At 51.5% G+C, this 70,908-nt stretch overlaps 1 protein-coding gene and 1 non-coding gene across 2 annotated transcripts; both read right to left on the minus strand.

The window, feature by feature from the left end:
* Positions 1-22,608: 22,608 nt before the first annotated feature.
* Positions 22,609-57,875, minus strand: NGFR (nerve growth factor receptor). The gene is made up of 6 exons (XM_073325752.1): positions 57,644-57,875; positions 47,880-48,021; positions 35,055-35,414; positions 26,477-26,711; positions 23,655-23,815; positions 22,609-23,291 (listed from the first exon to the last, which is right to left on the minus strand). The coding sequence occupies exons 1-6, from the start codon at positions 57,686-57,688 to the stop codon at positions 22,990-22,992; spliced, it is 1,245 nt and encodes a 414-aa protein (XP_073181853.1). The 5' UTR covers positions 57,689-57,875; the 3' UTR covers positions 22,609-22,989.
* On the minus strand, positions 53,358-53,468 carry LOC140904114 (U5 spliceosomal RNA). The gene has a single exon (XR_012156439.1). It is a non-coding gene; the product is annotated as a U5 spliceosomal RNA (small nuclear RNA).
* Positions 57,876-70,908: the final 13,033 nt, after the last annotated feature.

A 70,908-nucleotide genomic window follows, 5' to 3' on the forward strand; every position in this document is an offset into this window, starting at 1 on the left:
GCAGCAGTGAATTGCTCAGATGCTTCCAGGCTGCGTGAGTGCCTAGTGAGGGGCTTCAGTGCAGGCATTTCATGGGCATTTCATGGAGGCCAGGTGCTTGGCGGATCAAAGGGAACGGGGGTCTTTGTTCCACAGAGCGAGTTCCTGCCTTTTGATTATATTAAATCTCCTAGCATCCCCTGTCTCTGTGAGACAGGGCTTGTCGCCTCCAAGGGCCAGAGCGCTCTGCTTACGAGCCAGCCTTCACCCGTGACCGATTCCTAACTTCTTCCACACCCGCCTTTTCCCTCTGCGAGATGGTGACTTCCCCATGGCCACGCAGGGCACGTCGTCACAGCAAGTAGAAGCCCAGGACAGCGAGTCTCAGAGCCTGGGCCTACAGACGGGGGCGCAAACTACCGAGACAAAAATAGCCGTGTAGACACTCAGAAGCATTCCCCTGCCCCAGCCCACCTACGCTGCAGAGCCCGAGTTCCAGCCCCAACCCAAACATCGACACAGTTATTCCCCTGAGACCAAGTCTATAGACATGGCCTCTTAGACTTGCTACCACAGGCTGCCGCTGGCTGTGTGCAGGAGTCCTGCTTCCCAATTCCCTGCTTTAAATACTTCTCCGGGGCCAGGCAGGCCCTTGCTCATGATGTGCCAAAGAAAAGGGATATTCAGAGGTGCTAAGCACCTGACTTCAGCTGCAGTTGTAAATGCTCAGCACACTTGAAAACTCAGGATCTGTCTCAGCAGCAATGGCCAGGTGGACAGAAGTCGCCGACAAGTCCCATGGGCTATGGCACGGCTCCATCCATTTCTAAGAACAGACCCTCGTGCGGGGTAAGTGTCGCTTAATGCCGCTTGCTAATGGCAACTCATCTACGCCCTGGTCTACACTAGGACTTTAGGTCGAATTTAGCAGCGTTAAATCGATGTAAACCTGCACCCGTCCACACGATGAAGCCCTTTATTTAGACTTAAAGGGCTCTTAAAATCAATTTCCTTACTCCACCCCTGACAAGTGGATTAGCGCTTAGATCGGCCTTGCCGGGTCGAATTTGGGGTACTGTGGACACAATTCGACGGTATTGGCCTCCGGGAGCTATCCCAGAGTGCTCCATTGTGACCGCTTTGGACAGCACTCTCAATTCAGATGCACTGGCCAGGTAGACAGGAAAAGAACTGGGAACTTTTGAATCTCATTTCCGTTTGGCCAGCATGGCAAGCTGCAGGTGACCATGCAGAGCTCATCAGCAGAGGTGACCATGATGGAGTCCCAGAATCGCAAAAGAGCTCCAGCATGGACCGAACGGGAGGTACGGGATCTGATCGCTGCATGGGGAGAGGAATCCGTGCTTTCAGAACTCCGTTCCAGTTTTCGAAATGCCAAAACCTTTGTCAAAATCTCCCAGGGCATGAAGGACAGAGGCCATAACAGGGACCCGAAGCAGTGCCGCGTGAAACTGAAGGAGCTGAGGCAAGCCTACCAGAAAACCAGAGAGGCGAACGGCCGCTCCGGCTCAGAGCCCCAAACATGCCACTTCTATGATGAGCTGCATGCCATTTTAGGGGGTTCAGCCACCACTACCCCAGCCGTGTTGTTTGACTCCTTCAATGGAGATGGAGGCAACACGGAAGCAGGTTTTGAGGACGAAGAAGATGGTGATGATGATGAGGTTGTAGATAGCTCACAGCAAGCAAGCAGAGAAACCGGTTTTCCCGACAGCCAGGAACTGTTTCTCACCCTGGACCTGGAGCCAGTACCCTCCGAACCCACCCAAGGCTGCCTCCTGGACCCGGCAGGCGGAGAAGGGACCTCTGGTGAGTGTACCTTTTAAAATACTATACATGGTTTAAAAGCAAGCATGTGAAAGGATTAATTTGCCCTGGCATTCGCGGCTCTCCTGGATGTACTCCCAAAGCCTTTGCAAAAGGTTTCTGGGGAGGGCAGCCTTATTGCATCCTCCATGGTAGGACACTTTACCACTCCAGGCCAGTAACACGTACTCGGGAATCATTGTACAACAAAGCATTTATCAGCTCTGCACCGATGCTCCAACTCCACTGTTCTGCAACGTGCTCCGGGTGACCGCCGCGGAGGGCGGGGGTACCGAGCGCTTCCCACTGAGCCGGCCGTCTTCCCCCTGTACAAGCTGCCTCAGCAGTGGAGCTGGGGAGGGGGGGGGCAATATTTCGTCCACAACTTTTTTCCAGCGGAAAATGCTGGGGCAGGGACACTGAAACATTGTCAGGTTTGCTGAATTGTTCAGACCAAAGCCGAGAGCGTTGAAACGGTTTGAGCTTTTGTTTTGAAATGTCCTTCCGTTCGAAAGCTTTCAAGGGCAAGGAAAGGGTTTTGTTCAACCTGATATGATTTTCTCCTCCCTCCCCCCCACAACTTTTTCAACTTCCTGAAAAGGTTCAAAAAAATATTTTGGGGTCAACCTGAAACTAATTTTTTATTCATTTTTTTCTGAATTGTCCCCCCCCGCCCCCCCGTGACCCCACATCTCTACTCACAAGTAACCTGAAACTGACCGATGGGCAGAGGTGCGCATTTGGCAGAAGTTTTGCCCTCTCTGCTCCAGGCCACGGGGCCCTCTGCTTCTAATGTTACATATGCTGCTCTCTCTCTCTCCCAGTGTGGGGGCACCGGTGGGATTTTTTTGTTGCTGCAGAGATCTGCAGTGCTAACCGGAGAGGTTTGGTTCTCTGGGGCAGGGAAATGTCTTTTTGAGGTGTCTGTATCACCCCTAACATGGGACAGCCCTGATCCTTGACTGGGCTGCCCAAGGGTTCACACAGGAGCAGTAATGTGAAGGACAGCTCAGCTAGACAGGGTGTATACAGAATGTAATTTGCCCTTCTGCACGGGGGGGGGGGGAGTTCATTTCCCTCCACAGGCTTTGCGTGACCCTGCTCCATGCCAGAGCTCACTCTCATGTCATGTCATCCATCAAGTTCACCTTGCCTTTCGTTTCTCTTTCAGCCCCGGCTGCGGCCTGGGGACACCTTGTGCCTGTGTCCCGCAGCTGTGTAAGGGAGGTAAGCCGACATCTGGAGGGGCTCATTAGCCACCTTCCCCACAGTGGGCGGGTTTGGGGGAGGGAGAGGTTGGCTGATGCGCAGCCTCAGAGCCCTGTCCTCTCCTTACCATATGGGGCGAGGGATTGAACCCAAGGAGACACACGCAATGTCCCACATAAGTGTCCGTTCATGCTACTGCAGCCTACAGAAATGGGCCTGTCCCCTGCAGCAACACCACTGCAGAGGCATCCAAATGGCTGTAGCAAAGGAGAAAGACGGGTTTGTGGCAAAGGGGCTGGCATGGTCCGGGTTCAGTGCCTGGGTCCACCACGGACCTCTTGTGTATCCGAAGCATCTCTGCTTCTTCCCTTTTGCTTCAGGATCCAGTGGGAAGCTGCCCTCACTGGGTTTCTAAACTAGTCCCTCACCTTTCTCTGTCCGACCGCATTGACTGTGTCTTCCTATTTACCCCATATGGTGGCACAAGAACTTCCCCCTATGCTACTCCTGGAAGCAGCTTTTCCGTATCTCTCTCCCTCTCTTCCCAAATCCCATTGGAAACCTCCCTTTCCCCCTGCTTTACCTACAGCTCCGAATTTTCATCTCCCCCTGTTTTTGGCTTGTGATGCATCTCTGGAATTGCGTGTTCTGGTGACCACGCTTGTTTTAGTCGCCTTGCCGTCTGCCTCCCCTCTGAGTGGTGGTTGTAGCTACCTTCCCTGGTGTGTCTTGTGACGGACTAAATTTGTAAGCTCTTTGGGGCAGGGGTTGTCTTTTCATTAGCTGTGCGTGTTCAGTGCCTAGCACCTGGAGGCTCTGAGCCCTGGCTGGGTCGCGTAGGTGTCACCTCAAGACAAGAAGAGCAACAATTTGTATGGATGATGCTCTGTGCTCAAAGAGCAGTATTGTCTGTCACATGCTTAGGCTTCCGTTCATCTTTTATTAGCCCTCTCTCAATGCGTTAGAGTTGCCAGTTTTGGTTGGACGTATTCCTGGAGGTTTCATTGTATGATATTGTGACGGTGCCCCCCCCATAAGCCTTTATGGAAATATATCTATGAATGTATATATGACATAACTAGAATGTGTTTTATGCTACATATGCCATGTAACATATTTCTGTAAAGGTTATGATCTACTGAATCTATTAATCCTATTTGTATGCATGTGTCATTTTTGTATTCAAAGTTATGAATATTGGCTGCATACTTGTTTGATTCTGAGTAGTTTTAGTGAAGCAGTTGATCAGCTTCCTGAGAAAAGACTATTCTCAGTAAGTGCCCAATCAAGAAGCCCTTAAACCAGCAATGAACTTGGAGACGCCAGTCCACATCTGGGCTTTCCCAGGAATGTGGCTTGGCTGGTAAGGAACTCAGTCATGCATGGACATGTGACTTGCCCAGGTGACTCCAAAACTCCATTTTGTAGCTGGACTTTGCATAGGAAAGAGGAGGGGGTCTCCACCCACAAGAGAAAGTCTATTTAAACCCCTGGGAGACCCCTTCATTTTGTCTTCAGTTGGCTAAAGAGAGAGCCTCTCCATCCCCAAAGATACCTGAAAGAAACTGGAACAAAGGACAGTAACTACAGCGGGTGTGAGTGATAGCTGGACCCAGACGAGAAGGAGACTTGTTTGTAAAAGAAAGCTTACTGGAACTGGTGAGGTTTTTATCTGTATTCAGTTTTATTACCGTACTAGACATAGACTTGCGTGTTTTATTTTATTTTGCTTGGTAATTCACTTTGTTCTGTCTGTTAGTACTTGGAACCACTTAAATCCTACTTTCTGTATTTAATAAAATTACTTTTTACCTATTAATTAACCCAGAGTATGTATTAATACCTGCAGGGGGGGCAAACAGCTGTGCATATCTCTCTATCAGTGTAATAGAGGGTGAACAATATATGAGTTTTATATTACCCTGTATAAGCTGTATCTGTATAAACAGATTTATTTAGGGTTTGGACCCCATTGGGAGTTGGGCATCTGAGTGTCAAGGACACGAACGCTTCTGTAAGCTGCTTTCAGTTAAGCCTATGGCTGTTAGGTGACATGGTTCAGACCTGGGTCTGGGTTTGCAGCCAGCTAGCGGGTCTGGCTCAAACCAGGCTGGGTGCTGGAGTCCTAAACTGCCAGGGCAGGAAAGCAGGGGCAGAAGTAGTCTTGGCCCATCAGGTGACAGCTCCCAGAGGGTTTCTGTGATCCAACCCGTCACAGACATCATCTTTAATTCAAGATTAATCATTAATTCCTGAAGATGCCAGGACAATCCTGAAGGGTTGGCAACCCTAAAATCTGTCCTAAGTATAAAATGGTTTTCTTTAACTGGAGGCTGATTTATAAGGCGCCCAACTTCCACTTGCAGACACCAGCCAGGACTTGTATGTTTCTAATCGGGCATGTTTAGCTCTCATGCCCCAGGCTCAATGACACCAAACAAGCCCCAAATGGTTGACTGCTCTTTGCAAGTCTTTCCCAACCTCCTCCTCCAACGGCAATTAACTAGCTTGATCAAGATGCAGCATCAGGTGATGAGAGGTGTTTCCCTTTCCCATCAGAATCATGTCAGTGCAGGGCCGGGCAGGACATGCTGTAGTCAGAGGTGTCAGCCGCCCGGCTGGAAAGGGGGTGTCTGGAATGTGCCGGGGCTTGGAAAAAACATCTCATCAGCGGCACTCAAACTGGCCTGGCGAGAATGCAGCTGGATTTGCAGCTGATGGGTATATCTGTCCTGTAATCACAGGGGATGATTGCCGCTCAAATAGACTTCCCTAAGCTGGCTTTCATCTAGCTAGTTTGGGTCAGTGAAGCTGCAGCAGTGTGGGCTGTCCAGAACCCTGGGTAATTACTTTGTTAGCAAGCCCACGCTGAATCCAGCTACAACATCACTGCTTTGGGTCCCGAGCTAGCTAGAGTAACGCTAGCTCAGGTATGTCTACTCAAGCTGCTATCATCTCCTGCGACTGCAGTATAGACGTACCCCAAGAGAAGGGCGCATGCTTTCTTTTTATGGGCGTTTCCATCTCTCTCTCGCTGTCATTTGTTTCTCTTCTCTGTATTTTCCTGCATAATCCCACCACCCTGCTGAGAGAATGACCCCAAAATACATACACATTCACTGACTGCCACGTGTCCTTTGCCAGCTCACGCAAACATAAGAACAGCCAGACTGGGTCAAACCAAGGGTCCACCTAGCCCGGTATCCTGTCTTCCAACAGTGGCCGGAGCCAGATGTTTCAGAGGAAATGAATAGAACAGAGCAATTTTTCAGTGATCCCTGTCATAGAATCGTAGAAGATTAGGGTTGGAAGAGACCTCAGGAGGTCATCTAGTCCAACCCCCTGCTCAAAGCAGGACCAACACCAACTAAATCATCCCAGCCAGGGCTTTGTCAAGCCAGACCTTAAAAACCTCTAAGGATGGAGATCCCACCACCTCCCTAGGGAGCCCATTCCAGTGCCTCACCACCCTTCTACTGAAATAGTGTTTCCTAATATCCAACCTAGACCTCCCCCACTGGAACTTGAGACCATTGCTCCTTTTTCTGTCATCTGCCACTGCTGAGAGCAGCTTAGCTCCATCCTCTATGGAACTCCCCTTCAGGTAGTTGAAAGCAGCTATCAAATCCCCCCTCACTCTTCTCTTCTGCAGACTAAACAAGCCCAGTTCCCTCAGCCTCTCCTCATAAGTCATGTGCCCCAGCCCCCTAATCATTTTCGTTGCCCTTCGCTGGACTCTCTCCAATTTGTCAACATCCCTTCTGTAGTGAGAGGACCAAAACTGGACGCAATACTCCAGATGAGGCCTCACCAGTGCCAAATAGAGGGGAATAATCACGTCCCTCGATCTGCTGGCAATGCTCCTACTAATACAGCCCAATATGCTGTTGGCCTTCTTGGCAACAAGGGCACGCTGCGGACTCATATCCCGCTTCTCTTCCACTGTAAGCCCTAGGTCCTTTTCTGCAGAACTGCAGAAGGGGGGCAGGGATTTTCCAAGGGCCGGTCAGCAGCTGGCTCCCTGGGCTCTTGAAAAGCCCAGCTTGGGCATATGTATTAGGTTAGCTTGCGTATGCAGGTTTATGTGTTTGTCTTTGCGTGAGTTGCCAACTATTTTAGACACTCTAGTTTTTGACCTTGTATTTTTGCTTTGGGGCTTTTCCAGGACCACACTGAAGAGGCTCTGCAGAGCCTGCACTGATTCTGCTGGACAAAAAGGCAGGATTTAAAGCGATTCGAAATGGAACAAAGGCCGTCCAGCTGCTCGAGAAAAACAAATGTGTGTGTGGGATGCACTTTTGTGTTTCCATGAGCTTCAAGGCAGATTGCATCCCTGGGGAAAAGGAGCTGTTCCATTCCTGCTGGGGAGTGGGAACTCAATCCTAGCTAACTACTCCACTTCTCCGTTGTTTCTGTTTTGGATTCAGCTCCCAGTTGTGTTTATGTGTAGGGTGGCTGGTTGTATACAGCTAAGTATTTTGAAAGCTGTTTGGCTTACCTGTTGGGTATAAAATCTGATCTTCACACAGTCCCACCGGATCAGGTGATACTCCACCTGTGAAACACACCACCCAAAGACATGAGACCAAGGTCATCACTGGTGTGCATGTCCATTGGCTTCCGGGGGATGAATTTATCTTTGTTTTGCTGACCCCTCAGTGTTAAACTGGCCCAATGTCTTTTGCTTTAAAAAAGGAAAAAAAAGTCACTTTCAGAAAATTGTTACATTCCCAATGGCCAAATCTTGCAATCTTCATGCAAGCAAAACTCCCGTTGACATCCGCTGGGATTCCCCTGCATAGAGACTGCAAGAACCAGCTCGAAGGCTGTATTTGCTGTAGGTGAAGTTCATCCTAGCACAGCGGATCTCTTTCAAGGCTCTCCATTAATGTTAGATTTTTCCCCTGACAGCCCCAGCCTCAGAGTTATGTTGCTGTTCGCCTGCAGTAGTTGCCTTTTCTTGGGTGTTAAATACCTCAGTCGTCCCATATTTTCCCATTCCATGGCTGGGCTACCACAACCCAGGCCTGCATCAAACCATAACAATATTAGGCATTTGTACAAACAAGGTAGACCTGGGGATCTGGAAGCACCCTGCCAACATTAATTAATTAGGCCTAAGGCTTTACAGACATTAAAAAATTAAACCTGAAGCTATCCCTGTGTGGTAATGGCAGAACAGGATACAGACCAGTATGTAGGAAGAATAGCTCTATTTTGCAGGTGGGGAAACTGAGTCACAAAGCAATGTCCAAAATTACCCAGTGACTCATATTTAGCTCTGTGCTCCAGGGGTGACGTTTCCAAAAGTTCCAAGGGACCTAGTTGTTCCGGTCCCCATCAGCTCTCAAAATGCCCAACACCCAACAGCTCCGGCTGTGACGCTGACGGTCAGATTTGCACAAGAGCGCTGAACTCTTCTGAAGATCCAGCCTGAGTCTAGCATTATATCGGATGCTTGCCAATCCTTGAAGCCGCCACGCAAATAGAAAAAAAACTGCCTTACAGTGAGAGACTCAAGGAGCTCAATCTGTTTATCTAAATAAAGAGAAGATTAAGAGGTGACTTGATCACAATCTATAAGGGCCAGATGATCAAAGATATTTAGGCTCCCATTGATTTAAATAGAAGTTAGGGGCCTAAATACCTTGGAGGATCTGGGTCTAAGAGCCTACATGTTAAGCAGGAGGTCAGACCGGATGATCACAATTTCTGGCCTTAGAAACTATGAATCTATGGAATTCAAGATCTTTTGAAAACCTGGCCCTGTGCTCTTTCAAAATAGATGGTGGGGACCTGGAAGTGTCCCTCTGGGAAGAAGCAATATCCTGCTTTAGCAGAGGTTCATGGCAGGGCCGATGATTGGCTGCATTTTCGCCTTTCTGATCAATTCTGTACTTTACTTTCGCTGGGACTAAAACTCCCCCGGCTGCGCTAGCCTGGCTTTGAAGGGGTAGAACTGAACTGGAGCATTACGTCTCCCGTCTGCTGTCAGGGATTCTCTCCTCGGCTCTGGCTGGAAGGAAACCACTTTCTCCCGACCTCCATAAATAATCCCTTCCTTTCCTCAAACCAAAAGAAAGGAAATGATTAAAATTCTGAGGCGGGGAGCTGCTGCCAAGCCTGTCCCAGAATTGCTCAGCCCGGAGGTATTTCACAGAGCGACAGGGTCTGTTCAGACTCCTGCCCCTTCCATCAAGCCTATTGCCCTGAGACAACTATTTTCATTGCTGTTCCCTAGTGTGTTATCCTTAATTAAAGCCCCACTTAAAGACTGTCTGGGTGATTCGGTTTCCAGCGAGGGCAGCATCCGTTACTTCGACCTGGGGCTGAGATGACACTAAACCCCATCCAGATCAGTACATTTGAGAGCCAGCAGCAAATTCAGGTGGGCCAGCACTGTTTCCTTATTTTGAAACACTGTAGGGTAGAGAAACTGGAACTTGTGGCCATGTTAGCTTGGTCTTGGGACACCATGAGGTTGGCTGAGTTAGGGTCAGGAGGGTCCTGGGTTTAAGGCATTGAGTGGGGATTTAGGAGTTTTGGGTTCCATTCTTGGCTCCCTCCAGGATTTTGAGTGAGTCCTTTCCCTGCTCTGTGTCTCGGTTTCTCTATCTGTGAAACGGGGATAATAACACCAGCTTCCCAGCAATCTGGTGACGCTCAATTAAGATATGGGGAAGATGAATTTTGAAATTTTGGAAGGGAAAAGTGTTCGCCCCTGTGGGTTAGTGCAGCACAGATAAGCCCATGTAGCTGACATACCAGAGTGGGCTATTGTGCGGTGGAGTTTGGTTTGGTTTTTTAACCTGTCTTTCTCATCAGCCCGGGGAAGGAGAAACCGAGCTGAAGCTGGGAAACTGTTCACAACTGCTTTGCTCTTGTTTTCGTTCACAGCAGCTGAGTCATGCTCTGTGTTTTACCTACCCCGCTGGGCATTTGGCATGAACAGCTCTGAGGCCTTGGCATTTATGGGGCTACCAGGCAGCTCTCGGAAACGCAGCCTCCCCGGAGGCAGGGAAGATAGGGGGAGGAGAGATTGTTTAGATCCTTTTAATTTAATCTCCCCGTGGTTCATTTCACGTTGTTTCAGGCTGGGTGTCAGGGCAGAGCATCGGGGAGATGAGGGGGAGATGTTCCCAGATGTGATCACACTAGCACTCAGAGAGGACAGTCGGGGCCATGCCGAACATTCACCCGGGCATTCACCCGGCCACAGAACAGTCCTGAAAGCCACCACCTTGGGGTAACAGGGGAGCTGACGCAGGTGCTTCCCTTGATCTAGCCAGATGAGACCGGCATGGGGAGGGGATGGGGATTATTATACTGGATACAGCCGTGCTGGAGGCTCAGATAGGGGCAGTGGGAGAGATTTAATGTTCCCAGATGCTCATTGGCGAGGGGTAGGAGTGGACCAGCAGGGAAGATTGGTAGGACAGAGCACCATGGCGCATTCCTGGACACAGTCGGCTCAGAGCAGAGATAATGGCAACCGCGGAAGCGATAGGTAGCCCTTTGCCGTGCAGTCGTGTTCAAGGTCAGGCTGTGCCAGGTAACCCTCTTGGCTCTCAAGCTACCCAGAGGTGGCCTGGGTCTGTACTGGGATGAGACACCTCTATACAGTCACCCAGGTTGATCTTAAAGTGCCAGGTCAGAGCGTTCCCGGCTGCTGGGAGCAGTACCGTAGGGGCCATGCAGACTGAAACTGCCCTTGACAGTCATAGAGATGAGATTTCACCTGGGGCAGAGCTCAGGTATGTTTGCCTGTGTCCTAGGATATTAGGACTGTAAGCTCAGTGGGGCAGGGACTCTCTTAGTATATGTATGGCTACACTTCCAGCCCAGCTTTATTCTAGCTCGCTCGGGTACTGGAGCAGGGAAGGTGTGACAGGACAGGCTCCCGCGCAGGCTAGCTGTCCAAGTATTTACCCAGAGTTCCAGGTGGGCTTGTACAACCCACTATGGCGCTGCCGTTTCCCAGCTCCCGGACCTAGATTAAAGCCAGCTCAGGTCTGTGTACATGAGCTGTCAGAGGGTGTGACTGCAGGGTAGCCGTACCTGTGTGTTTATTCCACACCTAACCCAACGGGGCTCTGATTTCCGCTGAAGCTTCTGGTTGCTCCTGTATCCCATGTAATAATAACTCAATGCTTGGCATGTGCCTATTCTGATGGTTCTGCTCTGCAATTCCCTTGGGGCATCTTGGCCCTTTCTTGCCTACCCCCTTCAATCCGGTTCTTTAGATTAGAACGAGTGGCCCCATTGGACTGGGAGCAAAGATGGATGTAAAAGAGTTTAAGGGGGAGTGGAGAAGGAAATGTGCCTCTCTCTATGCTGCTCTTTCATCACATCAATCCTGCCTTCCTCCCCACAGCCCCTGTGTTTATAAGACACTGAGCCGGCCTTTGGGGATGGAGTTTGACTCGAATTTGGCACGCTGCCGCCACTGCTGGCTTTGCAAGCGACCTGCTTTGCATTATTTGGGAATGTGCGTTCCCCTCCACATATGGCAGACAGATTGTGCCCGGGGGCATGGTGGGGAGGCCAGGCTGCTCTGCTCCAGCCTCTGACCCCCGTGCCCCATTTTCCTCTGGCAAAACCAGGTAATAGCCTCATTGTGGAGAGGAAAAGCGGGGGCCTTTTGCCTTTGATTACAAATCGCTTCCTACCATCACCTGGGTGTCGGGAGCTGAGCTCGGCCATGTGCGTGCTGGAGACCAGGGGTGAATCTCGGCTGGTGCCACCGCTTTCTGGGGCAGCTCAGAGTTGCTGTATATTCCATCTGAGTGTGCACATGAGTCAGTGCTAACTTGCCGAGAGGGACCGACACAGACGCTTCGGCCAGCTCCAGGAACAGAGGGAGCCAGCAGCAGGACCGAAAGCATGGGGGTGCTGTGCTTTGCAAAACTCTGGCCCTAAGCCATGTTGCCAACTCATGCAATTTGCTCGCAAGCCTCGCCATAGAAAGTTCTATTCGTAAAGCCCCAGCGCCTGGAGTCCTGCTATTTTTGAGAGAATCTCTGCTTTCATTTAAAAAGAAAAAGGACATTTCTAGCCCTCCTGGAGGAGGAAAGTTTGGAAATGGGACCCAAGTGCACCTTAAAGGCACAGGAACCAGAAGACAAAAAGAACCTCTATTGTCATTTTTTTAAAAAATCGCATGAGTTTTAAGTGGATCTCATGATATTTTCAGGCCTGACTCACAATTTTTGAACATTTGGGGCTTAATGGTTTCACAGAACCAAAGTGAGAGGGACTTGCCCAGAATAGGGTCCCACTTTATCCATCCCCTGCCCTCATTCCTAGCTGGCTAGGTAAGTGCTTAGGTAAGTGCAAACTATCTGAGCACCCTCTAATTAGTAATGGAGTTTATTTAATTCTCCCAGCATCCTTATGAGGTAGAGAAGCATTATGCCCAGAGTAGATTAAGTGACTTGTCCAAGGTCACACAGGGGGTTGGTGGCTGAGTTGGGAATTAGACCCAGATCTTTCGACTCCCTGCCCAGTGCATCATCAGCCAGAGCATCTCTCCTCAGAGAGGGGTCATCTATGGTCCTGGCTTGGGCCCACCTCTGTCACTACCACCAGCTGGGCTGTGCATGTGGGGAGAAGGTTCTGTGATCTTTGCTTCTGGGATGGGTGAGGGGACTGGGCAAATAGGGTGGGTGCAGATGGGAACTGGGAAATACAGGGTGGCAGGTGTCTAGAGAGAACGGTACCATAAGTTGAATTAAGGGACATGACAGAGGACACAGCAACGGAAAAGGTGACATCCTGACCCTGTTAAGTCAAATGGAAGTTCTAACAGTGATGGCATGGGGGCTTGGATTTCACCTGGTATATGTGCTGGTGGTGGGAAGAATGGACTAAGGGTTACTGGCTCAGGCAGATTGGTAGAGAAGGATCTGGGGCTAGGGGTGAATGGAGAATGCCTTGAGAGGGGTGAGTAGGAGAGAGCATGGATGGAAGAGGCATGCGAAGAGGCAGACGGTAGGAGGAATCTTCTCTTGGTTGGGGGTGAGACTGGGGACGCAGAGCTTGGGGAGGGGCCGCGGTGGCAGATGATCTGATGTAGGGTCGCAGCAGGGACTGGGACACGATTAAGGGGATCTGAGAAATCAGATCTCGGTTGTAGCCTGGAAGTCTGGGACAGGGAATGGAACAGGGCGGTCTGAAGAGAGCAGAGGGAGGAGAGGGCACCACTGGGGGGGGATTTTGTTTGAGGCACAGAGTGGGGGGCTGGTGGGTTTAGGAGCTGACGGGGTGCAGCGAATAACAGAGCGTCAATAAAGGGTCGGGGGTGTGGCTCGGTCGGGGTCGTGCGCTTCAATCCACCACACCCCAGCCCCCCCTTTGCCCTCCCCACCTGCCTGAATGAATTCCATCAGTCGCCTGACGCGAGGCTTGCTGGAGCTCATTACTGCACATGTGAGATTGAGCCAGGGGCCAATTTCTCGCTCCTCGGGGAGCTGTAAACAGCAGAAAGGAAGTTGTCCGAGTCCCTCTCACCACAGCAATGTGAACTTCAGGCTCCTTTCCAGACCTTACTGTTAATATTTTTCCTTCTGCAATAACCATAAATCGGTTTCGTTTCCTGGGGGAGGTGGGAGCTTATTACACAGCCATTCCCACACATCAAGACCACCTTGCTGAGTCTCCTCCTAGCCCCCCCACCTCTCCCAAACAGGGCTCTGAATCCGGGGAAGAGAAACAGGAGGCAAGGATGCCACGACCCCCACTTGGAACCTTGCAGGTGGTATTGTCACCCTGAAACTTGGGACAAAGGCAATCCAGCTCATGGCCTAACCCAACCCACCCACCCCTGGCCTCTCAAAGACTCCCACCCCCTTCCTAGGGGATTAAGGGGAAGCAAGTTAAAATAATGAACCGACTGCAGTTATTCACCATTTTGTTATTTGCCGTGCCAGGAGGAAGGTGCAAGCGGAGGGGAGTAACACATCTATAATCCTGGGCTTCACCACAACACCCACCAAAGAGAGGGAACTGGGGCAGCTGAAAATAAAATCACCTGCATTCAAGACTCCTATTACAACCCTGGGAGCAGGGCTGCGTACATGCTTCTGTGGGTAGTGTGGGAAAGTGGGTAGTGTAGTCCCCCCCCAACCTGTGTGTATAGATCCACACCCCAACTCTGCAAACACATGCGCAGTCCTACCGCCACGTGCTTATAAACACACTCTGCACCAAGCACTGCCTTTATTTGAAGGGCATATTGTCTGCCATGGGGCCCGTGGCTTTTACTAAAGCCCCTTTAGGCATGGTAGTTGCTGAGCATTGGGAATCTGGCCCGTATTTAGGTGTCTAAATGGGAGCAGAAAGCCACTGAAAATCTGGCCCTAGGTTCTTTGGAAAACTGGACCATAACAAATACTAAACTTTGCCCTTTCTGTCTTTATCAGGTTAGTTCTGGGCTCATTGACCTCAATGGGGTCCTTGCTGGTCAAAGCACCTGGCACATCTAAAAGATGCCCCAAAATAATAATTTTGGTTGTGTCTATGTACGCTCCTTTTTCTTAGCTAAAGACCAGCTGGAAGGTGTTTTGGGGGCAGGAAAAATGTTTTCTTCGTTCTTTCTTTCTTCTTTTTTAAAGCATTAGAAATCCAGGTCTTGTCTGCATTGGAAGATGCTTTGGGGATCAGCTAACTAGTGAAACTGTGAGCGCACACAAGACTGAAACCTGAGGGCAGTATCTTCGGTCAGATGCTGATACTGGTATGATCTCTGTAGCCCTTCTGTCCAATGAACTATTGGGAGAAAAGAAGTCTTTGTTAAAGAGTCCTCAACCCAGCTGCTTTAATTTAGGCGTGAGTTCCCACAGTACACATCTGACAAGCCCAGGACATCCTCTCTCCAAATCAATGAAGATCAGACTTCATTCTTCTGATATTTCTAAGGTTAAAAATCAAGCAGGGGAAAAAAACTAAAACAAACCCCCACCTTTAAAAACTCTCTTAAATCCCTTTTTCTTTCATAAACATGGTAGGGAAAGAGTGCGATTCCCACTATTTAAAAATCATTTGAAGGCCACCTTTCACTAATTTACCCCAATAACACGACCATCATCCTCACTGCGGCAAATGAGGCACAGACTGCTAAGGCAACTTGACTGGCGTCTCAGAATAAACTCAGCGGTAGAACAGCAATTAAAATCCAGGTTTCAGAGTAGCAGCCGTGTTAGTCTGTATTTGCAAGAAGAAAAGGAGTACTTGTGGCACCTTAGAGACTAACCAATTTATTTGAGCATAAGCTTTCGTGAGCTAAATCCTGGTGTTCCCAAGTCATCCGGAGCAAAAAACGTGATCTTGAGACACAGTCCAAGCAACACGAACACAAAGTCCAGCAAACACATACACACAGTCCCAAATTCCTGTGCGACACACACGTGAGGACACACGCCTACACACACACAGTGTGAAACACCAACGTACTCACACGTGCATGCTAACAATCACAACTACACGATCACACGCCAGTGAAGGCAAAAGCAATCCCACACTAAATACATCCACGACACAGCAGCGCTGTATGCTGCTTATTCACGGCTGAACAATACACCCGGCTATTTGCCCACACAAGCACATGTTCATTCACGGACATACAAACACAACCTTTTGATCCTGGGCCATGTCAGCCATCCACCCAAACGCCCACTGCTGACACCAATCACAGCAAAAGGACTAACTGGGTGGTTGAATTACAGGAATATTTATTCATTGTAAGAATTTCTAATTGGCATTACTCCTATTACAGAGAAACCCGAGGGGCCGGGATAATAACAGGTATTAACAAGAGGAACGTGCTGTCTTTGTACAACAAAACATTATAAAAAGCAACAAAAATCTCCAAGATCATTAACTTTGGCTTATTTTTTTCCTTGGTACTTTTGTCTCAGAACAAGAAGGTGAAGTGTCCCTAAGTCCTTCTTTGCATACTGAACGCTTCTCGCGTCAGCATGGAATTTGGTGATGCACCGAGGGGCTTCTCCTACATGGCCATTAGGACCTGAGCACTTAGCAATATTGCTCTGGCGATAAGAAAGAGATTTCTGAGCTCAGGAGCTCCTGCTCTGCACACTGAATTGCACCCGGTTAAATGAAAGCGTGACTTTAAACCGATTTAGTTTAAGTTGTGCAAAAACCAAATGTGGCCGCTCATCAATCTGTTTAAATCTAATGTGTAGCGGTTTAATTTTTACCAGTAAATTTAACAACGCAAGTAAAACTGGAAGCCAGGTTTAAGCTGAGCTGAGGGTATGTTTACACTATAGCCACGAAAACAGCTCAGCTTTGAAATGGATTTTAATTAAACCAGTGCCACTTGTGTGTAGACGGGCCATAAATCCAAAGTCGTCCCAATGTCAGTGGATTTGCACATTCAGGCGAACTCCATTGGACTGCACTGGGATTTACGCCAGGGTGGCTGGGCTCAGAGTCTGGAACAAATTCTCCAAACTGGTGGGTTTTGCATGCGCAGTTGCCAGCTAAGGCCATCCGCATTTGATGCCTTGTGGAAATGGTTCTTTCTTTGAATGGGTCTTTCTGCCTGGTCTACAGAGAGATTGGCATGAACACAGACTCTTCAGGGCTTAAAAATTCATCCTCCACTGAGCCGCCTCCTCCTCCTGACACCCCCCTCCCCTGCTTCTGCCTCTGACACTTTTCACTGTGTCCCACTGGGATGGGGCAAGCAGAGGACTATAGTTTGCTGGGTGAGACGGAGGCTGTTACTCAAGCAGGAGCCGCCGTGGCTACCACTGCTGAATCCCTCCCTGCCAAAGTGCCCGTCCTCCCATGCCCACAGGAGCCATCACGCTGCATTGAGCCTTCCCCCTCACACAGACGCCATCTCCCCCACTTCCTGATGCCACAATGCTCCCTGAGCCTTTCTCCATATCAGGGAGGCATCCCTTACACCTCACAGTCTCTCTTCCCCTCCTCCACTAGAGATTCCCCAGCCCCACCTCTTCGGCCAGGCTCTCTAGCTGCCCCATCCTTTCCTGCTCTCTTTGCAGAGCAGGCCGGATCTTTCCTTGTTCCCACACTGTGCCCTAAATAACCCCTGAGTTCTCCCTTGTTCCCACTGCAGGCAGGCCGCCCCTGAGCAGATGACCCTCCCTGACTTGCTTGGCAGGCCATTTATTTTTTTTTGTCCTCTCTTCCTGCAAGGGCCAGGCTTTTGCAGGTGGGGTGGGGATGTAAATGCGAGCCTTGCTTTAAATTAACCCTTTCACCCCAAAGGGAAGGAACACAATGTTTCTCCCGTGTGACTCCTAAGGATTTACGGGGGGTGAATTATTTGGAGATCTGTGATTAACGAGGATGCTTTTGTTCTGTTCTCTGCTTTTAGGATTCACAGTGCAAATAATATGATCAAATATTGCTTTGTGGTACTGAGTAACTTCTTTTTTAAGAAGCTGGAAGAACATTAACTCGTAGAGTCCTCCTTAGCCATCAGAACATATACATCACTCCTCAGAGAGAAATAGCACAGGGTCTGTGTGGTTGCAGGGGGAGCAGGATGGAAAAATGCTAACCTGCAGCACAGGAGAGCTGGGTTTATTTCCCCTGTTCTTCCATAAACTTTCTCTCTGATTTGACACAAGTCATTTATTCTCCCCGGATCTCACTTTCCCCATCTGTAAAGTGGGAATAATAGCACTTCCCTGCCTTAAAGAGTGGGAGGTGATCAGATAAGAACATAAGAATGGCCCTACTGGCTCAGACCAAGGGTCCATCTAGCCCAGTGTCCCGTCTTCCGACAGTGGCCAGTGCCAGGTGCCCCAGAGGGAATGAACAGACCAGGTAACCATCAAGTGATCCATCCCCTGTCGCCTATTCCCAGCTTCTGGCAAACAGAGGCTAGGGACACCATTCCTGCACAGATACCACAGTGATGGGAACAATATAAGTATCTCAAAAAGAAAAGGAGGACTTGTGGCACCTTAGAGACTAACCAATTTATTTGAGCATAAACTTTCGATGAAGTGAGCTGTAGCTCATGAAAGCTCATGCTCAAATAAATTGGTTAGTCTCTAAGGTGCCACAAGTCCTCCTTTTCTTTTTGTGAATACAGACTAACACGACTGCTACTCTGAAACCTGTCATAAGTACCTCAGACTTTGACTTTCAGTGTGTACTTTGCAAATCCCAGCCAAAACCCCAATCTAATCCTGTTCTCATGCAAGTTTCCGTGCGCTTCAAAAATGGAGAGAATCCAAAATATTGGAGCTGGTTGAAAATCTTCAGCTAAAGTTTCGTTCCAATGTTTTGCAGGAAATTTTAAAGCAAAACCTGAGAATGTCTATTTCATTCTGATTCAAATACAAATGTTCCTTTTGATGCTCATAGAAATTTTCAATTTGTTTCGGTTTTCAGCAATGGAAACAAAAATTGCCATCTCAAATGAAGCTAAATGAATATTTTTGTTCCGAAATTTCCCTTGAAAATGAAAATAAAATTTCACCGAAAAAACTAAATTTTCCTGGGATAACTTTCAGTTTTGAGGAAAACCTCATCTTCCGGTGGGAACCAATAGTTCGAAAAATGTAAACCAGCTTGACAACATAGCTGTGAGTCTGCAGATTCTGTGGCCTGAGGTCAGACTAGATGATCATAATGGTCCCTTCTGACTGTAGTATCTATGAATTTGCTTTTCAGAGTTCTCTGCAAGGCATTTTTGTCTGGAACACAACACAGGGATGTTACGACTACGATCACCTTCCACATATATAAGGCAACTCAAAAATTAAAGCTGTTTCTCCATGTACAATATCTAAGCACCCCTGGGGCCTGTGAAGAATACCTGATTTCTTACATGATGCTTCAGTGCCTGAATACAAAAAATGAGTGGTAAGGTCACTATTAACATATTTTTAAAAAATCCCTTGCCTGCATTACTAACAACACCATATAGATGGTTAAAGATAACATCCGTCTGACTCAAATGTGCCTTTTTTATTGTTTCTCGTCTTTCATTGCTTGTTTATCTTTCTCCCAGTTTGACCTAGATGGGTAAGTTTCAGTTTTTGCTTCTCATGCATTAGCCCAATGCTGCTGGCCAAGCATTTTGCAAGTGGCTTGTTATCTGGGGACACCTTAAAGGGGCTTGATTTTCAGAAAGAGCCGAGCACCCACCCTCTGACAATCAGCCCCCTTTTTAAGGTGCCCTCACTTGGGTACCTGAAGTCACTAGTCACGTCTGAAAACCATAGCCATTGTGTTTACATTTTCAGCGCCAAAGCAGGAAGGTTTTGATCCAATCCCTCCCGTTTCCATTGTCATTTTTTTTTTGGCTTAAAATATTTGGGACATTTCTACTCATATTAAGTTTTCTAAAACTTAAAAAAATATACATCTAAACGGGCAACATTTTTCGGAAACGGGGGTCTAAATGATCCGTTCCTAAGTCCATATTTTGGCACCTGGTTAAGTGGCCTGATTTTCAGAGGTGCTCTTCTCTCACTGACCTCATAGGGAGCTGCTTGCTGAGTGCTCACCCCTAAATCAGGCCATTTAATTACATGCCTACATATGGTCATCATGGGTGTCTGGTTTTCCAAAGCATCTTAGGTGACCTAGAAGCTCAAGCCCCACTGAAAGGGCATGTACTCCTAAATCAATCAAAAGTATGATGGTAGCTGGACATTTTTGTAAATCCTGTTCGAGAAGCCCAATTCTTAGCAACTCCCCCACCCCCATATTTTAAAGCATAATGGGTGAAATTTATAGCACTTAAAGGAGTTAAGTGCTTAACTTCCACTGACATTCAGTGGGATTTGGGTGCCATCTAATAACTATGGGTACCTTTGAAAATTTCAACCTGTCCCTTTAAAAAGGCCTGAAGTTTCATCCTGGATCTAATCTCTCTGCTTTCATCAGTTTCTCATGGCCATTCAACACTGCCATCATCATCATCATCATTGTTAAAAAAAAAAAAGTGTGCATATGTCAATTTCCCTCTGTAAGGCCAGAATCAAGGTTATTGTAACAAATACAAGGCTGGTAACATAAAATTCAATCTGCAACACAGAGCCATGAGCAAACGGATCTTTGCCACAACACTGTCCATCAGGAAGACGCTGAGAGGCCAGTCAGTTCATTGGCGCTGAATGGCACTGGTTATAACACTTATCATAGCTTTGTGGAAGAACGGGTAACAGCTAGACCCCATGCTAAGGCAGCGTTGAACAGAAGCCCTTGATGAGAAAGCCAAGGTCTCCTGCTCTTCAGCACTGTAATCCACTTCACACTTAGAAACATTTAGCAGTGAGTAAAACAAGACAATATTATTTACAATTAATTCTTAGTTGTCTCATTTGGTTTTTTTTCCCCCCTTCTTCCTCATTTAATAACAAGGTTTCTGGCGGAGCTGGGAGGCAAACAGCAGGTCCTTCACTTATGTAGCTCAGTCTCTCAGATTTCCCTTTTCAGGGACAAGTTCGGCCCCTTTGGAGCTCCCCCAGAATTGGAGCAGAGATGAACGTGGCCCATAGACTTCATTTCATCTGTGAACTCATGACCATCACCAAAACTCAGCTACTGCAGGCCCTGTTCTTGACCTCCTTCCTCTGACAGCGCTCCCACTGCTTTCCAAGGCAATGCTGTCTGAGCAAGGAGACTAGAGTCAGGCCGTTAATGAATTAGCAGCTCTATGGATATACGCCGTGGACTTGCTGGCTTGAGGACTGGAGGAAGAGGCCAGACCAGAGGCAGAAAAGGAGGAAGGGTGAGGGGCTCCCCTTCCCACCCCAGTTCTGCTACAATTCTTCACTAGCTACCAGTCAAATGAGATTTGATCCTGTGTTGTGAGGGCAGAAGCAGGGTATATTCTAGAACTGGAGACATTTGAGGCCGGATTCTTACTTGCATTGAATAGTAGAGCGGGTGAGGAATTTTCCAAAGAAACTTTTTTTCTCCACTGGAAAACGCTGATTTTTTGAAATGGAAACTTTTTTTTTTTTTGCAGGAAAGGGTCAATTTTGACAAAAGTTTCCTACCCCAAATTGGGGGGGGGAGGGTGTCAAAATTGTCAATGTTTTATTTTGACATTTTCAACATGAAAAATCATAGTTTTCCAGTTCAAAGTAGCTTTTTGCTTAAAAAATTAAGCTAATTCTAGTACCCCCCCCATTAAAAAAAAACCTTCAAATGGTCAAAATTAAAACAAAATGCTTCAAAATGATCGAAACGAAATATTTCGACCTGAACTGAATTTCTTTTGCCAGATTTTTTGATGTGCCCCCAACACCATCTTTCCCCCAAACCCATTTTCACCCATCTTTCCCCCGCCTCCAACACCATCTTTCCCCCAAACCCATTTCCGAGCCTGGGAAAAACTCCATTGAACACACTCCCCCACGCCCTGTTCCTTTAGACAGGTTGCTGCAGCTGCCTCTCTACCATCCGGGTCTTCCCTGGAAGCCTCAAAATACCCAAAGGAGCCTGTTCTTGGGATGTCTCCAGCTTTGCAGAGACCGAGAGGTTCAGATAATACAGTGAAGACAGCTGAGCTTCTGGGCGCTCTTCCAAATCACCCTCCGACCCTTTCGAGCCTTATCCGTACCAGCTCAGATACTGCGGTAATGATCACGGTCTATGAGCCCATATAGAATAGAATCAACTCCATCACTAACATCGCCCAGACCCACTTTCCCCTTGCTCATCGGCCGCTAATGCAGCAGCATGATTACGTTATAGCCCACAGTGGGTGGATCACTGGTCCGAGGAAGGGCACAGAGCCTTTCTCCTAGTGTCTCACCAGTACAATACATGATGGGTCTGGGATGACAGCTTGAGTCAGGGGCCTTGCAGCTGGCCCAGATCTCCATGGCAGCACCGGGCTTGCAGCGTGATGGATGGCAATTGTTTCCTGCTTTTCCAGGCACCATTAGCCGTTTGCTATTCTCCACTAGAATTTGGTGGCTCTAACAAGGGTGATGTCTGCCTTGGAGAGATCAGTGCCTGGGAAGGTGCTGGCTATTGACCGCTGAGCATCCAAGGCGGGCAAACGACATTATTCCACAGGTGACTAGATTGTTTCTTAACGTGTCAGGCAGCCTGGCTGCTAATGACCAAGGCAAACTCTTCCGAGCCTGAGGCATGTGCGTGTTGTGGAGGCATGTGGATCTCTGTCTCCAACATGCACGCTGTATGTTTCATGATTCACAGTGTAGATTTTGCCTGCTGGAAACAAAGTCCTCCCACCCCTCACCGCTCCCAAAGACAGTGCAGAGGCACAAATGTGTGTTTCTATGGAGGAAGCCCTTTTTTCCCCCATGATGCATCCTTGGGTAGCTCCTTCTAATGATATCCCTCTGCTCCCCACCCTCCCTCCCAATTCCCTGTTAATAACATCTTCACTCAACCATTAGCCTTGAAATACACCCTCTTCTCTCTAAATTCAGCTGGGTCCATCCTTCCTGGCTTGGCAGATGCAATTCAAAGGGGGAGTAACTGGTGATCTGGGGCAAATAGGAAGGGGTGGATATTGTGGGGGGTGGGGTAGAGGAAGATCCTCAGAGGGGGAGTGGAAGAGGGGGAACGAAGCAGACAGAGAAAGAAAGAGGAGAGACCTGAGAGAGCAAACGCGGTCATTGTTGCAGCTACTGAAGAAGTGTTGTTGGGGTTGGGGGGGGGGCACAAGAGATTGTTCTGCTCACACAGGATGTGCCGAAGCCGTCAAGCACTCCTAGGTCCCAGCCAGACTGAAGGAGGCCACAGCTCCCGTTTGCCTTGGCTATATCCCTTCTGCTTTCGCATCAGCCTGTCTGCCGGAGAAAGGGGGATAGAAAAAAGGGGACAATACTGAAAATAAGAGGTCAGTGCATACAGGATTGTTCGTAAATAGCAGGGGGCCCAGGCTGGAACCCCATTTCCTTCACATCTTCTTGCCGGCTGGTATCTCTGTGGGGTCGCAGAGGGGCTGGCTGGGGAGCGCCTCTCCCACCCCGCCCTTCACACCGGCGACGTGGCAGTCGACTCGCTGTACAAGCTCTCCACAATGTCTCCCCGCTGGATTCGGCGCAGGGCGGAATACAGGGCGTCCATGGTGGCGCTGTCCTTGCTGGACCAGTCGGAGAGCAGGGCCCGGACAGGGCACTCCTCCTGCGTGAAGGAGTCTATGTGATCCTCCTTGTAGCCCAGCTCCCCCGCCAGATGACGCCAGGTGTCCTCGGGGGAGCTGTTGAGCAGCTTCTCCACCTCCTCTTGCTTGTTAGGAGGCAGGCTGGTGTAGAGGTTCCCGTCTCCTTTCAGAGCTGTGCAGGGAAGAGAAGGAACAGAGCAGGGTGACTGCAGCCTTTGGGAGATGAAGCTGAACCAGAAGGGGTCAGAAAGCCCAGGAGAGTCCCAGGATTGGGGGGGCTGGCAGCTTCCCAAGACAAACCGGGGGATGCCTATGGCCTGTATCCTCCTGTGTATTATTTCCCCAGTCTGGGCTTGCAGCATCACCCCACTGTTCCAGTCCTGGGCTCCCCTCTGTCCCAACCTGTCCAGCCACTCCTACCCCAATCCTGACCCGCAGCTCCCCTTCCCCACAATGCCATGTCTGACCCTCCCAGCTCCACCAGTGCACCCCAGCCCCGGTCCCACCCTCGCCCGGCTTGGTGGATAAACCTTACCCTGCACCTGGGCGGTCTGTGTCGGTGGCTGTTGGTCGTGGAGGCTCTGGCTGTCCACGGAGATCCCGCTGTCGCTGTGAAGCTTCTCTCCTTCCGGAGAGGGGGGCTGGTTCACAGGGCGGTTGTTGGCGCCTTGTTTGTTCTCTTTGCAACTGCTCCACCTGCAGAAGGGGCCAGCGGAGGGGAATGAAACAGCCAAAATCCAGCCACATCCGCCAGCCTCTTACCTGGATCTCACTGTGAGTCAGCCAGAGTCGCAGAGCCTCATTCTCCCTGCCCTGCCCCTCTGTGCCCTGTCTGCCTTGGCACTGCTGCTATAAATGTTGATACGAGGGCAAAGCAGCAGAGAGCCAGACCCGCCGTCCTTAGAGATCCAGGCTCCAGCATCCTGATAGTGATTACTAGGTTGTATTGCAGTCACACCTAGGAGCCCTAGTAACGGATCAAGACCCCCCTACAGGGTGCTGTACAATCCCAGAACAAAGAGACTGTCCTTGCCTCAAAGGGCTTGCCATCTAAGTCTCAGCTAGGGATAAATGAGGATCAAGGGTATGGCTACACTCCCAACGGCACGGTGACCGGGCTGCAGCCGTAGTGTAGACACTTCCTACGCGATAGCGTAGACACTTCCTGCGTGGGTTTGTCCCACGATGTAGTTAATACACCTCTCCGAGAGGTGGTACTTAGGTCAACGGAAGGATTCTTCTGCCAACCTATCCACATCTACAGTCTACGCTACGTCGCACAGGGCACAAAATGTTTCACAGCCCTGAGGGATGTAGCTAGGCCGACCCAACTTTTAAGCATAGGGCTAGCTCTTCCACTGAAATCAGTAGTGTTACAGAGGTGAGTGTGGCCACTGAGTCAGGCTGCATGAGTCCACTGTGATTAGGACAGGACTGGTTTAGTTTGCTTGGCGGCCTAGGTTTAGCCAGGCTGACTAAAAAGCCAGCATTCGTCCTTCAGGGGAGAATTACTGCATTGCTCCTGATGTCGATAGGCCAAACTCTCCAACAGTGTAAATTGGCACCGCTCCACTGAATTCAGTGCCAATTTGCACCACCGGAGACCTGCGTTTCCTGTAAACATAAACTTTCCTTTAGACATACAAATATTTTTTTAACGAACATGAAAACCAGTCTGCGTGCATTTATGCACTGGAGTCTGTGCACGTATGGGACCGTGTGCATACTGTTAGCCAATGTATAGGTGATATGTATTGCATACCGTATTATGTAGTATCCATCATATTAATATCATATACATTACATTATATATGAATGTTAGCACTGAGTTGTATTAGGGTCAGGCTTGCCCACGCGCGATATCTCCCACAATACCTTGCAAAGCTAGATATAGCATAAATCCTGTCAAAATCAAGAGACATGAGTGCTCTGCTCTGGTACAAAGTAGAGACTGTTTTCATGGCGTGGAATGGAGTGCTTTGTTCAAAAGGAGCTAAGGGGCACACCCTGGTACCAGGACAAACAGGTAAAAATGCTGATGGGTGAATTTTAGTCTTGGGTGTCATATTGAATGCTTTTAACTTGTAAATGGGTCTACTATAAAAATAGCTAGTTTGGGGGGGCACAATCTTAGAAGCAAACCCACTGTTTGTAAGCACTTGCTGCGAGAAGCAGCTTCCCAGAGGGAGCGGTACATAAACATCCTTTCTGTATCGTACGACTTTGTCTTTAGACAATAAACTTGGCTGAGGCTGGTCATAAGGTTGTCCTGCCTTGACTGCAGGGGACTGGACTAGAAGACCTCTTGAGGTCCCTTCCAGTCTTACAGGTCTATGATTTGAGCTCTTTAATGTTTTTAATGATGGACCACGAGTGTAGAGCTAATCAAATGGCTGCATTCTGATCAATAATACATCTGTGATTGTGTGGGCTCATATAAATGCACGTCAAACCGGGGGTCCACGCACGTAAATGCATGTGTTTATATGCTTTGGTGTGCACGTGGAAATGCCTGTGAAACAGCATGTGGGCCTGTGTGTATGTGTGAATCACTGCACCGAGCGATATGCAAAGGCACATGGGATTGTGTGCAGACATGCAACGGAATGTGAATGCAGTGACTCGGTACACACAGGTAGTTGGGTGAGAATATGCACATATGAACCGTGTGGGGTGCATGTGTGAACACGCTTGTGGGTGTGCACATGGGAATGTCTTTGGGGGGGGTGCACCTCTGCTGGCATCACTGATTAGTCAATTGGAGTTTTCTTAGCAGAGAATTCAGCCTCCTCCCTGGGAATAACAGTGATTAGGGATTATTTCCAGCACGTTGGTATGTGGAGAAATCGTAGCCTCTGTTCAAACACTGAACCAGCTGCAACCTGCATAGGCACCAGGTGCAACTCCCAGCACAAAGCGGGTGAGAGGGTGCAAGACACTGAAAGTGATGCAGTTGCAGAATGTGTCGGAGTTACAAGCACCCCCCAAAGGGAAATGAGCGAGCTAAAGAAAGAACAAGGTAGGTGAGAGAGACCATATAGGGCCCAATTCTCCATTGCTCTGCACTGCAGGGCATGTGAGTGCCCAACTCCCCTTGGCCTTCCATAGGAGACGAGTGCCCAACTCCCAAATGTGCCCCTCCGGTGCTGTCATTTATACCGGTGCGAAGTGTAAATCGAAGCCAAATCTGATAACTCCATTATCACCAAAGGTCCCAAGACGGCCAGATGCTGCTAGAGAAAGCTGCCCGATGCGGCAGTAATGGCCCTGGGCCTCAGTCTGAGGCCGGCAGCCTCCCCCACTCCTGGAGCCCTCCCTCCGTTCCTAGAATCCATCAGGACATTGGCCCCTGCCTACCTTTTGAAAGCAATGTAGGCCACTAGCCCCGCCACCACGGCTGCCAGGACGGAGCAGTAGACAGGGATGAGGTTATCGGCAGGGCCGCGGCTCACGACTGGCTGGGAGCTACCCAGGACGGTGGTGACTGTATCTGCTAGAGTGCTGGCAATGCCTTTGGTATCGTACGGGTCTTTGGTGAACGGCACGGGGCTGCCAGAGCCCAGCAGGGTTGGGGTCCAGCGCGGGTGAAGATCTGCCAAGGGGAATAAAAACGAGTTAGCAATTCACCCCGCCTCCCTTTTGCCTCTCGAGCGCTCAGTAATGGCTGCGACTAGTCTAGGCACCCTAGGGAAGGGGGAGGCGAGGCATAACGCCTCCAGAGGTGCCGGGCAGTGAGACTTGCCACCCTTTGGGAGGCTGTAGCCAGCACACGCCCACTGAAGCCGTGCTGGCTCCCAGGGGAGGAGCCAAGACGAGGCCCCGCCCCTCCTCACACAGACACACCCCTCTGGCACCCTTAACAGGGTTAGCCATCTCTCCACACCATGCCACATGGACGGGTGAGCGCTATGAAAACAGCTACTGCACAGTCCCCACTGTTGACTCTCTCTAGTGGGGCTCAAAATGAGAGTAGCCAATGCTCAAATAAATTGGTTAGTCTCTAAGTCCTCCTTTCCTTTATCTCAGGGGTAACTAAACCTGCCCAAAGACTGTCGGGACTTCCTGGCAGAGGTGGGCTCACATGGGAAGCCCACAGCCTAACCCCCCCACCCCGAATTCTGCAGCCAGAACCCATTTCTAACCACTGTCTGCTAACCCTAAACATGGCACACCCTCGGTGTGAATTGTGTCTCCCATTCCTCCTTCTCATTAGTCCGTCTCATTAGCTCCAGCAGGCCAGTGTCACATATCCCTGCAGGTAGCAGCCTTTGTATGCTGGCATGAAATTCCAGAGAGAGCTGAATCTTTTCCATACCCTTTCTCCACCCTGGGACGGCTGACCCTGCCTGGAGCCAGCTCAGAGCCATCTTTGCCCTTTGCTCTTTACCAGTTTTTGTTTATTGGAGGCTTTTTTCCTGATGGTCAAGGACTGTGGGGCTTTGACCTGTCGTTCTCTAAAGGGCATGAAATTTGGAGCACCAACCAAATCGAAAAGGGCAAAGGGTTTCAGAAACGCAGCGCTGCTGTCAAATACCAACACTCATCAGCAAAGCAGATGCATCCCACTTGGATGTACTAGGACCAGACAGCAGCAATCAGAGCTTTGGGGACTGCAGACCGTGTAGATGAAGCTAGGCAAGGGGGGAAGCACGTCAGGGAAGAGATCAAAAGCAGGGCAGGCAGCTGTGATGCTCATTTGAGCACGGTTTGCAGTAACCTGATCGCCTCCCTCCTAGGGAAGGGTCACCACTGAGGAAGGCTGAATGCAGTGAAGAAGCAAGCAGTCGGAAGGTCTAACAGAACGCGCGGAGCAGTGCAGATTCTTAGCAAGAGCGTGGGACAGTCTATGGAGCACGGTTCGTCCAATGGCCATCGCCGTATAGCATGTGCACAGGAAGCTGTTCGCTCATCACTGAGATGAGGCCGCTTTTTAGTGGCCTGAAAAGCATTCAGCTCCAACCTCAAACATACCTAAAATTAACCTTGGTTCAGGCTCAGAACTAGGGGGGTCATCCAGTGAAATGAATAGGCAGACGATGTAAAACAAACACAAGGAAGTGTTTCTTCACACATCGCAGAGGCAACCTGTGGAACTCCCTGCCAGATGATGTTGTGAAGGCCAAGACTATAACAGGGTTCAAAAAAGAACTAGATAAAGTTCCTGGAGGATCGGTCCATCAATGGCTATTAGCCAGGATGGGCAGGGATGGTGTCCTTAGCCTCTGTTTGCCATAAGCTGGGAATGGGCGACAGGGGATGGATCACTGGATGGTTCCCTGGTCGGTTCATTCCCTCTGGGGCACCTGGCACTGGCCACTGTCAGAAGACAGGATTCTGGGTTAGATGAACCTTTGCTCTGAACCAGTGTGGCTGTTCTTATGCTCTTATGTTCTTCTTATTATTTGTATTTCAGTTGCCTTGAGGCGAGAGCCCCCCACTGCAGGGCAGTGCACAGACACTTAACAAGAGACAGTCCCTGCCCCAAGGAGCTTACATCTAAAGAGACATGCCAAAGGAGAAAGAGGAAGTGACTTGCCAAAGGTCACCCAGCAGGTAAGTGGCAGAGCTGGGAATAGAAATCAGATCTGCCAATTTTCCTCACATTACCTCTCAGAATGAATTCTTTTTACAAATCGTCTATGGCAAAAATGGATTTTGTTCCGGACCTTCAGTCCCTTCCTCAGAGCTGGCTACATACAACAATACTAGCCTACAATTTATGGACGAGAGGAACCAAGAATATCCATTGCCAGGGGAACCCAGAGAAGGAATTTAGGGTATCAGATTATACTCATCCAAACACATGTCTCTTGAATAAGTAATAACTAAGGTGGGACAGGCCACCTAAAGCCACAACTATTTCAATATCAAAGAGAATGGTCCAAGAAGTTGTAACTAGAAATAAGGGGATGGTTTAAAAAAAAAAGTAATATGATGCAGGATAAATATCAAGAGAAACACCCTCAACAGTGGAATCTATGTGACTGGGTGAGAGTCTTCCAATGGATGCTCCATCCCCGGAGATATAGACATCTAGGCAGGATGACTCACTAGAAGATGCTGTCGGGAGCAATCCTGCAAGGGCAGGAGATTAAACTTCTGTGCCTGCCACTGGAGGTTTGCCGGAACACGGGGTAACATCCCATCTCCTACTCCTGGCAGATGTACCCACAGCACGTGTGATTATCGCGAACGGCCAGGCTTTTCCCTGCGCGATTTCTCACCGCAGTGCTGGCCTGGCCCGACCCTGCTTTGCTGATGAAATCTCACGAGATCGGAGCCTGAGGTGAGAGATGTTCTTTCTGCTGTTCCTCCTCTCAGCCCTACTTTCCGCCTGGAGCCCGGCTGGGTGGCAGCAGCAGTAACTGACCCGTGGGGCTGTTCGGTGGATCAGCTCCACCCAGGCAATGGAAGCCCCACGTTGCCGGGGTGCTGCACTGTGCATGTACGTCTCCTTATCCTGCACAGGAAGGATGGGCTTATGGATAGTGGTCCAAGACTCGAGAGAGGGGTTCAGTTCCTACCCCGTCTCAGACTGTCCTTTGTGAACTTGAGCCCCTCTCTCTGTGCCTCAGCTCCCCATCTGTATGATGGGGATAATACCATTTCTTCTGTCTTCCTTGTCTATTTAGGCTGTAGGCCTCAAAGCTGTTATGTGCTTAACTCCCCACTGAAATCCATGGGAGTTAGGTGCCTAAATACCTTTGCAGATCAGACCCTTAGCTCATCGGGGCAAGGAGTCTCTTACTCTGGGTCTGTACAGGGCCTAGCATAATGGGGCCCCAACCTCAATTAGGGCTCACAGTCACACTGATTTTAATACACGGGAATATTGTGCTATGCAACCTGTAGACACAGCTATTGCACGGCAAACACAGGACAGCCATCCGGCAGTCTCAGCAACATGCATGGAGTCAGGCATGGAGCTAGGGTCGTCCCTTGCTAACATCGAGGTGTTCCTGTTTCACCTGGATCCCCTCCCTCCAGCTCAATGGCACGAGTCACTAAGAGTCAGTGAGCAGCGGCGTTCCCAGTTTGTTCTCTTCCCCTCTGTGCCCAGATGCTCCTAGCCTCCATGCATGCCCCGTTGCTCTGGGACACACCCTGTCCTTTCAGCTCCGGAGGGGAGGAAAATGTTTGCCTATTGGCTGGTTCCCCGTCTTCAGCCAAGAACCGCACCTAGGCATGCCTGGTGAAGAAAATGTGTCTCATCTTGTGCCTGTGAAGCAGGGAGGGTCCTACCCGTTTGTTGCTGGGGAAAAGGCAGGAAAAGTCACAGGGAGGTTATGAAAGGTGGCGGGGGGGAGAGCAGGACAGGCGAAGGCAAGGCCTGGGGGCCTGTGATTTTATAGTCCTAGCAAGAAACCGTCTCCGACGCTTACAGCATCCCATTGCCAGGAGAGCGTGACCGCTGAGCTGACGCTTCGGCTTCAGTTTTAACTCTCCCTGGTGCCACCTACCCTCCCAAATCTGCTGCTTTCTCCATTGCCTGATGACCTGGCTTTTCACGCTGCCCACTACGCGAGTAGGGAGTGATCCACCTTCTGGCTCAAGCACTGACATTTGGAATGGTCCAGGCTGCAGGCTGCGGGCTCGAGCGCCAGCAGCTGGAATGGTCCACGCGGCGGCCTGGGGTTCTAGCACCAGCCGTTGGAATGGTCCACGCCGCAGCCTGGGGTTCTAGCACCAGCAGTTGGAATCGTCCACGCCGCGGCCTGGGGTTCTAGCACCAGCAGTTGGAATGGTCCACGCCGCAGCCTGGGGTTCTAGCACCAGCAGTTGGAATGTTCCACGCTGCGGCCTGGGGTTCTAGCACCAGCAGTTGGAATCGTCCATGCCGCGGCCTGGGGTTCTAGCACCAGCAGCTGGAATGGTCCACGCGGCGGCCTGGGGTTCTAGCACCAGCAGTTGGAATGGTCCATGCCGTGGCCTGGGGTTCTAGCACCAGCAGCTGGAATGGTCCACGCGGCGGCCTGGGGTTCTAGCACCAGCAGTTGGAATGGTCCATGCCGTGGCCTGGGGTTCTAAGGCCGACATCTGGAATGTTCCATGATGCCGTCCGTAGCTCTAGACCTTTGGTATCTTTCACTCTAGGCTGCTCGTCCGCTCTAAATCAGGACAGACCTCAGCAGTCCCCTTCTGGAAACTGCCTGAGTTCCTGCTCTGCCATGCCCAGCTCAGAGCGCGCCCGTGCCACACTGCCCTCTGATAGCCGTGTCAGAAACACACTGCAGATGAACCCTTGCTCCAGGAGTGATGCCTGTCCAGACCCTTTGGAAAAAAACCCTGCCCATCTGAATGCGCACACAGGCCCCTCTGCCATCCCCTCCAGAACCACGGCGCAAGCAGGGCCATGGAGCCTGTCGAGGCACCGACCCCTGCCATAGGAACAGGCTAACTAGAGTGCCACGCGGGGCCTGGCCCAAGAGCAAACCCAGATCCAGAGGTAGTTTCTCAGGCTGGCGATTGCTCCTGGCTCAGAAGAACGGCTTGTAGCAACTGGCAGCCCCCCCTACTCCGCACACCGCCCTCAGCTGGGCTGGAACAGACGGCTCCTGTGCCAACCCATGCCGCCTTTTCAGAGCAAGCCTTGGGGAGGCCTTCCTGGCTATTTTCTGCTGGGCTCTGATCCCGCCCCTCATGCCCCCAAGCATAAAATCCGGCTAACAAAGCCCACCCTTTGTGCCTTGACTTCTGGCTCCATTTATTCAACCCTGTAAAGGGATCAGCCAGAAAGGACTGCCCAGAACTCCCCCTGCCTTGCAGCGGTGAATCAGAGACGCCCATGGCACAATGGTCTCTTCTCTACTTCTGTGCTCCAGGCAGGGCAAATAACTACGTCTCCAACCAAAGGAGGAAACTGGTGCCCTCCCCCACCCCTGCCACCAGCCCATCATGCCATTCATCCTGCTAATGAGCTTTCTAAATAAAGGGCTGCCCCTTTTGGGAAATCCCCTGGGGACCAGGGCCTCGCTGTGAAGTGTCATCAGCGTGGCTGGGGCGGCAGAGGACTCAGCTTTGGGGAACAGGGGGTTACTGCCAGATGACAGAATCTGATCCTCTAACAAAGGAGTCCCTTCCCTACACAGGTGACATTTTGTGTAAACTATTACAGTGCTAATCTGCATGTAATTTGGAGTGGCTGGCACCCTGGGGGATTGAACCAGGAACCTCCAGAGCTAAAAAAACAAACCCCATAAGCTGCTGTAGTGTAAGCCCAAACGCCTTAGCTAGGGCTATACAAGACTCACCTCTTCTGGGACCTGGGACTGGTAGCTCACACCCACCGGTGGGTTACACTGGACCATAAACTTCCCAGGCCCGAGCCTACCCCTTCTCTGCCCAGAGTGCCTCGGTGGAAGTGAGGAGCTTAAAACCTTTGAGGGGGCTGAGGCAAAGTCCCAAGCTGACATTACAGCTGATCCCCAGCTGGCCCCGAGGGCTTGTTCCTTACCCTAGAGCTCAGTCCCTATCCCGGATCCCACTGACATGACACTCCAGGTCCTGAACTCAACACGGGCATTAGAAGAAGCAGCGACGGAGCAGAAGGACTGTAGCCAGCAGGCCAGAGCTTGCCATTCCCTGCAGGGCTGTGTGGATTTGCTCTGTCTCACCCACCCTGGCCTGTTTCCTCATCCTGAGATTTGATCCCAGGGGAAAATTGAACCATTGTCCCCCACTCCCGATTTCCTTATTTCCCTCTTCTTAAACACAATTCCCCAGCAAAATGCAGCCTGGCCCCGCCACCCCTCCTGTGGGGTGGCACAGCGGAGCCTCAGGAAGCAGAGAGCCCTCGTGAAACTCAGTCACTGATCCCACGTGCCAACAGGCCTGGTTCTGCCAGGCACAGAGCCTCATTGGAGCCAGCAGGCCCTGCACTAGACGGGGCTGTTGTAGGATTTTAGGGAGAGGTTGTCCCTGGGCCTTGTGCAAGGCAGGGGGGTAGGGAGAGCAGGAATCAGGGGACTTCCCCCACCCCTACATCCGCATGCACAGGCAAGGGACAATTACAGTCCCTGCACTGGGTGAAATTCCAACCCCTGTGCATGAGGCTGAAGCCGCACTGAAGTCCTGCATGATACCTAGGTCTGGTGCCGGCTCTCTGCACGGGGGTGAGATTTCAGCCTCTGGGCAGCCCATAGGGCACATATTGCTCTGAAAACAGGCAGGGTTATCGTACACTGGGCCCAGGCCCCAAGATCCCCTGTGCCATAGGAAACTCAGAGAAGGTCTGGGTCCACTCCACACCCCCAAAATGAAGCACACTAGCGCTCCTGGGGAAGTGCAGTCCCTATGCCTGTCAGCGACGAAACGCCTCAATTAATTCCCATTAGGGACCCGCTGGCTGCCAAATTCCATTTTACAGAAGGCCAGGACTGCCAGGCTCCAACTGCCACAAACAAAGCGTCTGAAGCTATTAAACGTCGGCCCTTTGCTCCAGGTTCCTGTACCTACCAGGCAGGCCGATTATTTTTAAACACGGCCAGCAGAGACCTCTGGGCATATCCCTCCCCACATGAGCCGGGCTTCACCTTGGAGCCAAGAGGCTGCCATTGCCGGGAAGTCATAGACCCCTTGGAAACACACCAGACCAACCACCAGTGCAGGGCGGATGTTTGCAAGCCACCTGGGAGCTTGAAGCAGCAGACGCAAAGCCACATGGTTAGAACATGTGCTGGCTTTTCTGGAATCTGCCCACTAAGTGTCAAACCCTGAAATGCCCAGGGCTGCAACCAAGACAGTATTGCATCCTTGATTTTCCTGCTAGCCTTGGGGGCTGCTGCTTTATTATCCTGATGTGTACGACACCACTGTCTAGAACCAGCACTCTGACCCCAGGCGTTCCAGTGGCCCCCGCCTAGGATCCACGTTGCTTTCTCTACTGTGTGTAGCAGCTTTAATCATCATGTTCAGCAATGAATTAAGCTGATGGATGATCAGTATCAGCCCCGGGGATACAGCGGAGACAGATAGTGCTTTGCATTTAGAGTACCTTTCACTGGAGGATCCCAAAGCACCATAACCAGCTGGATGCAGCACCATTATCCCCTTTATCCACAAGGGGAAACCGAGGCACAAAGACGCTACGGGAGTTGGCCAGGCTTACACTCCCCTGATCTAATCCCTGGGCCTCTCAGGTGAACAAAGATTGGCTGCCAAAGAATTTCCATATGAAAAAGCTTCCGTACGCCCATTCCCCTGCCTCTGATGCGGGAAGCAGCTGGGGTGGGCTCGGTGGTGGAGCATGCGGGAGGCGGAGCTCTCTCTGACTTGGAGGGACAGCCGCCAAGGCCGTGCAGTGGGGGCAGAGTCAGAGAACATCGTGGCTGGTTCCATTGCTCGTCTGGGATCTGTTTCTATATTGGCACGGCGACCTTGCTGGGGAAGCCAGATCTGTCTGGAGGGACAGATGGAACCATATGGAACAATCAAACCCTGCACATCCTGCTTTACCATTACATCCCGGAAAGGTGGGGAGCAGAGGTGGTCCCAATTTGCTTGGAGGCCACATTGTCTAGGGGCTGGGACTGGGAGTAAGGACTCCTGGGTTCTTTGCTCAGCTGTTTGAGCGGTGTCATAATCAAAGCAGGGGACTGGGAGCCAGGACTCCTGGGTCCTCGAATTTTGACACTGGCTCCTTGTGTGACCATCAACGTATCACTTCACCCTCCTTGTGCCTCAGTTTCCCCTTCAGTAAGGTGAGGCTAATGCTCCTGACCTACCCTTGATAAAATGCTTTGAGAGGTAGGAATGGAAGGTGTGCTGGGTGACTTATTCCTTTGACCTGAAAGTCACTAAGGGACAAATCGTGAACCCAAGGAAGTTAAGGGCCAAACTCCCATTGCCCTTTAATGGGGCTGGATTTGGTCCTAAAGTGTTAATCTGAACGACCATGATCCACGCTCCACAGAACAGGGATGCAGGGGTATATTACCTCTGCACTCGGCATCGGATATCGGGGTGCACTCCTTGATCATGACCTCGTTCTCCTCACAGATGGTGCAGGGCAGGCAGGGGTCCATGTGGTTGGCTTCATCGGAGAAGGTCCCGTCGGGGCACTCCTCGCAGACGGTGTTCTGAGTGTCCCCGCACGGGAACATCAGGCCGTAGCCCACCTCGCAGATCTCGCATTCCTTGCACTGCCCACTCCCCTCGTCCTGGTAGTAGCCGTAGGCGCATTTGCAGACGGCGTCGTCCGACTCCACGCAGGGAGCCGACATGCTCTGCAGGCCCACGCACTCTGTGCATGGCTTACATGCCTCCGTGGCGCTGACGGTGTCCGAGTAGGTCACACCTGCAATGGAGCAGAGAGAGAGCGCGAGTGAGAGATCCAGTGTGTGGGTAACCCCCTGGGGAGCAAGTGCTACAGGCCTGTGCTGATCCGCAGAGGATAGGAGTCTGTTACTGCCCCGACTAGGCAGCCGTGGCTTTTTAGCTCAAGCTGCAGCAGCTTTGGAAGCTCCTGGTTCCATCTTTGCCGCAGCTGCGTTCCCCTGCTCCTGCAACGGATGATACCGTTGCTCCTACACCGACCTATAGACTATATCGCGTCCCCTTCTAAACAGAGCTACTGGTGGCAATGCAAACTGGCCAAAGGCAGGAGAAAAACTTGGGGCTCTGTCGTGTCCTAGTGCAGGCAACTTCTTTAGCTGTACGTGGCTGTTACCCGACTAGAACAAGAGGAGATTCAAGAGCCCTCTGCAGCTGCAGCACCAAGCTTTTAAAAACCCAGGAAATTAGGGGTTTTGTTATTAGGAAGCGTGTTTGGTATTGGTGAAAGGTGCCAGACTGACAACCCTGGAGACCCACGTCCCCTCTCCCCAGATCATGGCCCCGCATTGTCCTGCCTTTCCCCAGGAGCTCAGGCCCCGAGCCTCAAAGGTGTGGAGGCTCCTAACTCTCCATGGCCCATCCAGTCCCCAGCCTGCTCATCGGTGCTAAGGGGATGATAGCGCTCCTTGTCCAGAGGGCACTGGACTGAGACCAGTGGCTCATTTCACAAGCCATTCCCTCTGGCTGGATTTGAATCAGCAGCCTAGTGGGGAAAAGCTCGGGATTCCGATAGCAAACCCCCAAACCCACCCAGCCCCATAAGGAAGGGGAAGTTCAGGAGAGGGAAAGGCACTAACTACAGCAGCCTAAACCGACCCGGGTTCCCTTCACCCTAACAATGGATTGCTGGAAGCTGCTGTTAACCCTGTAATCAGAGCAGAACAATTTTCCGCACAAACAGAGGGGCAGCCCCAGGCTTCGCTAACTCAGGCCCTCTGAACTCCTGCCTCGTTGGGAGACCCCGGACTGATAGCCACAAGCTAATCTCTGGCATAACTGCCGTGTAATTAGCACGTGTTGCTAATGGGAGGGCGTGAAAGAGTGTTTCACTGCACACACTCATTCAGGTCTGCCTCCCTGAGGGTCATGTGGAGAAGGGAAGTGGTGTCACTATTCCACGGGGAGGGTGGTGAAGCCCTGGAATGGGTTCCCTGGGGAGGTGGTGGAATCTCCATCCTTAGAGGTTTTTAAGGCCCGAGACAAAGCCTTGGCTGGGATGATTTAGTTGGTGTTGGTCCTGCTTTGAGCAGAGGGTTGGACTAGATGATCTCCTGAGGTCTCTTCCAACCCTAATCTTCTATGATTCTATGCCAGGGTGTGAGCGGGGGAGGCTATTGGCGGGAGGGGCAGGGGGTCAGGAGGAAATTTTTCCTAGGGCAGGTTATCCCATAACACCCTGCTGCAGGGGTTTCTTGCACCTCCCTCTGGCCATGGTCAGAGACAGGGCCCTGGGCTAGAGGGGTCCCTGCTCTGATTCAGTCTGGCAGTGCCCGTGTTCCAGCTGCCAGTCCATGGCTTGCTACCCCAGAAGGGTCCACTCACCCCCTTCGCAGCTGCCTAGCCCACCCCAACAACCCCATCACCAGCACCCCCCAGGTGCCCACTCTCTCCTGCTACTGCACCACAATATAGAGTCATAGGACTGGAAGGGACCTCGAGAGGTCAGCTAGTCCCATCCCCTGCACTCATGGCTGGACTAAGTATTATCTAGACCATTCCTGACATGTGTTTGTCTAACCTGCTCTTAAAAATTTCCAATGATGGAGATTCCACAACCTCCCTAGGCAATTTATTCCAGTGCTTCACCACCCTGACAGTTTGGAAGTTTTTCCTAATGTCCAACCTAAACCACCCTTGCTGCAATATAAGCCCATTGCTTCTTGTCCTATCCTCAGAGGTTAACGAGAACAATTTTTCTCCCTCTTCCTTATAGCAACCGTTTATGGACGTGAAAACTTATCATGTCCCCTCTAGGTCTTCACTTCTCCAGACTAAACAAACCGAATTTTTTCAATCTTTCCTCATAGGTCTTGTTTTCTAGACCTTTAATCATTTTTGTTGCTCTGCTCTGGACTTTCTCCAATTTGTCTGCATCTTTCCTGACACGTGGTGCCCAGAACCGAACACAAAAGTCCTGCTTACAACACTCCTGCTAATACATCCCAGAATGAGGTCTGCTTGTTTTTGCAACAACATTACACTGTTGACTCATATTTAGTTTGCGATCCACTATGACCCCCAGATCCCTTTCCGCAGTACTCCTTCCTAGGCAGTCATTTCCCAGTTTGTATGTGTGCAATTGACTGTTCCTTCCTAAGTGGAGTACCTGTAATCCTGCTCCCCTCCAAATGCTGACACCCCATCCTGTGAGCCAACCTGCCCCCCACAGCGGCTAATCCCTCCCCAGCTATGGAGTCCACCTCTCATTACTTTGCAGGCCCTGTTGTTAGAGGCTGCCTGCTGTGGGCTTGGATCCATCCAGAGCCTCAGGGGCAGGGGAGCAGCTGGCACTAAGCATGTCGATGTAGGGGGTGACTGCTGTCACATGGCACTGACGGGCTGCTGTGTTCCACCCCTGAACTGCCCACCCGCCTTCTGTTAAGGGATCCCTCTGAATACAGCCTGTCAAGTGCTTTGTGATCCCAGAGGTGCTCTAGGCATTCTCCTTATTCTTTATATTAGTGTCTGAGGGCCCCAACTGAGATTTGGGGGTCCCGTTGTGCTAGGCTCCGAACTGACACTGAGTGAGAAAAACAGGCCCTGCCCCTCAAAGCTATTTAGGCGCCAAACTCCCATTATCAATCAATGGGAGTTAGACCCCTAAACAGCTTTGAGGATCTCAGCCTGAGTGACTTGGCCAAGGTTATACAAGGCATCTACATCTAGCGGAGATGGGACTTGAACCCGGAATTATTCTTATGTTACACAAGTTGTATTACTGTGGTGGGCTCTGTGCAAACATAGAACAGATTGACAGTCCCTGCACCAAAGCGTTTATAATTTAAATCTTGAATCCAAGTCAGATCTCCTGAATCCCAGCCCGGTGCCTTATCAACAAAGCCAACCTTCCTCTCCTAACACCCTTGAGGCTTTTTCCGCCTTGCCCTGTCAGGGCTGATTTTGAGGGGCGTTGCCTGCCCTCCATTCCCCCACCGAACAGCCACTTTCCCCAAACAGCGGCCACACGCCCCATTTGGTTTAGCTGCATCTGTTTCCCATCAATGACTGATGGAAAACAGGAGAGAATCAAGATGCAGGAGCCCAATATAAACACGAGCGTACGATGCTAATTGCTGACTCTTGTCCGAGCCTTGGTTCCTTGGTCTCCGGTTTCAGCGGCACCCTGCAGAACTGATTCCTCAGCATAAATCAATCTCCCCCACACGTATCCCACGCTGTCTTCCCTCTCCCCTCCCCAGCACCCCCAAGATTCCTGGGCTCAGAGACTTTAAGGCCAGAAGGGACCGTCATGATCATCTTGTTTGGCCCCCGGCACATTGCAGGCTGCAGAACCTCATCCACCCACTCCTGTAATAAACCTCTGGCTGAGTTCCTGAACTCAAATCACACGAGAAAGACTTCGCTGGAGGTGCAGCAGGCTGGAGGCCAGGGGCTACTTTAAAGGGCTACAGTGCTGTGCTGGGGTAGGGCTGGCTTGGCCTACAGGCCCTGCTGGGCAGAGGAGCTGGGCGATGGGTTGCTCTGAGCTGACCGTCGCAGGGCATAGGCTGCCTGCTCCCCTCCAAGTCCTCTGCTATCCCTGTCCCTAGCCTGGCCCGACAGAGGGGGGCCCTGCGGGTTGGGGAGAGAAGAGCCCTGGGGGCCCCCACCCTGCCCCCATGGCTACAGGGAGGAGCCCCAGCGTCTGAAGTTTATTTTTAACCCGGGGAAGAGGAGTTCCTATAGGGCCTGCAGTCACTGTCTCTTCATCTACGTCCTTTGAATTCATTTCCTCCGCTCTGACCTGCGAGGGCCTCCGACCGCGTTCCTCTCTCCGGGCCTTCGAATCTTCCCCCCCTCTTCAGGGGAGAAAGGTGTCAGAGAGATTAACCCTAATCCTCGGCTCAGCCTCCCCCTCATTTTGAAAGTTATCCATCCGTGTAGTAATCTTTAATTACCTGGGCGATCTCCCGAGGACGTTCGTGGGAGACAGCAATTATCCCGATGAATGACAGGACGCAAAGTGCTCTGCTCGGATTGAATGCTGCCATCATGGCCGCCTTGCTCCCGGAGTCTTGGTTAAACCTGCCCTTTGCTAGCTGCCTGTCTCATGCTGGAACTTAGGGTCCCCGGTGCTGTAGCCTCTGAGCACCTCATGACCTTTAATGCATTTTCCCTCCCACAAACTGGGAGGCAGGGCAGTGGTGTTATCTCCACAGGACAGATGGGGAACTGAGGCACAGAGAAACTAAGGCCTGGATCTGCAAATGGTTTTAGGCGCCTAACTCCCAGTCCCATGGGAGTTGGGCATCTAAATACCTTTGAGGATCTGAGCCTAAGTGACTTGCCCAAGGCCAGACAGGGAGTCTGTGGCAGAGCTGGGATCTGAATCCAGCTTCATTCAAAATAAGCAGTTGGGGAAGGGGCTGTGGTCTTTGAGCCTTTCTTACCAGCGCAGAGCACGGGCATTCAAGTAAGGAGACTAGGGGGTCATGGTGGGGTCACAGGAGGAGACAGGAGGTGGCTAGATCATGGGCTGAGAACTGGGAGGCCATGAACGAAGGGAGAAGAGGAACAAGCCAGATCTCTGTGGGATGACACATCCTGCCCACACCGCTATGAAGCTAGAACAGAAATTATTAGCTGGATGTAGGAATTCCTGCATGAGGTTCTCTGGCTTGTGTTGGGCAGGAGGCCAGACTGACTCCCTTCTGGCCTGAACCTCTATGAATAAAGGCAAAGTGGGGCTGAGGAAGAAGGAGATGTATCTGTTGAGATTTGTACGCACTATCATCTAGCTAAGGTGGCCCCATTGCCATGTTACCTAACCATCTCTAATGTACTGAGCCGCACAACACCGCTGATGCCTGGTACAGATGGAGAACTGAGGCTAAGTGACAGGCCCAAAGTTCTGGGCTTGAACCCAGGTCTCCCTAGTCCTGTGTCCTAACCACTTGGCCACCCTTCCTCTCGAGAAGGCAGCAGCCCATCCAGTGCTCTTGACAATCGAAACCCAGGGTTGTGAGCGCAATCCTTGAGGGGGCCAGTTAGGGATCTGGGGCACAAACTGGGAATTGGTCCTGCTTTGAGCAGGGGGTTGGGCTAGATGACCTCCTGAGGTCCCTTCCAACCCTGATATTCTATGATTCCCACTGAGGAAATGAAACAACCCCATGACAACATATCACACACGTTCCCCAGAGTCCCACCCATGACTACCCAGCCCTACCAACTGCTCATCTCCTCACCAGCCAGGAGAAAAGGTAGGCCCCTGAAGGCCGACCCATTCAGGCTGGCAGGAAGTGAACTCCAAAGGTCCGGAGCTCTCAGGGAGGGCACCTTGTGGACCACCCTTGCTCAGTGACATTTCGTGGTCAGTGGGGTTAAAGGCGGCTGACAAATCTAATGCTCTCAGTCCTTCCTGTTCACCCATTGCTGGGAGATCATCCACCGGAGTTGTCTCTCTCAATAACCAGACTGGCAAGGAGATCTCACGCCAACCTTTTTCCATAAGCTCAACCAGATGTGGAAGACTCGATACAGGGCGGGAGCTGGCAAGATAGTCAGTGCCAAGCAATGAGTACTGGATAGCCGAGGCCTCTCTGACAGGGCTGTATGGCCCTGAAGGAGAGGTGGCTAGTTCACGGGCTTGTGGCATTATGCTGTATTGGCAGGGAGTGGTAGACATGTCTTCCATGGTAGGATGTGCAGTGCCTTGCGGGAGAAGACAATGGTAGCCACAGACTCCCCATTGACCCACGTAGGCGTGTAACTCGGTGGTGACATGAGTCCCAGACCAGTGACTTTATCACAGGCTGATCTTTCCTCTCACGGACGTGCCATTGGACAGAATTTAACAGGCCATAACAGGCCCCTCCTCTTCCCCAGGGTCTGCATCATGTCAATAAACATAACACGGTGACATTCCGTAGTGTCCACTAGGCCTTGGTGTTTGGGCCCAGGACCAATGGGAGTTAGGCACCTTTGAGGCTCCTCGGCCATAGTGAATAGCTCGGAGCTGTCCCAGCCATCTGCCAGGAGGTCCGGGAAAGGGTGGGGCAGCCGGTCAAGCCCCAGCGGCTCCATCTCCATGCAGCTGGAGAGCTTTTCTTTTGGCAGGAAAGCGCGCCGGTTCAGAGGTGCGGAAAGCAGCCGTGTTTAGCTATTTTAGGCAAGGTCCTCAATAATTCAGCAGCATCAGTTCTCGGTGTCGAAGGATCACAGGGAGGATGATGCTAGCGATGAAAGGCAACGGGGTCCCCATGTGGCCCAAAGCAGCTGATCACTATTAGCTTGGCTATTAAGGGAAAACATTGGTGCCTGTGAACAGGGTGTTCCTGGCAGCGACCTCGATCTGTCCCCCCACTGTGCTGGGAGCGCCAAGCCGGGTCAGAGCATCCCGAAAGGTGAGCATGCCAGGGTAACTCCCTGAGCAGGGATATCATGCACCACCCTGCTGGCACTGGCCAGGTATTGCCATTCTCCCCACCATCCTCTCCTGCTGTACCGTGTGCCGTGGTGGTGGTGGGGGGGTAGATCGCTGCCCCTGCTAGTCCTTGAAAGATGCTTCCATCCTCTGCTCTGTGGCTGAGAGCACCCCCAAACACACACCCTGGCACCCCAGGGCGTTGCCATTCGCCAACTCCCATCCTCTCTGGCTCGGTTCAGTCCCAGCCAGCTCGGGGAGCGCTGAGCGGCAGATCATTTGCATTCCTCCGGCCCCTTAGCCCCTCAAGGAGTGGGTGTGGGTGTGTAGGGGGGTGGGGGCATTCCTCTTCTTCTCCTAAATCTGTTAATTTGAGTTTTCCATCCCAGAAGCAGCTCTCTCTTCTCTGCCCACCTCTGCTTTCTTGGCTTCTCCTGCGGCCGCCAATTTCGTGGTCGTAACTGAGCACAGAACAGAGATCAGACCTCCCAAATCTATTTTATTCAGGCCCTGACCCCCATGAGCCCCCCACCCCTACCCCATCACCAGCTTGGCACAAAGATTCTTTCCTGGGTATCTGGTGAGTCTTGCCCACATGCTCAGGGTTCAGCTGATCGCCATATTTGGGGTCGGGAAGGAATTTTCCTCCAGGGCAGATTGGAAGAGGCCCTGGGGGTTTTTCACCTTCCTCTGTAGCATGGAGCACGGGTCACTTGCTGGAGGATTCTCTGCACCTTGAAGTCTTTAAACCACGATTTGTGGACGTCAGTAGCTCAGACATAGGTGAGAGGTTTATTGCAGGAGTGGGTGGGTGAGATTCTGTGGCCTGCGTTGAGCAGGAGGTCAGACTAGATGATCATAATGGTCCCTTCTGATCTTAATATCTATGAACCTGTGCTCTCTCTCCCTCTCACCCATCCCACTCTCCCCCGCCCCCATCACCTCCCTTGCCTTTCTGAGCAAACCAAGGCATCGCAGTTCCCCGTCAGACGCCGGAGTGCACAGCTCCCATTAACCTGGGTTAATTCCTTACATTATTCTGAATTATTGATGGACGCCATTAGACCGGGGAGCTGGACCGGAAAAGCATATCGGCTGAGTGGGCACATTTTCAGTGGCAGCCGGGTAGGCGAGCTGAACAATTACAGCTGAGAATCAAGCAGGCCCCCATGTAATGATGGATGCTGAGGAGATGAATAAATAAATCATGAGACAGCGGTCGGGAGAGGCTGGCGGTGGCAGGGCGGGGGAATGCAGCTGCTTGGGCTAATGCAGGACTCAGGGGTTGAACTTCAACATGAAAGGAGACCTGGTTCCCCCACTTCCCCCAGCAGCCAGTGATGTTTTCTTCTCCACCTCCACAGGCCGAGTTTTGCACTGATGGTCTTTTGCGCCTTGCTGTTGTCGAATCGGTTGCAATAAATGAGGCCGGCCAGTTGGGAGCAAATCAAAGGAAAGGCTTTTCAGGGCAAACTGGAGGAATCCGCAACCGTGGGCAGTCACCCGGGCCAAACGGTGGGGCTGGATTATTAGAGGGCTCCATCATTTAATGACCAGCGACTGCACGATTATTCTGGATGCTGTGATCGAGGGGCGGCAGATGCCACGCTCTGGGATGTAAGGCAATCCCCTGCTGAGGCCCAGAAGGAACGGTCTCACCCAATCCACACCATGGACAGCCTTTCACAACTGGCTAGGCTGCAGAAGACCCATTTTCTCACCCCCCCTCTGAAGCACCAAGTAGTAGCAGCTGCCAGGGGCAGGAGATTGGATTTGATGGGTCGATGGTCTGAGCCAGTGCTTGGCGGTAGGTTAGTGGATCTGAAACGCCTGTGCTACGATCCACTAAGGTGAATCCTGTGGGTTCTGCAGCCATCTGACGCTCCTATGAAAGCCCAAGGGATTCTCACACGTGGAGCAGCGCCGGTGTCAGACCGGATTGCTCCACACTGCCGATATTTCACAAAGAACAGAGGGAAGGGAGCAGGGCTCAGAATCTGGGACAGGAGAGGCGAGGGGCTTGATTCTGCAGGGCCGTCCACCAGCCTTACACTGGCATAGCCCCTGGGCTCCTTATCTACAGAGGTGCAAGCAAGACCAGAATCAAGGCCGAGGGCTCCTTCCAATCAGACACGGACCAAGGCTGTTACCGCAGCTCAGCCAATCCATCGCCCGAGGGATCACAATAGGGGATTGGTCCCTACTGGATCTTTTCAAGTGTTTTCTCATTTTAAATGCCCCCAAATGCCCCCAAGCACTGGAGAGGCTGTCCCACGGCTTGATGGAGCTCACGGCAGCAAGTTCTGCCTCCCAGCTTCCCTTTGCTCCTAGCTACCCCCATTGGGTCACACTCATTCTTCTCCTTTCACCAGCAGCGCCTCTTGAGCACATCTGCTCCCCTGATGACCTTGAGCCCCTCCCTCCTTGAGGCGGGCAGAGTGACCAGCTGACCCATCTGCCACCCCTGGCTCTGAGACGACCCGTATTTTATTCTGGGTTTTTTAAAAAGTGACCTCCAAGTTCTAGCTTTTCTCATCATAGTTTTTTCCTTATTATTTCCATTAAAGAAGCCACTTTAAGTTAGGTGCTGGACAAACACATAGTAAGAGACAATCCGCGCCCTGAAGATTTTACAGTCTAAACAGGCAAGTCAAACAAAGGGCGGGGAAAACTGAGGCACGGAGAGGTGACATGACTTGCCTAAGGGCATGCAGCAGGTCAGTGGCAGAGTTTCTATTTTCCAACCTGCTGCCCTATTATCTAGATCAGCAGTTCTCAACCAGAGGTCCAGGGCTTCCTCGGGGGGGGGAGGGAGGGGCTGCGAGCAGGTCTCAGGGGGGTCACCAAGCAGGGCCTGCATTGGACTTGCTGGAGCCCAGGGCAGAAAGCTGAAGCCCCACCTCAAGGAGCTGAAGCCCGGTAGTCCCTGAGCCCTGCCACCTAGGCTGAAGCCGAAGCCTGAGCAACTTAGCTTCATGGGGGCCCCTGTGGCATGGGGCGCCAGGCAACTGCCCTGCTTGCTACCCCCTAACGCCAGCCCTGGCTTTTATATGCAGAAAACCGGTGGTGTCAGCACTCGTGGGCCGTGGAGTTTTTATAGCATACTGGGAGGGCCTCAGAAAGAAAAAGGGTGAGAACCCCTGAGCTAGATCATGCAGTCCCTCTACCCCCAGCCACTCCTGCCTCTGGATTACTTTGTGACACTGGGGTAGGGGAGAGGGGACACCTCAAGACCCTGTTGATGAGTGATTGGTTGTGTAGCTCAGCTCCCCGGTGTGACAAAGCAGAGAGCAAACCCAGTCCTAGCAGCAGAATGGGAATACACACGCCAGCTATACAAAGACATGTCAAGGTCAGCTGGGCACGTAAAACAGAAACACGTGTATTTATACACACAGCCACCCACGTGCAGATTAATGGACAGACGCTCTAGGGCTGCACCCGAGTTCTGATCCTGCTTTCTCAATACCGCCCTCCGCACACATTCCCGGAGGGAATCACATGATGAGCCTGGAATGGCTCCATCCCGCAGGGGAGAATGCGTCCCAGCCGGAAGGATGCGGGGGAGGGGAGGGGGGGGTTGCAGAAAAATGTCATGTCCCCACTCTGAGGTTGTGAGAGTGGAAACGACTCGAAAGCCCAGAGTGGAGACCGAACATGTGTCCGTGAGGATTAATACCGTCATCTGTGAAAGAGGCTGGGAGCCTGGCTTCCAGCAGGCCACGCGCACAAAGCTGCCGCTGCATGGCAAAGCCAACAGCATGCCCGCCACAAATACAGCTACGGTCCACAGAGACAGCATGCAAACACTTGCACACGGAGCCATCCCCAGGAGTGGTTAACCTGTAGCTCCATAGCACAGACTTGAGCTAAGGGAGGAACATCACTAACCAGCAGCAGTAGTAGGCTGTTACCTTCAGAGAAAAAGCCTCGAAGGGGGGGCACAACACACACTTGTGCAAGTACAGAGCCAGAGTCATGATACACCCATCTGCCCGCACAAACAAGTGTGATCCAAGGACATGTTCACTCCCATTCACATCCACTCAACATTTACTGCATACGCACTCCCTCCATTACCCGGGTGGGAATTATCTTCTTCCAAATCCACATTTCCTTCTGGAATGAAGAGCTGGCATGTCTCCCTGGGACCTGATTCATGCAGCATTTGCTCTGCGTGATTGTAAAGGCGCATCAGCATGGAATCCCTGCTCAGGTAGTTACCCGGTGAGAGACCTAAAGAGAGTTACCAGCATATTCTCGGGGCAGGGTTTGCTCCCTGGTAGAAGCTGCTTTGCAGGGTGCTAACACGCTTCTCCTCCAAGGTCAGACACCGGGGCTGGTATTCAATATCCAGAGTCCTTACTGCCATTCACTCCGAGGGTAAGTGGCATTCATTGATTTTGCAGGAAGGTTGATATTTTTAGCCGGTGTGGGACGACAGGCCATGGAGCATTTTCCTCTAACAAGTCAGATCACCTGCCCACAGCCCCCTCCCAGTCAGCACCCTCTCCTGCACCAGTCCCCTCTCTTCCAAAAATTGTTTTCAGGAGACACTCTCCCCAAGGATCTCTCCTCCACAGGGGAAGCCTTGTCCTCAGGGAGGTCTTCTCCCCCTGCAGCATTTTCAATTTTGCTCTGGGTCAAAATAAGAATTGTGCAACAAACCGTCACGCAGCCCTTCACCACAGCGTTTTGGCTTGTGCGGATTTCGCTGCAAACGGTTGGAACCAGCAGCATTTCGGCACTTTCCTGCCATAGTAAAGATTTGCAGGGCAAACTGCCCTGGTGGTGGAGGATGGCGGGGGGGCTGGTGTTTTTATTTTCTCTGCAAAGCACCGTACACAGCCTTGGCACTACAGAAATAATCGCTCAATCATTTCATCACTTCGTGTGCACTGAGATCACTACCACATATGAAGCATCTGATGGCGACAAAATGCCTTCATCCATCTGTGATCAAACAGCTGGTTTCCTTGTCCTACTGGGGCTACCTTGTTCTCATCCCCTGCTGAATGGTCGGTCTAATTCCACTTTCTTATTATACTGTAAAAGACCCGGGTTGGAGGCTCATTGGAAAACATCCCATTGGGCAGACCGTACAGCTAAGCAAGACAGAGATAATTTCCCAAACGTCTGAGAGAACCAAGCAACTGCCATCAGCCGGTGCAAGCCCAGGGGAAGGGGCTGAGTGGGTGTGGAGAGGAATAGAGACCCCAAGGAAGGAGGGAATGAAACAAATGGCCGGTAGAAGAAAACGCAAAGGGCTGGTATCTCAGAGGAGGGCTCAGGGGGAGAAAGCCCAGAAACCCCTTTGCCGTTTGGATGTGCAAGTTAGTGGGTACATGCAGACGGGGAGCTGGCTTGATCAGACCGCAAGGCCATAGCGGCCTTCTGCAGCTGAGAGGCTTCGGTGACAGTGGTTATCGTGTTTGTGGAGGGTATGGTCTGTTTGTTATATCCCACCTGCTGTGAGGGGGGGAATGGGTTTAAATGATATAAAGGGAGACCAGATACCATAGTAATGGGCGCATTAGAAATTGCAGGTGAGAGCAATTCGCTAGTCTGGAGCAAGCAGATACCTGAGTGAGGACTGTACCAAATGGGATGACAGAGCAAAGGGGATACCCACTTTTTCCTAGGTGCTCTGTGTATTGTAGTCATGAGAAGACAATACGCACCCAGTGATCCCAAGGGCTTTTCCACGCAGCCATCTCACCCCTCTACTGGAACGCAACACCCCCCGCCCCCAGCTTTATCCCCAGTGCAGTAGGCAGCAGGCGGTTTTCCCCCCACCTCCAAAGCTCGCTGCAGGGGTGAAATAGAGCACAAGCTACTTACTGTCCAGGCATGGCTCACAGACCGTCTGATTCACCCCACAGGGCTGCGCTACCCCTTCGCCCAGGTTGCAGGCTTTGCAGCACTCCCCGCTGGTGGTGTACCTCTTGGTGAGACACTTCTCCTTCGCAGCCCATGCTGGCCCCTGCCACGGGAGGGAAACAGAATGATCGGGTCAGTCTCTTTGCTGTGCAGGTGGGGTGGGTGAGGAAATAAGTAACTAAATAAATTCAATCCCACCAGCAGGAGGGGTGTCCAGTATGATCAAAACGCCCCAGCCTAAAATGCACTTGATTGGAAACATCTGGGTTTAAGATGAGCTCACCTACCTACTATTATTAACATCAAAGACTTGGGAGAAGAAAGGGATTAAAGAGTGTCGTTCCCCTCCTCCCCCCGCTGCCCCAAATTCCCATTCCCCAATAAAGCCCCCAAAAGCATTAGAGTGAGATCAGCAAGGAGAGCAACCAAGTGTCTGGATTCCGCCCTCCGCCGGCACAGCACATTGTGGGAGGGGGAGGCTGGGTTCTTCTGGGTGCCTATTGCACTCCTTAGTCGCACTCCTATAGAGCCTTTCATCAAAGGATCTCAAAGCACTCTGCAATCGTTAACCACCTAACCCTCCAACCATCCCTGTGACGTCGAACAGATGCAGGGGAATAAAGAGAGACTCAGAGACTTGCCCAAGGTCACTGCGGCCACCCAGTGGGAGAGCTGAAAAGCTAACTGAGTTTTAAACCCTACTATCCCAAACCCTCGCCCAGTTAGGGTGACCAGACGGCAAGTGTGAAAAATCAGGACAGGGAATGGGGGGTAATAGGCACCTGTCTAAGACAAAGCCCCAAAATAGCGGGACTGTCCCTATAAAATCGGAACATCCGGTCACCCTACGCCTAGTGCACCGTGGTTTGCTTGAGCTCCAGGACTGAATTCCGAGGCCTGATAATGGAAGCGCACGCTTTGAAGTGCTTGGTAATTATGGTGCCAAGGGATTCAGCTATATGACTGTCTAATGGAAGCAACGGTATTTGCTTTCTAAATAAATCCTGCCCTGGCGTATGGAAGCAATAACACGCCACAAGTTGCGCGGTTAGGACAGAGCTGCATATGCATCATGTGGGTTTGGTAAACGGCAGATGAGTGAGGCCAACCTTCCTGAGAAGTGGGAGGGCTGGGTGCTTTAACTTCATAAAGTGCTTCTTGCTGTCAAGCACCCTCCCTAGCAACGCGGCATCTGCTTCCCTAGAAGAGACAGCTAGCGGCCGAGTGTTGGCAAAGGTTACGTCTTGCAAAGGCTATTATTTTTCCCCGCTGCAATGCTTGTCGGTAGAAGCAGCCAGCCGCTTTGTATGAGCTGTGGTAACAAAAAGAAGAAGGGGAGAATTGGATGGCTCAGGGCATGGTAACGAGATTCAGAGCCTTCCACCAAGGGGAGTTGGGCGCCTAAATACCTTTGAGGCTCTGGGCCCCAGTGCAAAACTAGCCCAGGCAGGGACCAAAAGGTGCTATCTGGCATTCTGCATGAAATGAGCTTGGCAGCATCACGCCACTTTCCATTCTGCACGTCACAAGCCGACCGCCACTGGCACTAACTGCCAACCATGTCTACGGTCTCAACAGAAAGGCCCAGCAATACACGGGACAGAGAGACTGAAATACCTCTCTCCTTGTCCTGAGCAGTGGTCCCGCAGGGCCGTCGACAAACACAGCTATACTTGAACAATGCTCTTGGCTACTGCTGAATGGGAAACATTTCCTGGGGGTGGGGTATTTTCATGAAGCGACCACCAGTGCAACAAAAATAAATCTGCTCACAGCACTGCAGGCTGGGAACTTGCTACTTTATTGAACTGCATCACAACAGAGTGGAGAGGGGAAGCTTCCATTGACTAAAACAGGAAGTAAGGGCGAGGTGGAACATGGCTCCAACTCATAATACTCTGAATTAATCCTTTGATAACCATCTCCTACTTCGACCACATCACTAACGAACAGGTCTGTAACATCATCACTCAAAGCGCTAGGTCATATGGAGACCTCCTGACGACCGTGAAGAAGCACAAGCTGAAGTGGTACGGACATGTAACAAGCTCATCTGGCCTATCCAAGGTCATCCTCCAAGGGACAGTACAGGGGAAGAGAAGAAGTAAACAGAAGAAGAGATGGATTGGCAACATAAAAGAGTGGACAGGAATGGACTTCACAGAGACTCAAGCACTGATACACAGTCATCAGGGGTGGAGACAATTGGTTGATTGCTTATCAATGATGGTGCCCCAATGACCAATGTGGTTATGGGAGCGAGGATAATGAGAGGCATAAATCATCAATCTCTATGCAATTTAAGATTCACTTTTTTTTTTTTAACTAATTGTGTTTCTAGCTTTTAGGTTTCCGAAGAAAACCTCCCAAAGGGGAATGTATGCAGCACTGTCTTCCTGAGTCTGCAGACAGACAGCTTGCCTGCTGCTTACCGCTTCTTCAAATAGCAGCAGAGTGAAACCTAGAAGCCTGGTCAGTTTCATGGCCTCTGGGAACAAGAATCATGTCAGTTTTAGTCTGCTGCTCTGGGCAGCAACACAAGAAAGCATTGGAGTTATTCATGAAGAAAAAGTCACTTGGAGATGGGTAGAGTAGCAGAAATCTGACCTCTCCAGCAGCAGCAAGTAGAGTATGGGAAGAATAGTTAAGAGGAGTTGGAAGAGAGAAAAAGTTCTTCCTTCCTTCCAGCAAACATAGGGAGTTCACCTTTATCTGCCACCAATAGCCAGAAGCAGCTACACAAGATGGAGCAGAGTCTAGGGCGAGCATCACTGGAAGGAATCCCAGTCCCACCCCTGTTCCCAGAAACTGGGAGAGGAGCTTCTGGATTCTCACCACCACACCCCCTCTTGACTTCCATAGTTGGGGGCAGGGATAGCTCTGTGATTTGAGCATTGGCCTGCTAAACCAGGGTTGTGAGTTCAATGATTGAGGGGGCCATTTAGGAATCTGGGGCAAAAATTGGGGATTGGTCCTGCTTTGAGCAGGGGGTTGGACTAGATGACCTCCTGAGGTCCCTTCCAACCCTGATATTCTATGATAATATCAGCCTCTAACTAGTAGGTTAACTCTTGTGCCGGGTAGGTGTCTGGTACAGTTATCAAGCCCATCGGGACTCTAAAGCAGCATCTCCCTGCTGCACCTTTCACGAGCAATACAATTCATGCCAGAAATGAAAATACAGCATTGAAAAAAATCTCTCAAAACAAACCCTGCCAGGGGAAAAAAAAAACGAGGCAGGAAAGACACTTTCCTGGCAATTTCTCTTGCCCACCCGCCCCTCGCCACGCAAGGGAGACGAGCTGAGTGAAGGAACCCAGTGCCTTCGCAAGCCAGCTCAGCTCCCTGCACAGCGGACACCTCCCTCGGCCAATTCTCTGCCTCCTTTCCCAGTGTCCATTTGATAAACTCTGTGCTCTGTCTATTACAGATGCTGGTGTTAGACAAGGGCGCGCCAATTACAGGCATTTGAATGACAAAGGGCTCCAATTACCCGGCGCTTGAGAGCATGTGGGCATTGGCACTGCATTCGGCAGCACGGTTAACTCGTGAGGGCCTGGGATGACTCTCTCTGGGCACGACTGCAATAAAAGACCCACGGCACCAAGCCTTGGAGGCTGGATCAAGTGATTCCGGCTCACGGGGCTCAAAACAGCAGTGTAGACGTTCTCACTTGGGCTGGACCCTGGGCTCTGAAACCACGTGAAGGGGGTGGCTCAGAGTCTGCCCTCCAGCCCGATCCTGAATGTCTACATGGCTATTTCTAGTCCCAAGCCCCGCAACCTCGAGTCAATTGACCCAGCCTCTGATGCTCGGTGCCGCGGTGTTTTTCTTTGCCGGGTACACATACCCTCTTGTAAACGTTGCATCTCACGAGTGACCCCAAGAGATGGGGCTTCATGCTCAAGCCGGCACATCCAGGCTAAGAAGGGTCCCTGGTAAGTAAAGTAGTAACTACAAGCTCCTCACAGGCTCTTGTATCATTATTTTAGGGCCGTGGTTCTCAACCTTTCGGGGCTCAGGACCCAGTTGTAGGTGCTTATGGCCTGTCACGACCCAGTAAATAGTCTGGGGGCGGAGGCCCTGGGGTGGTTTCGGTCGCACTCTGTCTCCTGAGAGGGTTGGGTCCTGCCCAGCACTCACCCCACAGTGGCGGCTCTTGCAGCTCCTGTGCTGTGGGGCTGGCTGGGCTCGGCTCTCCTGCTCCAGGCATTGCAACCTGACTGGACCAAATTGGTGGGAGTGGAGCTGTGACCTGGCTTATGGGGTTGCAGCACCACTCACTCAAATTTAGTCTACCCGAACTCCTGTCAGCCTGACGGCTCGGCCAGCCTGCGCCACACTGGGACCCCAGAGGCTGCAGTGCCTGGAGCAGGGAGGCAAGCCCAGCCAGCCCCACAGCACAGGAGCTGCCTCGGGGCCCTTTGACACGTTCCGGCGACCCAATGTCGGGTGCTGACCCACGGGGTTGAGAAACTCGGGTCTAGGGCCTCTCTGCTGGGTGAGGTTGGGACTGGAGAAGCTGGGGGGGGGGGGGGGGGCGGTTACAGCATTCCACGGTGCCCCCTGCTGGAAGAAGGTAAGAATTAAATTAGGGTTGGCCAGAAGAAAATAATCCCAAATATTGAGGGTTCAAAATGTGTTTACATTCTGCCTCGGAAGGAAACCAAAACCTTTCAAACCTGTCCACAAAACATGAGAGAGAGAGAAAAGCCAAGGGCCCTGTGACTAGGGCAAAGAAACACCCTGACTCAAGGCTTTCTTCTGCCTGATTCCACCAGCTTCAGATGCAGTCTCCCTCTACCTGATTTAGAGCAGGCATTTGAACCCGGGTCACCCCCGGCAGCCCAGCTGAGTGCCCTAACCACTGGGCTATCACATGGTGAGGGGCTTGCTCTCGTTTTGCTCAGAAATTCCATCCTGACCCAAGGAATCTTCCTGGTGAAAGTTTAATTAAAACCGGCAAATTTCCGCCAAAAGGCTACAACGAGAGGGGGAAGTGTCATCAAAAAATTCCCAAATGACTCCAGATGAAATTGCTTTAAGAGCCATCACACCCAGCTCATCTCTAGGGTGACCAGACAGAAAGTGTGAAAAATTGGGATGGGGGGTGGTGGGTAATAGGCACCTATATAAGAAAAAGCCCCAAATATCAGGACTGTCGCTATTCAATGGGGACATCTGGTCACCCTACTCACCTCCTGCATCACCCCACAGTGACCCCTGATGACAGGGACAAGGACGGCAGTAGGTGGGTCAACATTCAGTGACTTGTCCTGCATCCTTTCCGGCAGTGACTCCTCTTGCCAGAGGCTGGGGCTCGAGTAACAAACCAGCTGCTCACATTTCTTACTATGAATAGCTCTGGGAACGAATGGGACCAAAGCAGCTGTGCTTTCGGCCCCAGTCTGCTCAGGCCGGCAAGGACTGAATGAAGTGGGTTACCAAGAAGCCTCAAAAAATTGGGTAGAAACTCATAAATGTTCCTCTCCACAGAAATCTGTAGTAAAAGGTGAAAGATTTATATGATCTGAAAAGAAACCAAAGTATAGCCAGGCTCTTATCCCAGCCTCTGCCAGGGTTCCTAGAAGCTAGAAGTGAAATATACAGGCTTTCCTGCGGCCAGTACTCCCTGCAGTGCCCCCTGCTGGGAGAGAGCAGCTGTGAGATATGGCTAATCCCTCGCAATCTGATTGCCGGGGGCGGGGGCCACTGACTGACAGCCCACACTCTGCATCCCCTGTTGTAATTCTTGCCAGGAAAGGTAAGAAGAAATGAGCAATGCCCCCCTGCTCCTTGGCAATCCCTCCCCTCAGTGCTACTAAATGATGTGGAAAATATAACTTCCATTCCCAGGTTCCAGAATCCAGCCTCCCTGCCAGCCTGCCTTTCCCTTTCCGCTCTGCATCCCGAGCACTGAAAACTCCCATAAAGATTAACACATTTATAGGAGGGCACATGGTCTACATTAGTCCAGCAAAATGTGCATGTTATTAACACAACTCCTGTTGACAAAGCCACAGGTATTAACCCCATAAAGCATTATGACAGCTGGAACAAGAAGGGGAGAGTGACACCTCCATGAGCTTTTAATTGCTTTTTAAGTTGTGGTGGGGTGTGTGTGTTTTGTTTTGTTTTTTTAAGGAAGAGGATGATTGATCATAAACCCTGGAATACATGTAGGACATGGTAGCAGGGCACATTACCAGTAAATCTCTGGCATGAAAAAGATTTCATCCTGAACAGGAGACCTGGGGCAAACTTCGAGCTGGAGATGGGCCCAAAATCCTGGAGCCATACTGCCCCACAGGCTTCTCACATTCCATGGCTACTAGCCTCACTGGCCACAACCAGCAGAACCAAAATGCCAGCTCAGAACAACCCCCACACTTTGGGGACATCTGAAATCTGGATCTGAATTCTACAGCCTGGGTCATTCGCAAGTCACAGCCCCACATGGGCAGTTTCTCTCTGCATCCTGCCACTTGAGAACGGCGCTGACCAAACTGAAGACCCTTCCCCTTCCCTTCCTATTCCTCCCAAGGAGTTTATCTGCTGGTAACGGGACACTGAGCCTTTCGGCTCTAAGCAAGCGGTTCCAATCCAGTGCAGCTCGGTGATGACTGAAAGTTATTTCCATCTGTTCGGTGGTCTGTGTGAAGTGGGCTGATGGGTGTCTCTCTACCTTCTAGGGGCAGATGTGCTCATTGCAGTCCACAACTGCCTACCCCCCCCCCCCCGCTCACACGCCCCTTGGCTGGCTGTCTCAGCAGAGAATCAAGGGTACAAGTGAACACCCCTTTGAGCCCCAGAGGTGATCCCTCCGGGTCACAGCTGAGCAGGGAGAGCACTGGGGGTCCTTGGCCTGTTTCTGCTCTGTAGATCAAGTTGTGGGCTAAGGAGGTGCAAAATGGTTTTAAATAAATGAGGTTGGCTCAAGCCCTGAAGTATGAGGTTTAAAATCCCCTCCAAAATGTGCTCAGCAGTAACTCTCATAATTCTGGATAGTCCTGATATCCACAGAAACATCCACTCCTGCCCAGGCTGTGGATCTGAGTGGGGCTAGCAATTCCTCTGTTCCTAGGGATCTATAATATACCTCTGCCTAGGGGCCTTTTCTTCTGCTCGGTCACTGCCTTTGGCTTGTGAATATTTCACTGGCCTTTCGCACTCTCCCCCATGCAATGCTTTTAATGGTTGTCCCCTATCGTATTTGAATGGCTGGTGCCCCCACAAGAACCCAGGGAGGGCGGGGGAGGGGTGCTTTAGCAATCAAAGCACAATTGCTCTATGATTCCTTAGCTCCTGCTCGGGTGGGAGCCCAGATCTCATGGGGGCAGATGCCCTCAGGGGGCCCCAGACTAGAGGAGAAACCCCTGGCCCCCTGCTAGCCCCTTCTGCTATGTGTGAAGGTCACAGGGGTCCGGGCACTTGGGCTGCCATCCAGACTAAGGGTGAGGTTAGCTGAACTGAGCCAGCTGTGGAAAGGGGCCTGCTGGCTGATACCTTCCCTGGGCTGGGGCTTCCCCTCTCTCTGCTTGGGATGGGTGTCTGGAGCACCCCTAGCAGGGACACTGGAAGCTGCCAGGCCGTTCAACCAGACGCCTGAGGGTGTTGGAGAGATTTTGCCCCCACCCCCATCCCTGGGAAAGGGATAGCAGCAGGGGAGGGGGAGATAGGTGGGGGAGTGTCTGGAAAGGGGCACAGGCGGGTGAGTGGGGAGGAGGGGTCGGGAAAGGGAGGGGACGGGGCTGCTGGGGTGGGTGGATGGGTTGAGGAAAGGGGTGGGTGGATGGAGAGGGTGGAGGGAAGAGAAGGGAAGGGGTGTTGGATGGATGCATCACAGGGGCCAGTCTGGCCGCATGATCCCCAGCCCAGCCACGTGCATTGATTTAAAGCCCCTCAGCATCCCTTTGTGGGCGTTCAGCTCCTTGGCTGGATGGAGCCCCCGGGGCGGGGCTCAGCCGTAGGGAAGGGGACGGAGCATGTTCCAGGCAAAGTGCCCGGTCCAGAGGGGAGAAGGTCACAGCCCAGCCCTGCTCTCTGTGCCCCTCCACACACTGTGCCTAGCTGCCCACCGCCTGGCCATCTGCACCCCCCTGCCTGGCCATCCTCCACCCCCGCACCCCTCGGCTAACTTCCCCCCGTGCCCGGGTACCCCTCCCCGAACCCTCTTCCCCCCGGCTAACCCCCTTCCCTCCGTCCCCCTGTAACCCTCCCCCCAGCTAACCCCTCCCCCAGTCCCCTTGTACCCCGGTACCCCCACCCCGCTGCTCCCCTGTGCCCGGGTACCCCCCGCAACGCTCCCCGCTAACCGCTCCCCCGTCCCTCTGTGCCCAGGTACCCGCCGCACCCCTTCCTCCGCTAACCACTCCCCCTGTGCCAGGGTACCCCCCGCACCGCTCCCCCACTAACTCCGCCGTCCCCCTGTGCCCGGGTACCCGCCGCACCCCTTCCCCCGCTAACCACTCCCCCGTCCCCCTGTGCCCGGGTACCCCCCGCACTGCTCCCCCCCAACCACCTCCCCTTCCCTCTCTGCCCGGGTACCCCCCGCACCCCTTCCCCCGCTAACCACTCCCCCGTCCCCCTGTGCCTGGATACCTCCCGCAGCCCTTCTGCCCCCTAACCGCTCCCCCGTCCCCCTGTGCCCGGGTACCCCCCGCACCCCTTCCCCCGCTAACCGCTCCCCCGTCCCCCTGTGCCCGGGTACCCCCCGCACTGCTCCCCCCCAACCACCTCCCCTTCCCTCTCTGCCCGGGTACCCGCCGCACCCCTTCCCCCGCTAACCACTCCCCCGTCCCCCTGTGCCCGGGTACCTCCCGCACTGCTCCCCCCCAACCACCTCCCCTTCCCTCTCTGCCCGGGTACCCCCCGCACCCCTTCCCCCGCTAACCACTCCCCCGTCCCCCTGTGCCTGGATACCTCCCGCAGCCCTTCTGCCCCCTAACCGCTCCCCCGTCCCCCTGTGCCCGGGTACCCCCCGCACCCCTTCCCCCGCTAACCGCTCCCCCGTCCCCCTGTGCCCGGGTACCTCCCGCACTGCTCCCCCCCAACCACCTCCCCTTCCCTCTCTGCCCGGGTACCCCCCGCACCCCTTCCCCCGCTAACCACTCCCCCGTCCCCCTGTGCCTGGATACCTCCCGCAGCCCTTCTGCCCCCTAACCGCTCCCCCGTCCCCCTGTGCCCGGGTACCCCCCGCACCCCTTCCCCCGCTAACCGCTCCCCCGTCCCCCTGTGCCCGGGTACCCCCCGCACTGCTCCCCCCCAACCACCTCCCCTTCCCTCTCTGCCCGGGTACCCCCGCACCCCTTCCCCCGCTAACCACTCCCCCGTCCCCCTGTGCCCGGGTACCTCCCGCAGCCCTTCTGCCCCCTAACCGCTCCCCCGTCCCCCTGTGCCCGGGTACCCGCCGCACCGCTCCCCCCCAACCACCCCCCTTCCCCCTGTGCCCGGGTACCCCCCGCAGCCCTTCTGCCCCGCTACACCCCTTGTCTCCATCCCTAGATCCGGCTGCTCCCCCCACCCCGTCCCGCCTGTGCCCGGACACCCGTCCCCTGTCCCGCTACACTGCCCGCCTCTCTCCCTTTGCCCGCCTGCCCCCTTCCCCACCCGCCCTGCGCGGGGCTGCCTCCTCCTCCGGGGCCCTCCGAGCGCACGGTCCCCCCCGGGACCCGGCTCCCCTTCCCCGGGCCCGGGGCGCCGCCAGAGCCCGCAGGTTGACTCACCCCCGGGGCCAGCAGCAGGAGCAAGAGCAGCAGCTTCTTCCCCATGGTCCCTCCCGCGGGCGGGGGCGCGACGGGGCAGAGCGAGCGGCGCTTCCCCCCGGGCCCCTGCAGCCCCTCACCTCCCCGGCGGGCTCAGGTCGGAAGAGGGACGCAGCCCGGCTGGCTGCGGGACAGCACCTGCCTCGGAGCCCGAAGCTCAGCCCCGTTTCATTAAAACGATCGATGCTGCTCTCCCACTGGCTGGGTGGCTTTTCAAAAACCCAAGTCACTGCAGCAGCCCCTCCTCCCTGTGCCGCCCCCCCCCCCGCCCCCCACTTCCCCTCCACCCCCAGGAATATTGTAACACACACACACACGCTGGCATCTGCCTGCTCAGCCAGAGACTCTTCGGAAAGGAGCCTGGGAGACAGTTTAGCTGGGAAATGCACAAAACTGACAAGAACCAGCAGGCAACTTCCAGCTCCCTTCCCCTTCGCCAGCTGCCATGCATGGCCCCTGGAAACGCTGAATGGCAGCTAAATGGCCTGGGTTTTCAGGAGAAGGGCTACACACAGGGCCGATGGACTGCTTTCATTGGGGTCCTTCTGTATTACCCACCTATGCCTACCCCCCTCCCCCAAATCCATCTACCCAGCCCACAGCCCAGCATCCCTCCCCCCCTCCCCCCCATCTGTCTGTCCACCTTTGCTCCTGTCTATTTTAGTCTTTATTTGTGGTACAGCGGCGCCCAGAAACCTCCATCGGGTTGAGGCCCCTGGGTGAGGCAGCCCGAAGAGGAAGATGACCTGCAGGCTAAATTCCCCCTTTCACCTGCCCATCCCACTGGTCCTCTTTTAAGTCAGAGCTTGCTGGTGTGGAGAGTGCTGCCCAGATGGGAATGAAGACTGGAGGCTGCCCTTGTGCAGCTCGGGGCCCCAAAGACCTCAGAGTCCCTTTTTTAAAAGCGAGCATAGTATTCTACAAGAATGGTCCACAATGTTTGGGCCAGACCCTCCGTTACAGTGGAGACGCGTCCAGTACAGTTTGGCAGAGAGGGGAGCAAGGAAGTGTCTTTTGCCCCTCCTGAAACTAGGCCAGCTGTGTGCAGCTCGGGTGTGCGGCATAATTCAGAGCAGCTTGAAGGCTGCTCTAAACGAGCCCAGCTGCTGGCGGTCCCTGGGGGCTGATACATCAACCAGGGACTGCCAGTCAGTCACATTCCTTTTCCCTCCAGTCCCTGTCCCTACATCGGCAGCAGGAAGGGGTGTGCCGAGGAGGAACTACCCAGGCCCTAACTTCCAGAGAATTGCCCTATACTGGGGCAAGCAATTCCCCTATCCTGGCCAGGGATGCTGGCATTAGGGTCACTGGGCCCATGCTGCAGGGGAGAATCGGAAGAATCCTGTTCTACCATAGTGTGTGGAGAGATTATGGTTGTGTATTGTACTAATTAAACACTGTAACGACACTGTTTGGGGCCATTACTGGAGAACACTGTAGTGCAGTTGTTATTATTAAGGTAAAATTCCCCTTGTCCCTCACTGCAAGCGAGGAAGGGTGGTCTTGGGGCTACCACACTGTTCTGGGGCTCAGGAGATCTGGGCTCATTTCCAAGGGTCTGCTGCAGACTCCTCATATGACCTTGAGCAAGTCACTTAAAAAAAAATCACTCCCTGCCTCAGTTTCTCCATTTGTAACACAGGTGCAATAGAACGTTCCCTTTGTTTGGATTGCCAGCTGTTTGGAGCAGAGGCTGTCTGCTGCTCTGGGTTTTTACAGCACCGAGCACAAAGGTGCCTTGACCTCAGTTGGGGTCAGTAGGTGCTACAATAATACACATAATAAGAAAGAAAACGGTGAGTTGATTCCTTGATTGGCAGCAAGTTCCCTCCTCTGTGCACAGACCTGGTTTCTGCAGCCTCCTGCTGGCTGGGCGCTCTTCTTTTGGGCCTCGGCGTTCCTGCCCCTCCCAAAATGTCCCCTAACCCCGGGGGACAAGGAGCTCTCGAAGCCAGATGGCTCCAGCAGCAGCTGGCAGGGCAAGGCATGGGGGAACGTGAGCCTGTTCTCTAATGTTAAGTGGAGAATTAGGATGAAACTCAAGGGGGGGGCGGTGTTGCGGGAGGGGGGAGGAGAGGGGGGCGCTGTGACTTCCTTTCTGCACCCCCAACCTATGTACCCGATCCTCCCCAGTCCTTACTGGGAGACAATGGGACTTTGGCCTAGGAAAGCAGAGTTAAGGATCTGGCCCAGCTCTGGAGTTCGCTGGAAATGGGTGAATGAAAAACCAAGCCAAAAGAGGAGAATGGCCTTAATTAAGATACCGTCCTGCTCTCCGGCGAGGACCCACAACCTGGCAGCATCCAAGAAGGCCAAACCCTCCCACCCCTAGGTGAGTGCTGTGGGACTTTTGCCTGAGTGAGAAATTAAAGGTCCACCCCCAGCTGGTGCAGGAGTTTCCCCTCCTCCCTCCAGTCTCCAATCCATTGCCCCAGTTTAGTTTTCAATCGCTCCAGGAGACTGTTTCACTGCTTCCCGGCATCAGCATTCTGACACCCCAGGCCCAAGAGACATCCCCCCACTCGCGCGTTATTGTCCTTCGCCGGTTTCCTCCCCATTGCTCATCCCGCTGTGCCTCATTAAACCTCGTGCATTCCGCCCCCTTCCGGCATTTGCAGGCAGAGACCAGGGTCTTGCAGAGCAGTTGCTCAGCCAAGATATTTCAATTCTTCTGATCTTGCCTCGCAAATCAAGCCCTGAAGCTCCCCGATGGTTTTTTGGTTGTTTTTTTTTTTTTTTTGACGCTCTCCTTTGAACTGCCTCCAGCTGAATCTATCTTCCTGGCAATGAAGCGTCCACCGCTGAAGGCAGGAGCATGACTGCGGGGTGTGTTTTTCAGATGATGACTGTAGCACTGGTTTATAGCCCTCGTTACTACACCTTGCTCGGCTGCGAGATGCAGCGTGACGGGCTTCACCTTACTAAGAGCAGATGGGCATTCACCCATATGTTAAATACCCTTCCTTAACCGGCTTGTAATGAAGAGGTGGTACCTCCCCGCAGACAGCTCTGGGCTGCCTTCCTGCCATTGCTAGCCTTCCTGCTGCTGGAGTAAGGACTTTGTCATATTGATCGGTTCAGGCTGCGTTTCCTCTCACAAACGCGAGCTATCGACCTGCCAAAGCGGATGGGGTCAAACAGCACGAGTGGGGCAGCTGTATTCTTCTGGGCAGCTCAGTCTGCTGTCATGAGCAGCTACAAAGGATCTCTAGGAAGGTCCCTCTTTCAGAGCCTTTCGCTCAAGTCCAATAAAATTAAACAAAGGATACGGTTTGTTCTTCATCAGCCAGACGTAGCATCACACGTGCATCCCACACCAGGGCAGGATCTGAAGTTTGGTTTGCTGGCTCTGCTCAGTTGTCTGTCCAGGGTGAAGGTTGGGAGCAGGGTCCTAAGTTGAGTACCCACTTGGCAGAGCTGGTCTTTGGGACATGAGCGCAGTGCCCACTCAAGGATCAAACCCTTGGAGCTGGAAGCAGTGGTGACAAACCAAGCTTTTCTTTTTGCTAATGCTGAGAAGATTGCAATGGGGAGATCTACCTGGTTGTAGGGCAAAGGGGTGTGGCTACAATGGGGGAGATCCAGAACAAGGAGTCGACTAATCTTGTGCTTCCCACTCCTCTCTCTAGTAATACACAAGTCCCTTGCTGCTCCCTGGGAATGCCTTCCAAACTCCGGGGAGTTTACAAATCGACTCCAGGTGTCATGGACCCTGAAACAACCCCCACATCCTCAAAGGCCCCCATTCAGAGGTGATGTGCAAGGTGGGGCTACACTGGTGTAATTGCCACGCTCCAGGGCTAGACATGAGCAGCACCTCAGGGAAAGAAGCGAACAGGAAAGTGTCAGTTAAATTATCTTTCCTCCTCTTAACTCCTACCACCTCCCTGCCCCACAGTGTGTAAGTTACAAGGAACTTCCATTTCCCCAGCTGTAACTGAGGCATCCCCTCTGACTCTGACCTTCAAATCTGAGGGACCCAAACACAGGCACTGGAAAAGCCACTGTATAGGAGCTCTGGGTCCGGACTGCGTTACAGTGGAAATCATAGGGAAACCCCTCCACCTCAGGGGTTCTGGAACTCAACCCTTTGGGCCTGATTCGGATCTCACGCCCATGCAGATCAGGAGTCAAGGGAATTACACTGGAGTGAGCGAGTGGAGAACTGGGCCTCTTGTCTCCATTAACCGTGGGCTAACACTTTCCGCTCCAGGGTTCTGGGCTCGAATAACCCCCCTCTCAGGCATTGCCTGCCCCGGCTTACAGGCTGTGGGGTTGATCTACAGAACGTGCAGAAAGCAGGAGCCCCATGCAGTTAGATCTGTGATCTCCCCTCCCCCCAGCCCCCATATGCTCTACTCTCCAGGGATACTCAGTCCTCAAAAGCCCGATGCCTCTTCCTAGGCCCACATACTGCTCTCTGCTCAGCCCTGAGCAAACTGCCTGACATGGATGGAGCAACTGGCCCACGGGGAGGAATATAATGGTCGTGTAAAGCAGAGTCAGGCAGACAGACACCCCGTCAGGTGGGTTGTATCTGCAGTTGGGCTGGGAGACAGCTATGGTAAGTCACATCTTCTGCTCCCACTGTAACCACCTTCAGCGTCTTTGCTGACCGCGTTAGCTAGGGCCGCTGAATCAGCTCCCGTCATGTGTTTTGCTGGCAGCCCTTGATGGCTGTGTGTCACGACAAAGCTCCTCGTACAGGCCAAGGGGCACCACACAATGGAAGCTAATGACTGGAGGGTGCGGGGAGCATCTGGTCCACAAGGAACTTCAGGGCTTTGATCTTTAAGAGATTGACCTCCTAGGGTTAACACCCAGGTCCTGGCTGACTTCCTGGGGTCCTGCGGGAGCCCAAGGGACTCCATGCCAAGGGGGAAGGTTTAGGGTCCAGCATATCTGGTCTCCAAGGAGATGAGGCCTCTAAAAAAGAGGGAGGGTTTCTAGTCACTGGAGTGAGCCCTGCCCTGCCCCGCCCCACCTTCCTGCCACCACAACTACCCTCCTCCTGTGCCCTGAACCCCCAGCATGACCTGGCTTCACTGCCTGTTCCTGACCCTCTCTTGGGCTGGGGCAGTCAGAAATAGGGCAGGGAGGAACCAGTATGGAGACTACTTTGGGGGCAGGGAAGCTGATAGACAAGAGAGATGTGACTCTTCCCAGGTCTGAGGTGCATTTTCAAAGGCCACAACTAAAATTCTCCAGCCATCTGCTCAAGCCCCATCTCTCAGAGGTTTGGTAGTGCCCCTCCCCCCCATTCTGGATCTCTCCAGCCCCATGCTAGCTGGAGAGAGGAGGGACTCTGGAACATGCTCCATGCCCTTGGTCTGAAATAGCTGCCAAGCTGATGGCCCTCTGGGCATGCTGCAAAAAACCATCTGCTAGGGTTTTAGTGGGACATTGCTAAGGAGTTGAGGGCAAAAGGGGCTTTGCTGTTGCTTTGATTTATTGATTGGCTGAGCTCATTAGTCCCTGCCTGTGATTTTTATACTACTGGGTAGTCATCCTTATGGGACTGCAGGTCTAAGTGATTGTTAACCCCCCAGAACTTTATATATGGGCATTTACATCTAAATAATTCGCTCTAGGGACACTGCAGGACGAAAACCCACGCAGGAGGTGCTGAACACTGATCCAGTTTTATGGGAGGTGTTTGTTGCTGGTCCCATTGAAATTAGACAGTTCAATTGAAATTAGTTCAAGCGGCAAAATTCAGGCACAGATTTGTAACACCCTGAGCCTCAGGAGGGAGTTTGGCTCAGGGGAGCTGAGTTGGGCCCGTTCACAGCAGGATTGGGACATTCCTTTATCATGCAAGAATAAAACACTTCCTAGTGACAGACTACACTAATCTGAACAGCTCAGCTGTGCGGCTCACGAGCCAGCTGGGCTGTCTGTGTCTGTGTGTTTCTCTAACAGGAGGGGAAGCCCTTCCTTCATCTTGCATGAGCCATGTGTCATTCCTAGCCAGCTTTCCTGGGGGAGACACACACAGAGAGAGACTCTGTCTGCTTCAAGGAAGGAGTGTCAGGGGCTGAGCTCAGCCACGCTGTGGCAATCCAGCTGCAGGGCCCCTCTGTGCTGCAGCAGGAAGAATTGTATGTGGGGCTCATCACATTTTGAATTCATCTGCTACTGAGTCAGCATTTATCCATCAGGGAGGGGATAAGAGGGCAGGGTTCAGAGAGAGAATGAAACAGCAGTAAGAAAGGGGAGGAGAAAGAAGACAGAAGACCGGATGATTAGAGAGATGCACATCAGGAAATCATGGCTAAATTTGTGTGCCTACAAGACAGCCAGATGCTGGGTTTTATCCTGGTGGCAGTTCCACTCATAAATCTAGAGTGATCCCATTGCTTTCAGTGTAATTCAGAGCAAAATTTGGGCCCCAACAACAACAACAACTCTTCACTGTTGTACAGAATATTAGGGTAAACTAATTCGAAATAAGGGTCTCTCATTCTGGAAATAAAGCATCCTCAGAGGGAGTTAGAGTCTGTCCATAAATTACGTAACCTTTTTTGGTGATTTTCAAGACCAATCCATCCCCTTGTAACACTGAAACAGACACCCAGAATTACGGCCCCATTCACCCCCTAAAGCATTACATCATTTATGGACAGCCCCTTATTCTGGAATAGCTATTCAGGAATACTCCCTGTGTAGACAAGCCCACAGACACCTACCTCATAGGCGTATTCTAAGGGTGAATTAGTTAATGCCTATGCAGGGCTTTGTACGTACAAAGTGCTCTCTTAAGCAATTCTCAAGGATGGAGCCTAAGTGCACGGTGAACCTGGAGAGAGTTTTCGTCAGAGTGTTCTTTCTCTCTGAATTTAGCTTTTATCCAAGCCAGCTCTGCTCCCAGACACCAACAAGGGGTAAAATGCTGGCCTGCTTTCCTCCCACCATGCACGAGTGGCCTGTGAACTCAGAGGCCCCCCCAGAAATAGATAGCGTTAAACACTGTGTGAATTCCTGCCTTCAAACTTTTTATTGATTTTATGCAAAAGCAGTAGGTAATTACAGGCCCGACAAAGACAGTAAAACATTACAATCAGTTATAAATAATGATGAATAAATAATATATAGACACACATGGAAAAAGATAACACTACTACCCAGAGTATGCACAGCCGGGGCTGAAATGAAATTGGGTTGCTTGGCATCAGGTTCACTTCCATCCTCATTGAGATTGTACATGTGAGAGTGAGACCATTTATAGACAGAAGAATTCAGCTCCCATTTAGACACTCCAGATCTCCAAAAGCACCTAGGGTCCAGATCCTATAAAGGCATTCACGTGTCTAGCCCTCCTCTACTATTTAAACCAATGGGAATTAGGTACCTAAAAGCCTTTGAGGATCTGGGCCTATCTGACTTCAGCAGACAGATCAATGGGATTTGTACTTCTAAGTCATGGAAAACTCTGAAAAAATAATTAGGCCCAAGGTGTCTCAAATGGCCCCCCAGTCATTGAGGTACCCACAATTAGTCATTATCTTTGGACTCATTGGTTTAGCCCAAGTGGTAACAAGCTGATCTTTGGTGTTAAAGGTCCTAGAGTCAAGCCCCCGCCTTGTGGGGCTGTGAGGCTAACAAGAGAAAAGAAATTAAAGCATTTGCCTCTGGCCTGCATTAGGCCCAAGGTCAATCTTGTTCTTTCTGACTTTGCAAGTATGAATCTTTGAAGGAGGGAGTGAGAGTTTGTACAGCGCCTGGCACACTGAGGTTCTGGTGCAAGACTGGTGTCCCTGGGTACTGACTAAATACAAAGAATAAATATGAATCTATGAAATTCTGCTCCCACAGACATTACAATGGTATCAACATGTAACTCCATTACAATGTTTGATTTTCAAATTATATTGTAAAAAACAGGATTTCCGATTTGTTTATTTAAACTGAATATATTTGGAAAAACAAATTTTAAACTGTTCCAATTTTTTTAAAAATGACAGAAACGCAGTTTTATTGTGACTTACTGGAGTTGAAAGAAATTTAATTTGATGCTTTTAGATGAATTTTCATCCATTTTCAGAAATGCATACTAAATTATGATGGTCTACTACTTTGTTTTGGTATCTGTCTACACCCAGTCATTTCTTTAAATATATCTGTAACTGAGACAAGAGCTAGTTGGAAATCCAGTTTTTATCCCCATGAAAATTTGTTGTTCAAAATTTGGTTTCCCAGAGGAAGTTTCAAACTGACTCAAGGAACAAGTTTGATTCAAATCAACTTAGTTTAAAACTCTTGTTTTGCTTTCGCCTATTTAAACCAGAAAGAAATAACACGTGAAGTAAATTACAAGTGAAAAACTTTCAGTTTTGAAATTTCATGTGGGAAAGACAGAGAGACAAGGAGGTGAGGTAATGGCTTTTATTGGACCAGTTTAAACTTCTCTTTCACCAACCGAAGCTGGTCCAATACAAAGGTATTACTTCACCTACCTTGTCTCTCATATCCTGGGAACACTGCATACAACATATGTGGGTGGAGACTCATTTTTCCCCCACCAAAAACTTTGGTTTTAACAAAGCCATATTTTCCAGAAGGAAAACATTCCACGTGAAGTGTTTCATCTAGCTCTAATAAAGATCATGCAGATGTCACAAAAATTGCAGGTTTTAGAAATATTGGTTTTCTATAAACTATCCAAAAAAACCCCAGAAGATGGCACCAGGACTATTCATGGGGATGTGTTTTATGAGGTGACAATTTGCAAAAAAACAAAACAAAACTCCTATTTGTTTTCTTTTTTTATAACCCAAATCCCAACATCTGCAGCCTTCCAATTTATGCAGCACAAGTATTTGCATTCTGAAGTCACAACCTGTGAGGGTTTTTTGCCTGATGTTTTAGACAAATCTATTTTGTTCTTGTCTCTCTCGCCAACAGAAGTTGGTCCAATAAGAGATATCCTGGGACTGACATGGCTACAACTGCACTGCATACTGTAGGTACAGAACAGTCTGAATTGCTCAAGGAATTTAAAATGACATATATGCCCTGATAAGTTACACATGTTGACGTCAAAGGGACTTAAGCATGTGCTTAAAGTTAAGCAAATTCTGGGCTTGGCTGGGGACTGTCTGGCTGTTATAAAGAGCTGGTCTAATTTACGCTGCCTCCAATGGTTCCCAATGGAGCTGTCCAGCAACACAAAATAGCCAGAGTTTAGAGCGCTTCAGACACACCCCTTCCCACCTCCAACATGCCTCTTCCTGCCCCTGGTTCCACGGGTTATGAGGAAGAGAGGTTATGCTGCCTGGGGAAACCTCCCCCTGCATCAGCCCGGATTCCAGCACCTATACACTGCTGGATTTGCATAAAGAAGGTGGAGGCAGACAGGAATCCTCTCCCACCCCTACAGATGGTCTCTGCAGATCAAGATTGAGATGCAGAGGAGGGACCACGTGCTGAATCTTGGGATGTCTTGCTGGCTTCTCTGGGGATAAATATCGGACTTCAGTTAAGCTGGTACCTATCATGCGATGAACAACAAGAGCGAGATCAATTTGTACCCATAACTTTGGGGAGGTAAATGGGGTCTAACATTCCCCTAACTAACAAAACTCTGATTTCCATCAATGTCAGAGTGTCCAGTTTAGGTTCTCATTAGACAGACCTATCATTTTTCCTAATGCTTCCCCCTTTTCACTTGTTAATCTCTTCAGTTCAGGGCTTCCCATCTTCCCTTTGTTTCCTATAAATTGTCCTTTCATGAAGATTCATTGCTAAAGCATAGCCGGGGGGAGGGGCAGTCATTTAGTGCATGAAATGAAACTTCAGTTCCTTATAAGGAGAAAGAATGGGGGTCTGCTAGGACCACAGACAATGTCCAAGAAAGATGAGCCGTGAACGGGCTAGAACAATGGGAAAATAGAGAGACATAAAAATAGAACACGAGTTTTCCCCCCCTGAGCAACAAGAGTTTACAAAATCAAAAACAACATACTTAATTCAGGGGACGTTCCTCATGGTGCTTATAATTAGGGGCATAAATATGTCTGCTGCAGCAGCTTGGAGACTGCATTATCAATATTTTTCTATTTAAGGTATTGATCGATTCCACATGCCAAGGGCATGGCAGGCTTTCTTCTCACCGGCCCAGGTTTTGGGAACTGATTGATTCAGTTATGTTGTTGATAGACCAGGAATTCTGCAAGTGAAAGGAAATGAACTTCAGGTCCTTTGTTGCCTAGATATGAAGGAAAAAGGCAGGTGCTGGACATGGAGTCAGGACTCCTGGGTTCTGCTCCTGGCTTTGCTCGTGACTTTGGGCAAGTCACACCTACATTTTCAATAGTGACCTCTGGTTTTGGTGGCCTCAGTTTCTCACCTGATGGGAGAGGCCTTGAGGTCTGATTTTCAGATGTGCCAAGCGCATCTCAAACTGGAAGCAGAGGGAGGCAGCATCTCTGCAAATCAGACCTAAAGGGTTTCAAACTGTGCCCACAAATCAGTGGCCACTTTTGACATTTTGGCTGCTAGCTTCTCGTGTCATGGTTTCCCCATCTGTAAAGTGGGGATAATACTAGGCTTGCTTGCAGATCTCTTGGGAGTCTTAATGAACGTTTACAAAGTGCTTAGAGAGCCCGGGATGAAAGGGAGAGTAGAATTAATTAATCTGGAGTTACTTGCTCTAAATCATGATTGTCCCTTCAGTTTGGGGATCAAGATGTTGCTTGCTCTGTTCTCTACTATGCTGTTCTCTTTTGTCTCTGAAGTAGAATCTCTGGTGGAGTCTCCTTCCTTCGAAGTTTTTAAGGTCAGGCTTGACAAAGCCCTGGCTGGGATGATTTAGTTGGGGGATCAGTCCTGCTTTGAGCAGGGGGTTGGACTAGATGACCTCTTGAGGTCCCTTCCAACCCTGATATTCTATGATCCAAAGTATTTTCAGGCAGGATGGAGAGGGGGTTTCCATCTGGCACAGGGACCAGCGCTGGTCTCTACCATCCAATAAGAGCACAAGAACGGCCATACCGGGTCAGACCAAAGGTCCATCTAGCCCAGTATCCTGTCTTCTGACAGAGGCCAGTGCCAGGTGCCCCAGAGGCAGTGAACGGAAGAGGCAATCATCAAGTGATTCATCCCCTGTCATTCATCTTCTAGCAGTCTGAGGCGAGGGACACCCAGAGCATGGGATTGCATCTCTGGCCATCTAGGCTAATAGCCATTGATGGACCTATCTTCTATGAACTTATCTCATTCTTATTTAAAGCCCATTATAGTTTTGGCCTTCACAACATCCCCTGGCAAGGAGTTCCACCGATTGATTGTGTGTAATGTGAAGAAGTACTTCCTTTTGTTTGTTTAAACCTGCTGCCTCTTATTGTCATTGGTGACCCCTAGTTCTTGGGTTATGTTTAATTGGAAAGGCTTGTCTTCACAGGGGATAGGTGCACCAGTAAAGCTATATCAGTGTAACCCTCCTCATGTGTCAAATGGGGGTTGCATCATTGTGACCTAACCAGTTTCAAACTACCTCAGCTTCAAATTGCCTTTTACTCTGTCTAGTGTGTCCAGAACCACAGAGGCTTGCTCCAGGTCATCTGTGATATTTCTAAGGCACCGATTGCCGTGGTAGCTAAGCACCCAAGAATGACTCAGAGTCCTCCTGGTTCCCAGTCCTTTGCTCTAACCACTAGACAGCACAGCCCTCAACAGCTCTCTGGGATTCTGCTCCAAGTGGACAGAAATGTGCATATTTGTGCTTTCAGCCTCCCATTTCTGGACTGTACCCTTTACCAGGCTTGTTTTCACTGCCAAGGTAATTCAAGTGTTGCCTCTCCTAACTGGAGTCCTGTCCGCAAACAGAAACTCTTCCCCTGAGAGTGGGGGTGCTTTTAGCTCGATTTGGGTGGCCCGTAAGGGGGTATAGGCTAAAACTCAAATGAGCACAACCCGTCAGCTGCTAACATGATCATTTGACAGCATGGATGCTGGTTAGCTTTACTCGAGCGCTGCTAGTCCTCCAATATCTTCCCACAATTCCCCCCTATGCACCCAGAAAGGACAGACAAGGTCTCCCACACTTCACTGGGAAAGAAGTCCTAGAGCAGGTCAGCTTGCTGCAGCACAAAGGACCATGGGATGTGCTCCCAGAAGTCTTAGCACCGCACACGAGTGAGCGCAGCTCAAGCGTTCTCTCGCAGTGGGGCTGCTCTGGCTCGAGCTAGGCTAACTTGAGGGGGAGCAACCCGAGTGCTAACAACTCAGGGGAACTCTTCACCAAAGACAGACCCTTCCTAGCCATCTGTTTTTCCCCTCTCCGTTGGGCTGCTCCCGGCGTGGCTTTGCCTGGGGTCTGCTCTGTGCATTCTCTCTCCCTGGTCCTCTGTGCTAAGCCAAAGGCCCCGTGGTGGCTCTAAGAAGCAGGAAGCTGGAGTCTGACTCCATCTGCTGTGCTGCGTCCAGCCCCCATGGACCTGTTGACCCTCGCGTTTCTCAGGAGGCAGGCGACACCTTTCCCTTCCCGACCCAACTCAGGAGCTCCTGAGCCCAACTTTAGCTCTGCTTTTAACCCTGCCAGGTGCCAAGTACCATCCAGCACCTCTCATTCCCACCAGCAGCCCTCCGAGACATACTGCCTTTAAAGCCCTGGGCTTCTCCTTCTAATCCCTTTTCTGGGCTTTGCACCCTTTTATCAGGTGGAGTGTTTTGCTTTAATGACCCCAATCAGCCCCCGCAGATGCCCTGCACGGAGTCATTTTCTCGTTAAAGACCAGATCTCAACTGACACCTGGGGAAATAACCTTACACATGATCCTTGAGCTTGGTTACATCTTAACAGCCCTTTGGCAGGGAGCAGGGGAGTCCAGCTTGGTCCTCCTTGGACTTTCCCCGGCAGCTGGTTTCACTTGACTGGTATTTCCCTCCATCTGCTCTGAAAACTGTTCCTCCTTGCACCATCCCACATCCTTACCACTCTCTAGACAGACATTTCATTCTGCTCAGGACTGATTCTCCATCTGCTACCAGGAGGATGGGGGTGGGGGGGAGGGAGAAGAGTAGCTAGTAGCAGGCGGGCCCTCTCCTGCATTCTCTTCAGTGGCTGTCAGGAAATGGCTTAGATTCCAGTTTGGAATGAGATTCCCATCCTCCCGCTCTGAAATCGTTTACTACAAGATTCATTAAATCACAGGCCACCATCTTTCCATGGACAGCTGTATATTGCAGAGCGCTTGCCGCCTGCTGCTTGGACATAGCCAGAAACG

This window comes from Lepidochelys kempii, chromosome 27, assembly GCF_965140265.1.
Source record: "Lepidochelys kempii isolate rLepKem1 chromosome 27, rLepKem1.hap2, whole genome shotgun sequence".
Classification (NCBI taxonomy): Eukaryota; Metazoa; Chordata; order Testudines; family Cheloniidae; genus Lepidochelys; species Lepidochelys kempii.

Excerpts from the sequence above, each read along its gene's own strand:
- NGFR (XM_073325752.1), bottom strand. The coding sequence starts at position 57,688 with ATGGGGAAGAAGCTGCTGCTCTTGCTCCTGCTGCTGGCCCCGGGG. Across the intron at positions 35,415-47,879 it reads CTGTGAGCCATGCCTGGACA|GTGTGACCTACTCGGACACC; the intron begins GTAAGTAGCTTG and ends GCTCCATTGCAG. Across the intron at positions 23,292-23,654 it reads ACAGACCGCCCAGGTGCAGG|CTCTGAAAGGAGACGGGAAC; the intron begins GTAAGGTTTATC and ends TTCCCTGCACAG.